The sequence below is a fragment of the Oryza sativa genome, chromosome 4 (assembly GCF_034140825.1).
Source record: "Oryza sativa Japonica Group chromosome 4, ASM3414082v1".
NCBI lineage: Eukaryota > Viridiplantae > Streptophyta > Magnoliopsida > Poales > Poaceae > Oryza > Oryza sativa.
The window spans coordinates 2,587,683-2,659,771 of NC_089038.1; the positions used below are offsets into that span (position 1 = coordinate 2,587,683).

The 72,089-nt window shown below is 44.0% G+C and overlaps 4 protein-coding genes and 1 non-coding gene across 6 annotated transcripts; 2 read left to right on the plus strand and 3 right to left on the minus strand.

The window, feature by feature from the left end:
• Positions 1 to 8,624: 8,624 nt before the first annotated feature.
• LOC9269739 (uncharacterized) lies at positions 8,625 to 9,901 on the minus strand. The gene has a single exon (XM_026024618.2). The coding sequence runs from the start codon at positions 9,758 to 9,760 to the stop codon at positions 9,017 to 9,019; it is 744 nt and encodes a 247-aa protein (XP_025880403.2). The 5' UTR covers positions 9,761 to 9,901; the 3' UTR covers positions 8,625 to 9,016.
• An 8,529-nt stretch (positions 9,902 to 18,430) lies between these two features.
• Positions 18,431 to 21,652, plus strand: LOC4335014 (V-type proton ATPase subunit F). Of its 2 annotated transcripts, none has more exons than XM_015778419.3 (5): positions 18,431 to 18,566; positions 18,672 to 18,747; positions 20,021 to 20,102; positions 20,716 to 20,798; positions 21,320 to 21,652. In XM_015778419.3, the coding sequence occupies exons 2-5, from the start codon at positions 18,685 to 18,687 to the stop codon at positions 21,482 to 21,484; spliced, it is 393 nt and encodes a 130-aa protein (XP_015633905.1). In that variant the 5' UTR covers positions 18,431 to 18,566; positions 18,672 to 18,684; the 3' UTR covers positions 21,485 to 21,652. The 2 variants fall into 2 exon arrangements, with proteins under 2 accessions (XP_015633905.1, XP_015633904.1); XM_015778418.3 differs by having other exon boundaries at positions 18,676 to 18,747.
• Positions 21,653 to 27,639: 5,987 nt separating this feature from the next.
• On the plus strand, positions 27,640 to 28,596 carry LOC136356046 (uncharacterized). Its single transcript, XM_066309459.1, has one exon. It carries the CDS (start codon positions 27,640 to 27,642, stop codon positions 28,594 to 28,596), a length of 957 nt encoding a protein of 318 aa, XP_066165556.1.
• Positions 28,597 to 31,193: 2,597 nt separating this feature from the next.
• On the minus strand, positions 31,194 to 42,004 carry LOC107277209 (uncharacterized). The gene is made up of 6 exons (XM_066309460.1): positions 41,744 to 42,004; positions 41,523 to 41,650; positions 41,252 to 41,345; positions 40,256 to 41,170; positions 36,182 to 36,344; positions 31,194 to 31,201 (listed from the first exon to the last, which is right to left on the minus strand). Exons 1-6 carry the CDS (start codon positions 42,002 to 42,004, stop codon positions 31,194 to 31,196), a joined length of 1,569 nt encoding a protein of 522 aa, XP_066165557.1.
• LOC112938820 (small nucleolar RNA Z247) lies at positions 39,409 to 39,547 on the minus strand. The gene has a single exon (XR_003242140.1). It is a non-coding gene; the product is annotated as a small nucleolar RNA Z247 (small nucleolar RNA).
• Positions 42,005 to 72,089: the final 30,085 nt, after the last annotated feature.

Below are 72,089 nucleotides of genomic sequence, written 5' to 3' on the forward strand. Positions count from 1 at the left end.
GCAAGTTCGTCTCCAATGAAATTATTAGAAGGAGTACAAAAAAATTGTTGGACTGTAATTGTGACTAATTATCGAGCATTACTTTTAGTACCTGTTTGAATTTTCAAGGTGTTCTAATATATGGCTACTTAATTGTGTCTCGTGGGTGCTATATTTTTGGCAAAATTTATTATAGGACACCGAAAAATTGCGGTCTTTGCTGTGAGACACTCGAAAATCGTGGGTTTGCACGTGGACACTTAAAAAAGTAGTAATTAGCTACTGGATACTCCTCCCATTATTTTATTATTTCTAGTCAAAATGGAGAGAGAAAGAGTTGTATAAGTACCAAAATGCCCCTGCTGTCTCTTCTTTTCTTTTCCCCTTCTTCTTCTTCTTCCTCGTTCTTGCTACTGAGCCGAGCAAAGGCATGACGTGTGCGGCCAACGCCGCCGGCCCGAGCCGGGACGGCTCGGCCACGGTAGGGCGGCGGTGGCGGCGCATCGCCAAGGCTCACCGCCGACGGCGACGACACATGGCGGCATCCCGGCGCACGACGCACGACATGGCGATGCACGGTGGCACCAAGCTCTCGGGGAGCTTGGCAGCGGCGCAATGGCGACTGGTCCGGCAGGGATACGGCGGCGATGGTGAGTGCCTCAAATCGAGGGGGCCGTCTCCTTCAGTGAGGCGCAGGACCTCGTCGTCAGCTGCTTCTTTGATCCCATAGAGGTCAAGAAGTGGCTCAACGTCGGCACTGAGTGCTGCTTGAGGAAGGCCATCACCGACGTCCACGCCTTCGCCATGGACATCGTCCGTGCCCGGCGCCAGAGCTCGTCCGTGCAAGACAGAGACGACGTCCTGTCGAGGTTCGTGGCGAGTGACGAGCACAATGACGAGGTCCTTCGTGACATCGTCCTCAGCTTCCTCATCGCCGGCCGCGAGACGACGTCATCGGGGCTGAGCTGGTTCTTTTGGCTCTTGTCGTCTCAGCCGGACGTCATGGCGTGCATCACCAACGAGGTCCGCGCGGTGAGAAAGGCGACCGGCACATGCCCCGACGAGCCGTTCGGGTTCGACGCGCTCCGGGAGGCGTCAAGCGTGCGCGGCGGACGACACGCTCCCCGACAGCACGCTTGTCCACGCCGACTGGTCCGTGACGTACAACGCGTATGCCATGGGGCGGCTCGCCGCCATATGGGGCGAGGACTGTTTGGAGTACAGGCCGGAGCGGTGGCTCAGCGAGGACGGCGTGTTCCAGCCGGCGAACCCGAGAAAGAGATATTGACAAGTGGGCCTATGGGCAAACTTGTCTTTAACTAAAATTTCTCTCTCCGTTTCCACTGAAAATAATAAAATAATGCGGTCGGTATCCGCCAGCTAATTACCACATTTTTCGAGTGTCCACGAGCAAACACACGATCTTCGGGTGTCCCACAGCAAATGCCGTAATTTTTCGGTGTCCTGTAGCAAATTTTAGCTATATTTTTCCCTTATGCAATCCATTACTACTCCCCAAAACTTGACTGACAATGATGATATAATTGTTTGCCGACCTAGCAATGATAGGATAATTGGTCACATTATACAACGCAATGGACCAAACATGGATCTAAAACTTTTGTTCTTTTCTAGCTAGCAATAACTAATCTTTAATTAGCTAGCTACTTCGTCAACTTGCATTCTATACTTGGCCTGCCAACAAGATAGGAAATCAACAGAAATACTATAAAATGTTTTGTGTTTGATACTATTATCAGCTTATAGACACTGCTAGAATCATTGCAAAACATGCTTCAATCTCTTTTAGTTTTATGCTAAACAAAGCTTTGAAGATGTACCATTGGTGTTCAGCTGCACTGCACATTGGTGACACCAGCAGGTGTGTTTGTTTTCTTTCCCCATCAACTCATGGCAATACATGTACATGACACCACTACAATTATTTCTTTTTTTTTCTCCCTCCATATTTTACACCTGTAATCTCACCCAACAAACATCACTTGTGTATACTCCGCAATCCGCATTGTCCAAGTGCTCCCAAATCCCAACCATGCATGCAACTTTATGTGCTCTTTTTGCACTGTTTTTGCTTTCCACTAGATCGATCTGTTTTAATATAATTTTAATCAGGATAGTAATTTGTACAACATCAGTGCTTCCTAAAAAAAATAGGTTGGCCGTTATGTTTTGATTAAATGATCATGCTTTATGTAACAGTACATTTTGATATTAATGTGATCATTTGTACTACATGCATATAGTTAAATGATCAAACAATTATGTAACAATACATTTTAGAATATTTAGGTTGGAACCACAAAAATAATACATATAGACATGCCTGAAAAATTAGTTCCCTAATATAATACTCACTACGTATTTAAATATATGACTCTATTGACATTTGTCAATATTTGATCGAACTTCTAAAACTTTGAAAATCAGTGTAGCTCTCAAAATATTTAGTTTGCTAAGATAAAATTTCTATGGATAGATTTATCTTTATTAGTACTTTTACAATATATTTAATACGGAGGTATTAGTTTTTTTTTTGGAAATTTATAAATACCATGGTCAACATTGCATTTTGGTTTATTTAAACGTGCTAAAAGATTGATATGAAAATCGCTTGTTAGTAAGTGTGTTACAACATTGATATGAAATAAACATTCATAGAACCATCCCATTTTTTTTTCAACTCGACATTGCCTGAACATATAGCATTTTGTCCATATATAAAATATATGAGGAGATCAGGAAAATTTGTATGATGATAACCATCCCACTGATGCACGTACCATGCATAACCGTGCAGTCTTGCAGCACTTGATTGAGAGATCTTACTTTCTTTTTGATGGCAAACAAATACACAAAAATTCAAGATAAAGTTGGGCAGCAAAGGACAGAGACAAGCAAAGCAGTGATTGCAGACTGAGACAGAAAGAAGTGCCTATTGTATAAAACTATGTAGCCTCTGCTTCTATGATTGAAAGATTTATTATAACTTCTTCCTCTCTTCATCCTTCTTTTGGGAAAGCAAGAGTAGCTCTCATTGCTATCTATGTCTAGAGTATCACTAGTCAATTTCTCACCATGCTGCTCCCCCTTATTTGATCCAGGATGTGACTGTTAACAGTGCTTCATGGGCAATTTAGAATGCAAAATCTTGATGTGGTTTTAGGGCTCATTTGTGGATAGAGATTGTGCCGGAGTGTAGCATTATATCCTTACTTGTTGCTATGGACCGGTCCAAAAGAGGCTAAGGGAAGGCAATATACAACAATGGGGGCTGGTTGTTCAGTGTGCAAGATAGAAGGGAGGGAAGGCTTGCATGTGGAGTGTTGCTACTCACATGATACCCATGACACCATTTGGAGGCTAGCATAGTGCCAAAAAATCCTTTTACTTATGGTTTTACAAAAGGAAGTTAGTGTAAGCTCAATCCGAGCACTACAAATTTAGTGGACCTTGTGGTCCTGAAAGATATAAGATGTAAGTTGTGCATCAACCACTTTGCCAGTATGCAAAGTGTGACATTATTAATTGCATAGACATTAATAAAATGGTGACCACCAGTAGTACATGGGATACGTGTCGAAAGTAATGCATCGATCACGCGTTGTTTGCAAACTTGCTTGTGCGAACCAACTATGTGATGGTTCAATGTTAACTACCCATCAATCACTCTAAATGCGCATAGGATTGACATTCGATAGCAAAAGAGAATCTTATATATTTGCAAAATTGATATTTTTTTAATAGTTTTCAATTACCTATTGGACTATGGATTTATGGATTTATGGAATGCTATCAACATCACGGCTATTGTCGGCCTACTATATCGTAAACTTAGTTTCCACGTGTTGCACATCCATACTACATTCATCAAACCATCCTTCATATCTTGAACAATTTGAGTTGCCATTCCCACTACTAGTTTCCACACTAGCTAGCAACTCACCTTTTGAATAGCCTTCTCTAGATAACCATAGGCATATTCATATCAAGAAACCAAGCAAGAACTAATTTATGATTCCTGCAGGAATCAAATTTAGACAATGTCAAAAAAAAGTTTAAGACAAATCATTTTCATGGATGATGCCAATCCTCTTTTTTTGTTTCTAAGGAAAAATGCATGTTGGGAGGAGTTGTAATGCACACATTAGTTTATCTTGTGATATTCAAAGCTATCTTGGAGCTACAAAGCTTGCCCCATGTGCTGCACAATGGGTGGACCTCATGTTGGAGCCATGGACAAAGTCCAGAACGTTAGAAAGATATACTCCTATCTAGAAAAAAAAAACACTTTTGTACTTTCTTTTTTCTTGGTCCTAGACGTATGGATGATCTTATGCTGCCGCCATATCTATATACCTTGCCCATATGATAGGAGCACTCGAGCAATATGCATGTCTCACTTAAATAATTAGGGCACTAAACTATGTTGTTTAACTTAAGAGGGGTCAATAAACCTATCATAATATTTTAAGGGACTCTGTTTGGTTAGTTGTCTCACTTTATCACGCCACACTTGAGTTATGTTTAGATATGTGTTTGCTTCTTATCACAATTGAGTCATGCCACTTTTTTTAGCCTTAGAAACCACATGTCTTTTAAATTTAAAGCCAACCATATCACAATTGTGCCTATCTATTTCTTAGCCACACTTTTGGCTTAAGTTATAATTTGTCAAAGTTTAGTTCTCACCAATCACCATCCAAGCTTAGTTTGGCTCCAGTTCTTTCAGCTTACTGGTAGATTACTAATAAATATATTCAGGCTAGTTTAATCTCCATTATGAAAAGAACACCAAATCTACTTAGGACCATGAGTTCCTACTATTAGAAGAACAAATATGCATACCTATCTGTTATAGCACTTTGACTTGTTTGATCAGAGTAAAAGGGAAAATGGACGGTGGTGATCATCTGGGTGTGTATCGAGTATTGTGCCCCACTAGCAAGTGGGCCTCCACTACCCCTGTATATGTGAAAGGAGAAGGCCCACTTTCTGTCATGGAAAGAGAGGGGCCACAAGCTGTCAAAACAGAGATGGCCCGTTGGCCATTGGTGGACAGTGCCTGACAAAACAAGCTGCAAAGCCTGTTTGAACTTTGAAGTGAGGTGTGAGGAAAAAAATGCTGGGTCCCAAGGCACAGCAACTGGGATACGATACCCAGATGTGATTGTGTTGTCTCCAAAATTCATAGGGACAGTACTCCACTCCGTTCTAAAATATACTCCCTCCGTCCTAAAAAAAGACAAACCCTGGTTTCCGTGTCCATTATTTGACCGTCCGTCTTATTTGAAAAAAATATGAAAAAAATTAAAAAGACAAGTCACGCATAAAATATTAATCATGTTTTATCATCTAACAACAATGAAAATACGAATTATAAAAAATTTCATATAAGACGGACAGTCAAAGTTGGACACGGAAACCCAGGGTTTGCCTTTTTTGGGACGGAGGGAGTAAATGATTTTGAGATGTGACATATTCTAGTATTATATCTGTCCAGATTCATTATACCAGGATACGTCACATTCACCCAAAATCCTTTATATTTTAGAAAGGAGAGAGTAGCAACAATGCGGCAAAAGCAATATATGTTACCATCCTAATATTATTTCAGAGTACCTCGACACTATAAAAAGAAATGATAAATTAATATTATAAAATATCCGGTGATTGCAATTTCAGAACAAAATTTCTAAATTTTTGGTAATTTGACCACCAACAGGCAAACACAATATCGACAGAAATTATCGGTTTTTCCATATTTTTTGAAATTTGATCAAAGTTTATTCAAAAATCAAAATTTTTTAAATTTTCAAATAATTTTGGTCAAAAGTTAAAGTAGCAAAATTCTCGAAATTTCGGTTGCCACTTAAATTGTAAAATTTTGGCTGAAAATGAAAGTGTAAACCCTGGATATATCATGGTGTCACTTTCTAGGATTAGCAAAACTCAAGTGTGAATCATAGTAGGTACGATATAGTATAGGTGGATTGGCATATTGTACAGTACTGGCGTTGAGCTTGAGGAGAGGGAGGAGAGTAGACAGAATTCCCAGCTATACCACTGTCGAGATAAAAGCATAGATGAACAGGGAGAGAGAGGTAAAGATTGCCTATGGAAATGACAATGACAATGTCGCCGAGATCCATGGCAAGACAACCCTCCGCGCGTGGCTATCATCTCTCACGGCGGTTGAAGGTTGAGGTGATTGTCCTTGGCGATCTAGGAATGCCTGTTATCTCCCATAGTTCTCCTTGCCCGCCCACTCTTGTCGTGCCGCTCTCGCTTGGCTTGTTCAATTCGGTGCTCGGAGATAGCGTCCTCACTTGCAATTGCTTACCTTACCTATGAAGCTCGAGGTCATCAGTGTGGAGGAGCTCGAGCTGGAGCATGAGATCGAGGCCATGGCGACTAGATCTAGCTAGGAAAAAAAAACTCAAGCTCAAGAGGCAGTGCAGTGGCTGGTACAATGTGGATGAATCATGAACCCAGTTGGAAGCGCCGAGATCGACACACAAGCTTGCCTGGCAACGCTTGATGCGGGAAATAGAGAGGGTGGCATAGAGTTATTTGCTGATGACCAGAACGATGGAGGGAGGGAACCTAATGGGGAATTGATGGTATTTTATTTTAATGCAATAATGTGAAATGTTAGGGCTCAATAATATAGCCATGTACCATGTACATGCTTAATCTATCTGTGAGAGAGCTGCAAAGATGATTTAAACAAAATTGGAGCGATTGGAATTAATTATAGCTACTTCACATTTTAATCTTATAATTTCAAGATAACAGTCAACATAGGGGTTAAACAAAAACAAATACTCCATTTCACTTCATGTTAGGCTTTAATTTTGCGGTCACCGACGAAGATTCTTTTTCACGATGAAAATGCCATCGTTGAGTGTTACCAATAGGTGAGAAACATGGCATGATCATCGAGGAAAACCAACTTGTTGGTGGGTCATGGCTCATGTGACAGATGTTGCTAGAAGAAGAGGGGCTCCTTTCACATTTTAGACAACAACTTTATGCGAACAATCCGCATAAATGTGATTTATCAAAATAAACAGAAATTGCAAGATTATTTCACAGGTGAGATAGTGTCCTACAAAGAATTAGAGATATCTTAAAATGCATCTTATAACCTATATACATACAATTAATTGCCCCGAAAAAAATAATTTGTGAAACTATATAAAACTATTTTGGACAGGTAGAGTAAACTTTACTCCACTATACATACAAAACATTGATTTAGGTTGAAATATACGAATAGACAACAAAGAGTTTTCCAAGAAACTTTTTAAGCCACCCGCTACTTGTATAATTCGAAATGATTTCAACGTTGGGGGTGTGTTTCAGAATTTTAGAGATTAGTGAACTGAGTTGCATATTGGAGTATTAAGAGCCCACTAAATTTTGGTATCTGGTGAATAAAACTTTATAGTCTTGTAAAATGATTTTATTTAGTTTTGAACATAATTTGTTTTCGGCAATTAGGCAAAATTTGAGTTGCAAATTTTGTACATAATTCTCTTCCCATGCCACAATAATCAATGGTGCAATGCAACTTAAATGCCACGCCTAGCAAAGTGGTGTAACTCAAAGGTTTTGCTTTAGAACTAAGGTTTTGCAGAGTAATTTTAAGATTATCAAAGGAGGTTTAAATAAAAAATTGGTACCTCGCAAAAAATAATGCCACGCATGCCTCACTTCTCTTAGGTTTTATTGCCATCACAACGAAATGAAAATTTCACAATTAATAATTTATAACCACACTGGTTCGCAATGAATTTTTAGTATGCAGAGATAATATTTTACCATTAAAACTATTGGTTATAAATAGTTCATAGTGAAATGGGCATATTTATTTACGAGTGAAATACATGATCGGTTCTTAAACTTTGATAGGCCAAATGCTACTTAGGTATGTGAAATCTTGCAGTTCATACGTTTAGATATGTAATCATGGCTTAATTATCACCTTAGGTTCAAAGTGTGTTTGACAGATCTCATGAACCCGACTTGGCTGTCCACGCTTTGCATTTGGCCCCCTCACCGTGACAAAAATAATGCATATAGCCCCTCATTCCTACCGTGGACATCCAAATATCCATTCAGGGTGGTCGTCCCTCCTTCCACTCCAATTCACCACTTCGACAATATTTTTGTCACACTGAATTTCAAAAGGGGTTGAATGTAAAATTTTGGCCCATATGGACAGCCACGTCGGTGTCCGATCGAGATTGGTGAAATGTGACTTGGACTTGTTATGATAAATTAAACTACTATTATAGGTCTAAATGTGTGATATACAACATCACATATCTAAGTGATATATGATCCAAGTTTAAATACCAACCATGTATTTCACCCTTTATTTATTTCAAACAATTTACTAATTAAAAAGTCAAACAGTGTTTCAACCTAGGTCACATACCTATTCAAAAAGCTGAAAACACGACCCGAAACAATGTCCAGTCTGAAGTTCAAGACTTTTCAAGGTTTTGTTTCATAAAAGACCACAGTTGTAAAATGTACTACTTTTCCACATAAATTTAATTTGGGAAAGACCATGCTAAGATTTCTCAACAAAAGACTTAATTACTGACAGCAACATATATGAAACCAGTGCATTCTGCAGTGGTCTCAGAAAGAAACACACCACCCATAGATAAATTAGATACTATCATACACACATGTACATGATGATACTAGTGTAGGTAGTGGCATTCATGTAATTCTTTGTCTCGCATGTCCCAATCTCTGCCCACTTCTAATCACTAAGCTAATTATAATCGCCCCACTAATCACCCCTACTAATCAAAACCAAGCCTTAATTTATTTATGTAATGACTAGCTGCTGCTTACGTAGGCGTAATTAAGCTTAGCACTAATGACACGATTAAGCCGTTGGTGGCGATCGAATGGTGGCGCGCATGTGCCCGCCCAGGAGGCACGGGAGCTAGCATGCACCTTCACCCACGACGACGGCGGCGAGTCGGCGACGCCGCTACATGCAGAAGGGGATCATGTGGTAGGGCAGCGCCGGGGACACCAGCGGCGCGTGCCCGCCGCCGCCGCTGCAGTTGCTCTCCGGCGAGGACGACGTGGCCGACGCCGAGGAGAAGGAGTTGTTGTCGGCGTCGGCGGCCTTGGTCGGGTTGAACGGCGGGATGTCGGCCGGCGCGGGCGGCGGCGGGTGGCGCCACCGGGGGAGCGGGCCGGCGAGGAGGAGTGTCTGGAGCAGCGGCCCCGCCGACACGACGGCCTCCACTAGCCGGCCCTTCTCCGGCAGCCGCCGCGCCAGCGCCATTTCCAGCTCCGCCTCGTCGGCGGCGTCGAGCGCCGCCAGCTCGTCCGCCACGGCCGGGACGGCGACGACGTGCGCGGCGGGGAGGCTGCTGACCTGCGGCGTCGGCGTCGGCGGCGCGGCGGGCTGGCTCTGGTGGTGCAGCAGGAGCAGGAGGGAGTGGCAGTGCCGCCGGAGCTCGTCGCGCTCGGCGGCGGCGGACGCGACGAGCGCGGCGAGGCGCGCCGCCTCGGACTCCATCCGCCGGAGCTCCGCCTGGTGCGCCGCGCGCGCCGCGTCCAGCTCGGCCAGCGCCCGGAGCAGCGCCTGCCGGAGCTCCAACGCCGTGGAGAAGGCCACCTGGTCGCCGGCGCCGGCGACGTGGTCGAACGGCGCGAGCTGTGGGTCCCACGTGTAAGCGAGGGTGGGCTGCTGGAGGTGGTGAAGAAGAGGGTGGCCTTCCATGGTCGATCTTGTTGGGTTTTTGGCCTTTTTTTGTGGTTGGGTTTAGAAGAAAGATGGAGGAAATTAAAGAGATTGATGTGTTGTTGATATGATATGAGTGTGAACTGTGTGAGTGTGTGTGGATCTTGGTTGTGTTGTGTGGTAGGGTATATATAGAGGATCTTTTTCTGGGTTTCTTATTGATTTCTTTCTTGGATGCTGGTGGTTTTATTGGTTCATGTTGTGATTAGAACAAAGTGTTGTGGGGTATGTGTAATTATCAGATATTTTTGTGGTGCTCTCACGTTTCATACACCATAAATAAGTAAACAAATTGTTATTTGGAAATATGGTTGTTCATTAGGCAAGTACTAGTGAAATAATCTCACATGCTATATTATAAATTTTGGTTAGAATATAAAAATAATTTTGGTGAAAAATATTATCTATTACTAGTAAGTTTCAGATGTAGTATAATCCAAGGTCAAATATTGGAGAATATCACAAATTATTTTCCAATTTGATATTTTAATGTATATATTCAGACAAATTAAAGAAAACATCTTTGTTTTTTACTTACATAATGAAATAATCTTGAATTAAGTCTGGACATATGAATCCATTTACTTGGTGTCTATTTAGATATTAGATTCAAATCACAATCTTTTTGCCAAAAAAAAATCAAAATACAACCAGCAAGAAAATCCTATTTATGACAGATAGTTTTGGAAGGGTAATTACTTTGTCCATTGGTTCTTTCCTTTTCATGCAACAATTTATTGGTTGGCAAGGACACAATATCTTTTTAGCAAACAACGGAGGGCGGAAGAGTATCGAAGTAGTTGGGCCACCCTTCAATAGTATTTGTTATGATGTTTTTTAAATAGCTAAACTGTATGTTTTATGCAAGAAAATATACTGTTTTAAAAATTTAAAGAAACTTATTTTTAAAGTTTTTAATAACAAATACTCGATTAGTTATATGCTAATCATGCTTATTGTTTTACGTGGGACTAATCAGCACGGCCATAACTCAAAGTGGAAATTCTTTGGGTGAAATAGAAGAGACGACATTGGTCAGGTTTTGTGAAGGGACGAGAAAAGCGGCTCCAATTTTCAGTCCCTCGAAGTTGGACTATTCATTTTAATAATCAATAGGCCACATAATCCCATATATTTTTCGTAGACACTTTACGCCATTTCCTCACCATGTATACTTTTATATATTTTTTAGTAATTTTTGCTGCTGATACACAAAATTGCAAAGTGGGTATAATTTAATACACGACCTTATAAAATGTTCATTCTTGTACATAAACGTACTTGTGTTATCCATGCGAATCAAGACCAACACGATATATCATAAACTTGTGTTATCCATACGAATCAAGGACCAACACAGTATTTCATAGCTAATTTTGCAGGGTTCTAACTAGAATGTTACATAGGAACATACGTGAGGAGGATGGCACGCAGTGGCGGAGACAAATTTCTCAAGCCTAGGGCTCAATTAATTAGTTTTCATATGCTTGTGTTTCCTCTTCTAATTTTTTAATTTTTGGAGTGTTAGTTCAATGGAGATTTAGGGCTAGGAGTAGGGCTCTAGCTCATAGCTACCCTACTCATAGTTCCACCCCCGATGGCATGTATATGCCTACATGCCATCCTCCTCAGGTATGTGCGTATGTAACATTCTAGCTAGTTAGAACCTAATGTATATGTATATGCCTACGTGCCATCCTCCTCATGTATGTGCCTACATAACATTCTAGTCAGACCCCTACAAAATTAGCCATGATATATCGTTTTTATCTTGATCCGGCAACCGCGAGCTTCTCTCCCAAGCCGCATGTCTCTCCTCCTCAAGTCGTGCCGGATCTGGTCACATGTCCAAATGGTGGATCTCTAGATCTAGTGATGACTGATGTGGCCACAATGGTTACGATGATGGCGCTAGACTCTTGAATTTTGTGGAGTTTTGTTAGGGATCTTGTATTTTTGGAATTCTTTTTGGAACTTCTTTTTTTTTGGCAAAAAATCTTTTGAAGTTGATAATCAAAACATACTCCATTTTCCCAAAGACATTGTTTTTGAAAGTCAAAAACATATGAAGAAAGAGGTTACAAAACTATTATGCCCACTAAATGCAGAGAAAAAATAATGAGGGGGAGAAGAAGAGAGGAAGGGAGTAATAATGTTTGGATAGCTAAAATGAGAAGAAAATAATGAAGTGGTATTAAGAGGTCCAGTGGACCCCATAGCTAGACAAGTCTGAAAGATTAAAAAAAAACACTCTTTTTGGACGAAGGGAGAACCTGCCTATGAGCCGCTTGCGAAAATCAATTTTCGCATGCCGTAGTACGCCCGTACATGAAAATCATGAATTTTCACATACGCATGCATCCAGGAAGGTGGCTCCACCACCTGTGAAAAATGAGTTTTAGCTGTACGTGAGGGAAGTTTTAGCTGTATGTGAAAATTGTTTCGGTAGTAGTTAATTCCATTTTTCAAGGAGGTTTACCATCTGACTTTGGTGATATGTGTCTTAGTTTACTTGTTTTGATATCACTAATACTACTGGTTGGGAACCCCTTATATTTGCCAATTTCCTACATGGTACCAATTTTGATGAACTTTTACCCATTATTATAGGTGCTAGTTATATGGATAGAACGACACCTATGATATTCGAAAATAATAAAAAAACAATTGTATTATAGGTTGGATCTAATTCCTAACCCCATTTGCAATTTCCCCATCCACATTACAGATCAACAAGAACATAAGAGCATATGTACACATCAACAAGAAAGAAGGCACATCACAGACCAAGTAGACAAGAATAAGTACATTACAGATAAGAACAATTCACCGATATATGTTCCACCATGTCCAACCATTACATGTTCAATATTTTGGACTCACGGTCCAAATGGATTAGCCACCGCCATCATCGATTCCTCGAGCCACCGCCGCTGCTATCATCTCCTTCTAGGCCTTGAGCACGTGCGCGTTTAGGTCAGATGTGGCTAGATCTAGTGAGCCCCGACTTAGAAGAGCCTAGATCGTGTGGCCCCCCAACCTCCATGCAGCCAGATCCGACGGTTGAATCTGATGCTTCTGGGAATGGCATGGAGGAGAGGGCGTCACCAAGGAGAGGAGGAGGAGGATGAGGCAAACGGAGAGGTAGGAGGAGGGGCGACGAACGGGGAGGGAGGAGGAGGCAAGGCGTGGGCGGCGGACGGAGTGACGGCAAAGTTGTGTGAGAGAGAGAGGAGGTGGGAGAGAGAGAGATAGAGATAGAGATAGAGATAGAGAGGAGGAGGAGGAGAGGATAAGACACACTTCTCTCCTCACTAAAAATATATTGCTCCCAACCTACTGGCTCGGCTCTACTAGATTTTTATGGTACCAGTACCTATAATATATTCTAAGTGTCGGTTTTTTAATTAATCAATACATATAGTATTGGTATCGGTTTTTTTCTCTAGAACAGGCATCTATAGTGCTCAAAAGTGTTGATTCTATATTTTTCATCGCAGGGAGGTGAGAAACGGTTCATAGGTACCGGTTTTAAATAAACCGGTACCTATGAGTCACTAGTGTTGGTTGTCTTCAAAAATCGGTATGCACTTTCCCTTTTTCATATGAGCCATCTAAAATATCATAGTTGTGAAAATCAATATATTTTGATGTTCTGGAATAAATGATTTTTAAAAAATAAAATACATATTTGCGCCAACCTGTTTGAAGTAAACAAACATGAGTTCGCATTGCCTTCTGAGGACGGTATAGTTAATATATACTACTTGCTTGTGTTGCTCTTCTTTCCTTAGATCATAGTTAATTAACAACGATAGCAACTTGTTTTTATAATACCTGAATGTTGCTCGTAATCGTCGATCGTACAGCGGAAAGTTTGACAAAATGAACTTGTATAATGTCATAGGTGTACGGTGCTTACTCATATATAAGAACTAAGATATGAATGATGAACTCATCATCAGCTATATATTTACTATATAATGTATAGTACGTAAAAGTCTTTGTTCAAGTATACTGTAAATTGTCCACCCGGTTTAAGCTTTTGATTTGAACTGATTGGTTCATTTGAATCTATATAATACCAGAACTAGTGGAGCAGAGTATAACTGTTTGTTTACACGATAAAAACATATAACCCCCTTTTTTTTAACCTAAAGGACTGTTAATTACAAGTGAATTGCTGGTCCTTCTGATTAAACTTTTGTGTTTGCATATAACTCAATATGGACTTTTGCACATGGTTGCTGCTTGTCACCCTCAGACACTGATCTCATCTATGTGGTGATGACCAGTCATCTGCCGAAGCTTCTCATGATAATTAACAACTAAAAGTATGCAAATGAACTCACTCTGACCTGTCACTTAGCTTGAGCCATCCAAATCACAAGTGAAGTCAACAACGGAATAGAGACCTGTTGCACCAGAAACATCTAATTCAGCATGTTTCATATTTACTGAAGACGTATGAAAAACGGTAGACTGCAGTATAATCCTTTTATATATCCTTTGAGAGCGTTTAATTATCTATATGTGCAAATTTGCTTCAGTTAGTTTAATTAGTTCAACGAGCGTAAGCTTGATGTTACTTGATAATTAACCAATACACCATTTGGCATGCTATTTGAGTTGTTGATTAAGCTCATGAGGCTTGAAACTAGGTTCAAAACCAATATGCTTGTTTGTGACTTGTGAGCACACACATGATACATATATATGTGCAAATTACTAAAGAGAACAGAGTTGTCCAATTTACTGTGATTTGTATGACAACATTGCTTTCATTTCACCTTTTCTTTTTTTCCTTTTTGTGCATGAGTCCTTTGTTTTGCCCAACAAGGGAATCCAAGATAGGAACTACCATACCATCACTCAAAGCCCTAGCCAATAATGCATCTTGGTCCTAGGTTCTGCCTTCTGTCCCTATCTCTCCCTAATCATCATCACTGCATGGCAAGTCATCTTTCATTCTTGCCCAACTTTAGCTTGCATAAATAAATATATACTGTATCTACAAAAAAAAATAGTTGTTTTTACCTGTTTGGTATCTAGGGAAGGCAGAGCTTTGCAAGTGGCTCAAATGTGAACTTTGAAACCTGTAGCAACTAGAAAGGGGCTATCCCTGGGCATGTTTCCATTGATTACATCCTCATATCATTTTCACAGGTACCAGCTTGACAGAGAAAAAGATATGCCAAACTAAAGCTGCATTCATGTCACCCTGCATAGTAGTATAGTACAGGCCACTTACACACACAGATATTATACAGTCTCTGACTAGAAGAATGTCCTTACCTGCATGTGTAGTTGTGAGTTGGTAGCTTGCAAGGGTACTTGTCATGCTGAGCTTCAGATGTCCATTGGCACATGCATGTTGACACTAAAGTCCCCTTGTCTAACATGGACATGGTCAGATTATGTAGATCCTAGAGCTTCAACCTTGGAAAAATGGTGGTGGTTTTGTTGACAATATAGCGCATCCATTCGGTTTATTTCACGCTTTCGTAGCTGTTTATGTTGTGCTTATTTAGCAGGGCAAAGAAAATTTCTGCTAGGGCCCTGGACTCATGTGAGACTCGTTCAGAACTCAGTTGATCAGGTCAGCATGATCATGTTGTGCACTTGACAATGACCATAATCTAACAGCTTACAAACCTATGACTCATCACTGACATGTGGTCATCATCAGTAAATTATTTTCGTTGTTAATAGAGATTATTTGTGCTGTAGTTAAGCTTCTGTTCTGAATCAGATAAAGATAGAGGCAGTAGCAGAAATAGCATGCTTAAAGATTGCAGGTTGTGTGCTCACACTGGAATTCCTACGACATGAGACAGCAAAGCACCATTGCAAATCCTGCAAAATTCATGCAAGAATCCAAAACATTTTGTTAGGTACAACTGACCTAGAGAAGAGGCTGGAAGGTGTGCACCACCATCATCCATCCATACAGCATTTTTCCATCTGGACAGCTGTTTCAACATGTATTCTAGCATTGCTATACATCTAGCAGCAGTGTGCTTGTGTACTCCCATTAGAGAATCATGAAAGGACTAGTTTTTGTAATTTAGTGTTCATGAAGCATATAAGAACATCCATGCTAATTAGCTTGTACCTCCACTAACATTATAATCACCAAAATGCATAAACCATCTTCCTCAGATCATTTACCATGTGTTTGTTGGATTATCTTGATGATTCAGACTGCAATCAAGCTAAAAAATGCAAGCATCTTTACTGTGTTTCTCAAAAAAAAAAAATGCAAGCATATTCCACTCCTATACTAGGTGCAATAGCTAGCCAGCTTTAATATTAGAGGAGTCCAGTTAATAATCAAGCTGCTATATATGAACATGTGTAAAAGTATTTATACGTGGCATATCTTTGTGCTGCATGCAATTGCAAGCTTACTGATGAACTCTTCACAATCTTTTGTTTCTAATCACCCAGCTCATCCCAGCAGGATATGATCGATGCAGCTCCCTCTTAATTTAATTTCTCACGTCTTGTTCATCAGGAAAAAGAAAAAGGAGAGTGCAAGAAAAGTGAGGCCTCCTTCTGCATGATCCAAGTACGTATTCCCCATCTCACCAGTATGATGGATAATGACACCTTGGATCCCCATTATTACTTGGAATAAATTAGGGTTCTTCCTACCATGATGTACATGCATTCTAGAGGTAGACCCCTTGACTTTTGAGAGGATTAGTGCGTGTTGATGTGATTAATTTGTGCCAAATTTAGAACAGTAGGAGGATCCAACTTGAGTAATATAAAGGCCGTTGTAGCAAAATAATTAGAGGGTCGATCTCGAGCTAAATTTAAAATTATCAGAGTATTGGACCAAAGCTGCAGGAATGCTGCACCTGAGCCCAATCAATAATGCATCATGAAGATAAAAAATCAACCAAGATGCATGAAATGTTAGGTTTAAGAAAGAATCGTATTATTACATATATAAATAAATTAATGGTAAGGGAGTAGGTTCAGTTGTCACCACTGATAGGGTTGCTTTAGAAAAAAAAATACTAGAGGATAAATTAATTGCTGCAAGCATACATATAATTGTTTGTGAGAGAAATGGACGTAGAAAGGTGGATAAACTGTTTAATTAGCACTAGAGCTAGGAGAAAAAATTGTCAGAAAGAAGAGCACACAAATCATTAGATCTGTTATTTTTGTTTTAAGTGAATATGGACGCACATAAATCACACCCACACTAGCAGCCAGCTATTAGCCTGTCCATGTCATTTTAGTCTGATATGTAAGAGACAGAAATTGGAAAGAGACTGAAGTGGGCACTTAATCAAGCATCGACGTGCATATGTGCCTAGGCTTCTTCTGGATGATGAACTAGTAGTAGTAAGACAGCAGGGGTTCACCAAATTAGATCTCCGATCAGTGTATCATCAAATAAGATTGTTGGACCATGATGAACATAAAACTGCCTTTTAAACTCACCAGGGTCATTATTGTAGATCGTAAAGGGCCTTTCCCACCCCAAAAGCTAGCCATTGAGGTGAGGGGCTCTCCCACATGTAACTTAGGTCCTTAGATTCTTTGTCCTTCTACAACTAATGTGGGACTATTCAACAATTTTGAATTCAAGGTGATGCCTTTTGGGCTAAAGAATGCCGTAGCTATATACATTCGAGGGTTAATAAATATCATTTTTGCTCACTTGATCAGGAATTGTGTGCTAGTCTCTGTGGATGATATTTTGTTCTATAGCAAGAACTTGGAGGAGCATCTGAGCCATCTAAGGGAAGTGTTCAAAATAGTAGCACATCATCAGCTTTTTGTCAAAGAAAGTAAATGGTCCTTTGCTCAGCAGCATCGGCATGTGATTGGAACAACAGGGGGTGGCCCCTGATCCTAACAAGGTTCTAGCGGTAAAGGATTGGCCGATGACTAGAAATCTCAGGCAACTTGTAAGGTATTATAGAAAGTTCATTAAAAAAACTTCATGTAAATTAAAAAAGTTCAACAAAAACTCATCGTTTTGCTTATGCAACACTACTCGGTTGGTCCATTGAAATCGAAAACAATCCATAAGCAGCAACAGCTGCAGGAATAAGTCCACTTTAACTCCTTCAATATAGCTCAAATCTAACTCGTAACCCTAAACCACAATACCAGATATTTTGACCTCTCAACTATTAAAACCGGTGTAATTTGATTCTCTAAGCGGTTTTAGATCTAAGCGGTTTTAGAGTACGGTTTTGCTGACATGGGGCTTTGACCCAGTTCAACAGGCTGACTCAGCATGTGGGACCCACATCTTAAAAAAAGAAGTCAAATTACATCGATTTTAATAGTTGGGGGGTCTAAATATCCAGTATTGCGATTCAGGGATATACATATTAAAGATGAGCTATATTTTGAGGGAGCCAAAGTGGACTTATTCCACAGCAGCACAAGGGCCAACTCATGGGCCGTTTTTTCTGGCCCTTACACTCTGTGCTGCCTCTGCCTGTACCAATCCTCTTTTTGATTTTCTTTTAACGAGTTGTCTTTTTCGACGCACAGTCGTATTAATACACCAACTGAAATACGAGTACAATTTCTGTACAATACATACGTACATACATACACGTATTCTTTAGAAGTACATACATATACGAAGCCTTTCAGTTTCAGGTGGGACCCACCCCGCACACCACGACACCGTCTCGATCCCCCCCTCCTCTCCTCCTCTCGCCGGCGACCCCTCCGCCGCTTCCTTCGCCGGAATCGATCGATCCCATCCTGCCCAAGCCGCCGCCGATTTCACCTCACCTTGGTCGTAAGTACTACTATCTCTGATCCGGTCCCGATCCAGATCGGAATTCTTCCGACCCCCTACCCTAATCGCACGCGATTTCTTGATTTCTTCCTCTCTGATCCCAAGCTAGGAGGTCGCCATGGCGGGGAGGCCCAGCATCCCGACCAACAGCTCTGCGCTCATCGCCATCATCGCCGACGAGGTAGTTACAGCCACCCCCCACCTCCTCCCCTTTCCGCCTTGCTCTTTGCCTTTGCTTGGCTTGGCTGATTGTGCCGCCTCTACCGCTGCTCTTTTGCTACATCTAGTAGTTACCGGTGTTCTAACATGCTCTTGTTGATTGAGGATAAATACCCAATTATGTCATAAGCCTACTGATGATTCAGCGAATTGTGTTCTAACATGCTCTTGTTATTTGCTTTTATTGGTTCGTTTTTATCTTTCCGCGATGTTTGCTTTCTTATTTGAACTACACTCATGTGGAGTGCTAGTTTGTAATAATGGGCTGTAGCTCCACTTGAGCAAAGGCCGGGATGTTATATTCCATTATCTAAAAAAATGCTCTTGTTGATTCAGGATACATACCCAATTTTGTTAAGTCTACTGATGATCCAGCGAATTGTAGTAATGCCTGAGTCCGGCTCAGTGTGTTTTCTTTTACCTGTGTACCTGACTGTCATTTTTCATCCATCCCACCCATACCAATATAAAATAAAAGAGAGTATAATACCTCCACTTTATCAAATCCAATCAAATATTCATCTCTTGATTTACTCCCAATGTATCCACTACTTTTACAAACTCTGATGTAATGGTTGCTTAAAAATGAACTTATTTTGGGACAAACGGGGGAGAGACAAAAATGACCTTATCATGGGATGGAAGGAGTAATTAGGTAGCTACAAACCAGTGCCTTCTGTTACATGTTTGTGATGAGGAAAACTGTTTTCAACATCAGATTTGCGCATAATCATTCTGTGGTTTCTAAACTCTTTGCCAAATATGAATTTACGGCTTGTCAAATTGCTCATGATTAATAATTTTGGTGGCATTTGCTAGCTTATTGAATTTGAGTAACATGTAAGGTTTCAAGCAGGAAACAAATATAAAAATGTAATGCTATTACATACTGTTTGGTAAGAGCTTGCTGATGCCAAATACGAGGAATGAAAGTTAGCTGATGCTCAAGAAAAATTACATCAAGGACCCTTCGCAATTTCATTCTCGCTTGCTTAAAATATACTCCTGATGGGTTAAGTCAAGGTAGCAAACAGTAGTAGCTAACCAGCATAATTTGATGAGAACTGGATGACTAAACTGAATCCTCTTAATTAACAACGGGCATAAAACCTCATACTATCTTTATCAATATAAAACATATGTAACTCTCTCTAAATGTTTCCAGGTTCCCCAGTAATTTAGCCATGATTGGAGTATCTGACAGGAGTGTTTTGTTTCCTGCCCTGTGTTTGCAGGACACGGTGACTGGGTTTTTGTTGGCTGGAGTTGGCAATGTTGATCTGAGGAAAAAGACAAATTATCTTATTGTTGATAACAGTAATAACTTTCACTTGCTAATATGCTTAATTTCTCTATCAATATCTTGCTGTTTGTTTTGTCCTGATTTCTGCCTCTTACAATAGGGACATTGCATGATATCCTGTTGATCATCTCATGTGCACAAGTCATATTATCTTTACCCATTTACATGTTCCATTACCTGACTGCCAAATCCTTTCTTCTAACTTGATAGCTACAAATCAGTGCCTTCTTCATGATAAGACCTAATTTGTTGAGTTCTGCCAATTTTTTTACTATAATGCTGCATATGCTCATTGAATCCCAAGGCTTATTTTGGTAGGGGGTGTTCAATCTTCTTGAATGGTTGTATTAATCTTGATAATTTCCTGCTTAATAGAGTTATTGACATGTTCCGTATTTCCACTTGGTAGCTGGCATATTATTTGAAATAAAATAAGAAAGTGGATCTCACCCAGTCACATGTCAGAGACAATTAATTTCTTCATTATTGTAGGACGTGAATTTCATCCCTGAGCTTATGGTTTCATCTTTATGTTACCCTTATGCATTTTATTATGTTAGCAGACTTCCTAATGCTTTAGTAGTCCATAGACTTCACACGGCTGAATTTTACTCTGACATGTTACAGAAACAACAGTCAAACAAATTGAAGATGCGTTTAAGGAGTTCACTACAAGGGAGGACATTGCAATTGTACTCATCAGTCAATATGTAAGTAGCTTGATTGTATACATCAGGTTATTTCTTTGTTTATATAATGAAGTGATAACTGATCAGCTTGTCACTAAGTATCCTGGCCTCAGAAAGTCACAATGATTGGAAACAAAACTATTCAATTCTAAATTAAGTCAGCTTGTCACTAAGTTTCCTGGCCTCAGAAAGTTAGTGACTGGAAACAAAACTGTTTCAATTCTAAACTATTTCCGCTTGTCACTAAGTCTCCTGGCCATAGTCAGCCTTGTTTCTTTGGAGCGCTCTCCTGAGTTTTCAAAATGGCATGTCCCAGGAGCATATGATCAATGAATTTCAATACAAAAACCCATCAAAATGATGTGATTTTTTTTTAATTCTTATGTGATTTATCTACCAATTTACTGGCCTAAGGTTCCTGCAGCTTTGCATTATACATTTATAATAGCTGAAATCGTTAACAAATTATGTGCAGTCTAAAATGGTTCTTCGTGTTCGACACAATCACACAACCTGATGGTTTTCTATTTTTCATTTGGCAGGTTGCAAACATGATTAGATTTCTTGTGGATAGCTACAACAGACCGGTTCCTGCTATATTGGAGATTCCATCGAAGGATCATCCTTATGACCCAGCACACGATTCTGTCCTTTCTCGCGTGAAGTACCTATTTTCCGCTGAATCAGTGGCGTCAGATAGGCGATGAGAACTGGTTATGTCCATGCAACATGGGAGAGCTACTCGGAGCATTTACCCTTTGAAATTGTTATTCATTTTGTGCCTATTGTAAACACTATTTTGTTTCAATAATGAGATGTCGACCAACCAGTTGAATTACAGCAAAAATAAAGACGACGTTCATGTTGTGTTTTCATGTTTGTGAATCTGTTCGGTGCTTCTGTGATTAGTTTGGTGGGCTCTGTTTTCAAGTTTGGGTTGACATTACCACGGTAAATATAATCCTGAGTGACAAACTGTAATCAATTTTGGCAATCGCTTGCAATCAGATAAATGTGCATAATCTAGCATAATCTGAAGGCCTCCATAAAGAAAAGAGGTGTTTCAATTTATGAGTTTTGTTACCACAAGTCCAAGTGTTTTTCAGATGATGAGAAGTCCCTGGAGGTGCAATTGATGCAAGTAAAACGTACAGAAAACCAAAGATTCATGCCAAGTAAAAATATAAGAAAAAAAATCATCCAATGATAAGAAAAAAAAAACCAAAGATTCTCACAACTCGATATGATCCATGACAAGCCGGATGACAGTAAGGAAAGTCTCCGCTACGACCGACTAGTGTTATAAAAACAAGTTAATAAAAATTGCACGTCGCAAACTGGAGTCAACGATTATGCAATTTTTCATTAATTATGGTTGGAGGTTTAAAAATAGAATTTAATAAGTTTGTTTTATTTTTTTTCTATTGGTGTTAGTAGTGGTGTGTGCCTTTATCGATTTGGATGCGTTTTTTATGACTTGTTTGAGGTGCGATTGTGTTTGGATCAAATTTTGTAATAATGGTCGTACCTCTGTGAGCAAAGGCTATGATTCTATTACATTATCTAAAAAAACTATGATTGAAAAACTACTTTTAAGTACTATTCTCTTCATTCCTTAATTTTTTGAAAAATTAAAATTTAAACATTTTGACTAACTGTTAAACAGAAAGAAATAATATTTTGACAAACTGTTAAACAGAAAGAAAATATGTGTTGTGAAAGGGCATGTAGCCTAGTGGTTACAAGAGACTCAGTAGCACTTGATGTTTTGGTTCGACTCCCCATGGGAGTAAATTTTTTAGGATTTAATGGCGTTGAGATTTCAGTGATAGGCAACGTACCCCGTATATTAGTTACTCTTCCGCATATTTATATATCATCAAACTAGAAGTTAATTTTTTCCTAATATAATGTCATTTATATTACATCCTCTTTCCATAATTTTTTATAAAATCAAACTAGAAGTGAGAAGCTGAAAAATCTATTTTTTTTAATTCTCATCAGCTGAGCATCCATCATTTGTTTATCAGAATCTCGAGCTTCCCAAACAAAACGTAGATGCACACAAATTAATTGCTCATGCAACAATGTTCTCAACCTGGCTTAGCAGTGGATCGAGCGTTATTACATATTGTGTAATGGATCGAATCGCCCCGGCCGATCACGCTGTCAATTGTTCAGTTGTCACGTTGATCTAGCGCTGGCCTCGCTCTCCTCGTGGCAAGTTGGCTTCAGTGCTTGCGCCTTGGGCCATGACCAAACAAACATTAAAAAGAACCAATCCTACTTCTTCTATTTTAAAATAAACCAATCCCATCCTAGAATATGACATATCATAATACAATAAATATCCATATTCATGGTACTAGTACGAGGTTGACTTATTTTAGGATGGAGAGAGTACGTACATACGTCCGATATTTGGTACGGCATTGGACACTACAATCCGTCGTACTCTGAAGTCTGAACCCTGAAACGGATTGCTGATCGAGCTGTAGAGGCACTAGAGCTGGCAACTAACCCAATTTGGGGTCTATTTGGAGAGTTTCTAGCCGCTGTAGTTTTTTTCAGAATCAAAAGTTGTCCCAAACGGCTCAGATTGTCATATAGATTATGAGAATATGTAGCTATAGAATTCAAAAAATAAATTAGAAGCTAAAAGCTTGAATTTAGAAACATCTTCTTTAAATTCTTAATTAGAAGCTGGCAACCAACTAGCAGATTCTTATATTATTAAGCTTCCTAAATAGAGCCTTGGTTTCCATTCGTGGTCCCCATTGTAACAGTTTGACATACTCGAATGCTCAACTCATGGCCAGCACAAGGTCAAACCTCCGAAGAACATACCTCTCGAGTACTATCACACATGCATATGGTCTGGACTAGGGACGACCATACCAGCATTATTGTTTCAGGACAGATGGAGTACTTCGTGTAATCCCATGATACCATCCTTATTGTTTCAGGAGGAACTGACTTGATTGTTTGCTGCAGTATCCGTGGTAAGTTAATGCACAATAATGTCAGCTACTGTGGTCCGAGAACGGATCTACAGCCACTGCTTAAGTTATAATCACATTGCCAACTGTCCTAGTTTAATACTACTACCTTCGTTTTTTTAAATAGATGACATTGTTGATTTTTTATTATATGTTTGACATAATTTTATCACTGATTTGCAAATTTTTTTAATAAGACAAATAGTCGTTCAAAATTCAACGGTGTTATCTATTAAAAAACGGAGGGACTATCATGGCTCAGTTGGAGAGGCGGGAGCCGGAGCTAGCAATTACCCGAAGCATGCTATTACCTAGGTAATAGCGGCATCCAGGGGCGCGCCATACCGTCGCATAAATGGGCGCAGCCCCCGCCCCTGTCTCCCTTGATTTTACCCATGGCTCAAGCTGCTTGGTTGCTTTCCTGACAACATCTACCAAGAACACATGTCTTTATGGCCACACTCTGCCTATGGCTCGAACAACAACTGGAGTATTGCTTTAATAGTATTGTACACCTTGTACCGTCAACATTAATTTTTGTCTAGCACTTTGGATAACAAATATAAGCTTTGTTCATAATGCAAACCACATATTATATGTAGATTTTGTGGTCTATTAACTTTAGTGCTTAGCCATCTATGATCACCTTAATGCAGAAAATTAAGGTAACTAATCGTAATTTGACGCCATGGATATCATAGTGGAAGCAGTCATAGCAGTCGAGCTAACGAAATCACTGGCTTGATCCCGAAGGGTTCGTTGGTGATGAGCAGCGGGGTAGCGATAGCCTTCTGGTCACCACTTACACTGCCCTAGCATAGCCGCATGTTTTCCCTCCAATACCTCAGTGATCGAGTAGAGTTAGGGTTTTCGGGGAGAATGAATCGTGAACCAGTATCCCGTTTCATGGCTGGACTCCCCTTTTTATCTAGCGCCGTGGGAGATCGTGGGCAATCCAAATAAAAGGAAGTTATTGGCGCTTCCGATCATTGCATGTTTTAATGAAGGAAATAATCGTGATTCAATCGGGTTAATCACGCACGTCAACGGGTGGGACTGGTTATGCGTGACTCTATCTGGTTTCCTTGCCGAGAGATAAAAAATCCCCAACATTATAAAAATAAACAAATTCTAATTCGATATTATTTAATATATAATTTGATTCTTATTTTAACACTTACTATTGGGCATCTTGTATCTAGGGTGGAGGCCACTAGTGGTCGTCATCACTACCGCGAAGGTTGATTCCATACCCCTGATTGATAAATTGGGAGGGAGAATGCCGTGCTGGAAACGATGTTTCTTTAGTTCAACGGGATGAAACACTCTAGTTAAGTCTGTACATTTGGCAATGCCCATTTACCATTTAACAGTTTTGCATACTTTGAAACAGGTATTCAAAGAATAGACTGGTTTAGGAGAGCGTTCCTGTAGGAAGGGGATGAACCAGACAATGTGAGAGAGGGTAGCAGTCGAGTAAATTGGTAAACAGTATGCCATCCTAAATGTTTGGGGTGTTTGGGTATTCTTGAATCTTGATCTCTAGAAATTTGCAAGAGCCGTTAGGATTCGATGGCTCTAGTTCAGCTAGAAAGATGACATTCTGCCTTGGGTCGGCCTGGACTTATCTTGCACTATGGTGGACAAACAACTCACAACTCTTTCAACATGCCCTTGAAATTACCCTTGGTGATGGCGCCAAAACTAGTTTTTGGAATGACAATTGGTTGAACAATACATGCCCGAAGACACCACCCATTTCAAAACTTACAAAAAAAAGGAAAGAACAGGAGTGTTCACAATGAACTTTCCTAAAACAACTGGATCTTTTCCTTCTGACAAATTTCCTCAATTGAAGAACTAGTTCATCTCGGATATTTGATGCAAGGCATCCAGTTGTCGACGACCATCCAAAATGACATAACCTGGAAATTCAATGTTCCTGTTGCTTATTCCTCATCAAGTGCCTACAATCTCCATTTTTTGGGTTCAATGCCAAATAAATCTTTCATTCATATTTGAAAGACCAACTGAACCAAAGCATCTTTTTTGATTTTCTAACCCTGCATAAAAATCTCTCATAGTCGAAAACCTCATTGGCCATGTAATTGGACCCGCAGCCTCTACACCCAATCCTTCGAAGCTTTGAAAATGGATTTTCAATCAGACTTGGATTTTCAAAGCTTCATGTGAAGTCATGAATCCTCTACACAGAGCCTCCTAATCGGGTTTTCATATATGTCTCTGCTATCACTATATCTCATTTTATCTTTTCATTGAACATGTGTATGTCTAAATATAAATCTTCTCAGATATGTGTTTACGTAATCAACAGAATTAGCCATATAGTGTCATTTTGGCCTTGGTCCACACGCACAGGACAAGTTCATGCACTAAAACGAGCATTTTATAAATTCGTGCACTAGATTGCTCCCACCTGACAAGTTCGTATACCGCTGATACAATTTACTTTATTTCTTTTTCTTCTTTTGTTTCTTTATTCTAGTATGCTAAACCTTTTTCTCCTTGCTAATATATTCCGACAGAGCTCTTGCCACCATTCCACATCAAAAATAAAATTACAGTATTGCTTGCTTTTCTCTGGTTGATGACTCACTACTTCTAGTTTATAGTTTATATAGTGTACAATCTGCTCTATCTCATCGAAGGGTATCATATTAATTGTTTGTATGGTACTGGATTGCTTGTATAGGTGGTTCCTATTTACTCTGTGTTCGATCGAATTGGTCCAGTTGAACTCTCTTATCTAACATCCAATGTAAATTTTTTAATTATAGGAAACACGTATTAACCTCTCTAGGCGATATCTATGATCCTCAAGGGACCATTTCACTATATACATTGTTGTGTGATTAGCATTGGGTTCAAAGATATCTTTCAGGTTTTTTCCGTAATGAAAATAGTTTAGATATCTGGCTTCTGCCGCTAACACGTAGCTATTGAGTTCTATTCCTGAAATAAAAGGAGATAGGGTGATGGGACAAACCCCAACTCCCCTACTAAAATGATAACCAACTTAATATCTGCAAAAAATATTATATACGGAATAGATTCTAGTAAACGGTCACTCATAATGGGATAAAAGACCATGGAAACCGCGATGTCTTCAATTAGTAAAATATAAATATGGGCTTACTACGTATGCAATATAGTTATGTTTTCAAATAGGCTTATATTATAGAAATATTATTTTGTTATTTCCCTCCTTAACATGCTTGTTTCCGTGCGGATCCATAGTATATAACAATTTGCGTTGGTCATCTTTGGACTTCATTATTCAATGAGCGCTTCCACATGCAAATATACCCATGGATCTGACCTAGAGAAACACAGACGATCCAGTTGACAAAAATTTTTCTTTTGAAACACAATACAACATTGTCAACTCATATAATCACGTGTGCACTAATCCCTTTGAATGCACACAAGCACATCCTATCCCTATGATCGCTTCTGAATATTGGACTGATTTATCTTAAGATTTATAAAGTTATTATGGACGTCTAGCTATCGACCGACCAGTACATGTGGCATATCGCTGAAACAATAATTAGCCGTAAATGCAAACCCCCATTTCAAGTTTAGGACTTAAACTCTGGTGAAAAGGTTTCACCATCATAAATCGAATCAGTCGAGCTACACTCGGGAGAGAGAATGGAAAAATAACAGGCTAGCTAAGGGTGAGGCTATATTTGACTTCACAGAGATGCAGCATGGTCGAGGGTTCGGAACTACTAATAGCTGCAACAACATGCATATATACATGAGGCATCAATCTCTGCCCTTGGCTGGCTTTAAGCATCTAAGCTCAGAAATCACAGTAGCCACCAGCTCGTACCAAAATGGCAATGGATTTCTTCCATTATCTGATGGATGTTTGGAAAAAATGGGGTATCCAAATTCTTGTCACCTGGAGCCTCATGCTGCAGGTCATCCTCCTCCTCCTCGCGGGGACACGCCGCCGTGACGCCCCCGCCATGCTTAGGTTCCTCCTCTGGCTAGCATACCTGCTGGCTGACTCCACCGCGATATACGCCCTTGGCCACCTCTCCCTCGGCTCCGTGGCGAGCGATCACTGGCTGGCATCCTTCTGGGCGCCATTCCTTCTGCTTCATCTCAGCGGCCCGGATAACATCACAGCCTACGCCCTCCAGGACAGCGAGCTCTGGCTTCGCCACCTGCAGATCCTTCTTCTCCAGCTCCTTGGAGCTAGCTATGTCCTCTACAAACATATCATCATCGGCGACGTGACTACGAGAGGACACGAGCCCTTTCTGCTGGCCAACGTCTTGATGTTTGTCGTCGGCCTTTCCAAGTACGGCGAGAGGATACATGCGCTCAGATGTAACAAGCTGAGCAACATCTGGAGCTCCCCGAAGGAAGTATATCGTAATAACCAACTTCTTCACTACCTGCAGGATCGAGATCATAGGATTAGAGAAGAAGAAGAATTATCTCTGCAGTATGCTCACTCCCTGCACCACATCTGCAAGCGTGGGATAGTCAACTTTGTGATTGAGGAACCATTGGATGTGGAGAAATCTGAGGGGTCCAGAACCAAGATATTAATCAAGAAGATGCTCAACGAGAAGGACAGGAAGACGCACATAAAAATGTGGAAGGTGATAGAGATGGAGCTGTCCCTGATGTACGACATCCTCTACACCAAGGCGGGCGTGATCCACAGCTGGTTTGGCTACTCCATCCGGGTCTTGTCTCCGGTCACCATCTTTTCCTCCTTCATCTTGTTCATCGTCAGTGGGAGGGGTGGCAGCAGCTGCTGCAGCAAAGCCGGCTAGCAGCACGGGATCGACATCGCCGTCACATATGTCTTATTGGTTGGTGCTTTCCTGATGGAGACGACGTCCTTGATAAACGCTCTAGCATCGAGCTGGGCACTTGGCTTCTTATATGGCATGCCATGGAGTTGGCTCGAGAATATGGCATTTCATGTCAGATGGTGGCACCGGCTCCGGCGATCAGTCTTGGCTCTTCGCCGGAGTGTCGAAGCAAAGACAAGAGGCTCCTGGGGCAGATCAAGGAAGTGGTCAGGCAGCATTGGCCAGTTCAATCTGCTCTACTTCCGCGCCGCGCAGGTCAACCAAACCAACTACTGGCTCAGCAAGTGTGCTATGAAATTGGGGTTCGGCATTGGCAATTGGTGGAACAACACTTGTTACTCGTGGACTATAATGATTCCAGACAAGGTGAAGACTAGATCGGTGAGTTTGGTCTCCAAGAGTGATCTCAATACAATGGGCTTGCTCAGGTATAAGTGGGGCGAGCTGGCACTCAACAACGATAAAAAAAGGATCTGGCCTGAACTGCTTCAAAAACTGGGCGATCTGCACGGCGTCGACTTCCATGAGAGCATCATTATCTGGCACATCGCCACTGATCTCATCCTCCTAGAGAGAAAAAACAACTACTCCGGCGACAGTAAAAATGCCAAGGAAGTTGAACGTGTACGTTCAATCAGGGCACTGTCTAACTATCTCATGTTCCTTGTTGTGACTCGCCCCGACATGGTACCTGGACTTCCCCAAAATTGGTTATACCAACAGACCTGCAACAACCTCGATGAAATATGCGAAGATCGGCGTTATCAACTCCTTTCTTCAGCTGGCAAGGCCAGTAACATCATCTTCCGAGTGCTCAGGGAGCTGTTCAGAGGCCATAATGATAACACAGCGTCAGTTCGGCTCAACCAGACCAACGAACTCGCTAAAATCTTACTCGAGAAATATAATCCTACAGAAAAATTTGACCGCTCAGTTCCTCGCCTGACGTATGCACGCAACGTAGCTCATATAGTTCTAAATTGGGAGTATCCAGATGACCTGAAGGATACAGGCCCAGTGAAGGTGCTGCATGACTTGTGGATGGACTTTCTCATTTATGCAAGAGTCTTAAGATGACTGCATGCGACCCACTCTTTTTTTCACCCACTTAAGTCTCTTCAAGTTCCATTCTCTCCATGTCCTCCCCCCACTCCTTTTCTCCCCTCTCTTCCATAGAAAGTCTTTCAAACTTCACGTGTAGATTTTTATAAATATTAATATAAAAAGAAACAACATCATGAAAAAGGAAAAGATTAATTAAAATCATTATTATTGGAAACTAGTTACGTAAATGTTAAATTAATCGTGATTTTTTTCTCCAAATCCAGCACAGCGGCGCACATGCACACGCCTCCCCAGCATTTCCTTGCATTCAGAAAAACGTAAGTGGGCCGGAACATGAACCGCGCGCGACGACTCGCGATGACGTGGGCTGAAAGACGCGCCAGATCGCTAACACGTCTTCTTTAATTAGGTGTAGCGGAATACCGCATCGCACTCCACATGGGCGTCGCGATCGTGCATCGATGTCGCTTCCCTGAGCCCGAGTCGTCTTGCCGGGCCCACCTGGCAGTGGGACAAATCAGTCGCCTGATGCACGCGATCCGTATTGCCTCCCTACGAGCCAATCACCATGCGTCGCACACGAGAAAAGCTAATACACTACCAGTCGCGCCCCCCACCCCCCCCATGCGACTCGACACTTGGCGCATGTGGAGAGGGGGACGAGGGGTGGTGGACGGTCCGGTTTTCTGTTTATTTTCTTTTCCCGTTTATTTTAGGGTTTTTTATACAAACTTTGTATATATGTGATTTTTTTTTCTGATTTTTTCTTTTTTTATAATATGTAGGTATATAAAGTATACGCATGTATACAAATATATATATGTACGTACATAAATTTTATATATGTGTATACAGTATACAGAGAGGAGAGACTAGAGTGGAGTATTTTTGTAGTGTAGCACGCGCGCAATACCGCTCCCCGGCCGCCGCACGGGACCATTGATCCACGTCTCCACCCTCGCCCCGAATCCGGAGATGCCACGCCTCCCGCCGCCACGTTGTCCGCGTTCGTATGGATTCCCACTGGGCCACCTCCATGCCAAGCTGGGCCAGCTACCTTGCCTGTCTCCGTATTGGGCCATGTCTTGTCTCGGCCCACCAAGCCAGGTCGCCATCCGTTTGCTCAGGCCAGCTCGAGTTGGGCTCCCTGCCTACCGAGGCCTGCCAGCCCACATGCAGCCATGCACAGCCCCTGTGCAAGCCCCTTTTTCTTCTCCTCCGTGAACTTGTGAAACCCATTATGAAGATCTCCCGATATGATGTCCATCCACTGTGTGTCACCTTGTATCCAATCACGTGGCCCAACATCCTTGATCATTCTGTATCTCAACTTCTTTCTGAGTCAAATATATCCCGATCCCGCTGCTGACAAAGATAGATTCCAAGGATCTTAACTTCAGTCCCACCCTGTCACATGGCGCTTCGACCGTGCCAGACCTCTACTCCTCCCTAAGTATAGTCCTGATCCTCTCCATTGATTAAGGTTGACTTCAATCACCTGCACACATATAGACCAAACAATCGTTTTTAGGTATAGATATTGCAACTTGACCCACATTAGTCACACAAACTCACACTGACAATCGCCAACATTCCAAATCAAATTTATCACAAAAACTAACCCAGGGTTCCCAACTTCCTTGCCAATTTTCCATCACAAATAAACTAAAATCACAAATTATTTCCGGACAAATTAACCTGTTCACACTGTGATTCTTCACAAGATTTATTAGTAAAAATAACCAGAGTACTGGGCATATCGTCAGACTGTTGTAGACCCCTAGACAAGGGTAAGAAAGATGCATGAAGTAATTGTATTTCTGAGCGTAGGCATGCACTGGCATTTGGAGAAAGCTTGGTAAAGGGAAAATTTGATTAATCAAAAACTACATCACGAGATATAAACACTACCAGTGGCAGGATCTAAACACTTAAACTCTTTATGAAGAATACTGTGCCATAGGAAACTGCATATTGTTTCGAACGGAACTGTAGCTTATGTCACTGGCGTAAGTTGGACCAACAAGGACACCCAAAGATTCGCAAGGAATTATAATCAGGCTGCTGATCAAAGAGATGTTCGAAGGGAGAGACATACTGGAAATTCTACTAGGAGTACAATTAATTAGGTATACTGTAGAAACAAAAGTTTCATCCCAAAACTTTAAGGGTATAGATGCTTGGGCTAGAAGGGCTAGACCAACTTCTACAATATGATGGTGTTTTCCTTCAGTAGAACCATTTCGCGGATATGTATGTGGGCAAGATACATGATAAGAGATGCTGTCTTTTCTAAAGGAATGTATTTTTTTATACTCTCCTCCCCAATCAGTCTGCATAGCTATAATTTTCCTAATGAACATGCATTCAACTAGTTTTTGGAATGCAAGAAACTTATGAAAAACTTCAGATTTAAATTTAAGCAAGTAAACCCATGTAAACTTACTATAATCATCAATGTGTAGGATCGAATCACAAGAACTAAGCCAACCAGAGAGAGGGGGGGGGGGGTGAATGGTTGGTATACCCAAAAACCAAAAACTTTTAGCGGAAATAAAATTTACCCTCGAAATCGATGGATCACGATCTGACCGAAGTAGTAGCGCTGACCGAAGTAGTAGCGCCGGTCTGACCGCCTGGATATCGTCGGTCTGACCGAGATTGGAACTCCGGTCTGACCGCCAGATCAGCTGCCGCTAGCTGTCGCCGCCGCCGGTTTGACCGCTCTTACGGCGCTAGTCTGACCGCCAGTATATCACCGGTTAGACTGCCGTAACCCGATGAAACACAAATTGAAGAACTCTCAAAGTAGATGACAACTTTATTGCTTCTCTATGTGTTTACAAAGTGCACCAACAGCACTCCTTACAAAAATCTCGACTAAACTCGAAACACTAACTAAACTAGCAACTCAATTGCTCTAAAAAGCGATATCGGGAAGCCTCACGCTCCCCCTCTATTTATACATGAGGTAAGCAGCCTAAATCTACGAACCAAACTCATACTAAGAGTCCTAAACACCTTAGGAAACCCTCTAGTACAAGAAAGAAACTTTACATAACCAATCGTACCAAATTTGGACTCCTTCCAAATTCGACTCCACATCCCATACGCACACAATACCTCCATCGTATGCCATATGGAATCTACATCAACCACGTGCATCAACTCTAGTGTTAGTAACCCGCATGATATCTGACCACCACGGACATCGCCTTACCACCAAGCCGACTCCCGGTCCATCACCGCAAATACTCTCCCGAGGCATCGAGTCACCTACACATGAAACAAACAAAGAAACCATATTCCGAGACCAAGCTATCACCAACTTGACTCATTGTTAGCAAACAACAGTATTACATACGTATAGTATCCATCTAAAAGCCATAACCATGAAACAATCACGGATATCCAAACAAACAACCCGAAACCGAAACCGACACAGCGTCGGCCGGTCAGACTGCGGGCAAGCCGGTCTTACCGCTCACATAGCGCCGGTCTGACCGGCAACCACTGCCTGGTCTGACCGATCCCAACAAAACAGCAAACCCTGTTCATCACCTAAAAATCAATTATCTCCAAAACCACTTCGATAATAATCTCTAATTATCAAAACCAATAATCACAGATGCCAATTGTTCATCACAGAATAAGAATCAAAAACACGTTGATCTTACAATCTCCCTCTTGATGAACACATTGGCAAACCCATTAAAAATGTTTTGGTGTTTGGAAAAATAAAAACAGCACACTTCGTACAAATGTACACATCGTGCTCAAAAATTCAAAAGAAAACTTCTCCCCCTTTTTAAAAGAAAGAAATTCCCAATTGAATCAAAAACGTGCTCTTCTCAAAAACTCTTTTCTTCTCCCAAAACTCATCTCTTCTCCCCAAAACTTATCTCTTCTCCCCCTTTTGACAATGATTTCATCAAGCATAGGAATTATGTTTATTAAAGTATAAGAGCTTAACATACATATAGCATATCATGTCATGTGTTGCAATAAAAAGAAGATGAATCCATCTATAAAATAACAAGCATGCATTAAAGTATAACCATGAACCAAAGATTTTACAATTAAGCTTGAATCAACAATAAAAATTCATGATTTCATACGATTTAAAATGCAACATCTTAACAAGCACATAGGTTCAAGAATAAACACTAAACACATATACCTATTGCATTTATCACTCTTTCTGAAATAACCTTAAGCACAAAATAACAAAGAGAATTTTTAACCTTTTCTTTTCTTGAGCCTTTTTCCTCATATTTTTCTCTTTTTTATATTCCGGGTACGTCCCTGTCGTCAAGACTGTTTTTACGGATTCGGCACCCATTATTTTGCTTACATCGAATACGTCCTTGTCGTCAAGACTGTTTCCAAGGATTCGGTATTCATTTTTTTTCATATTTTTATTCTCTTTTCACAATGAGCAATTAAAGCTATTTGAGGAATAACAAGTCAATAAAGCATATATATAGAGCATTTAAAAATCAAACCACATGCTAGCATCAACATTGCATATTTACTTAATTCAAGTGTAGAATTTAAGTGTCATGCATCATCTCCCTTAAAAGCAAAATCTAAATCTCATGAAAAGACTAGAATACATACAAGCTATGTTAGAGACAAATAAACCTTCAAAGTATTACTAGCATGCACAAGAAAATACCATATGTATAAACATAGCTCTCTTTTCTCAATTTTTTCATTGTCATATTTTTTGCTTGATAAAACTATGAGGTACAAACTCCCCCTCAAATCATGCTAAAAGAAAGTCATAAAAAGCACTAACTCCCCCTCAAAATACCCTCCAATTCTCCCAGAACAAAACTCAAGAAGAAATCAAGGATTTTGAAAAAAACATCCAATTACCAACGATATCACCAAAATTCTCAAATACTAGCATATGAAAAAGCTAATAAACAAGAGAGTAGACCATAATTATGTCAATCCAAAATTAAAGTGATGTTACCTTGCTATACAATCGTCATCTCAAAGTTAAACGCACATGGGGAGTATGCCGTCAAAATACCTACAAATGAGAAGATGTCGAGGCCTCCGTGTTGGGGTTAGAAATAAGAAATTTTGGAATCCAACACTGAGTCACACGACCACTAGAACCAGTAGGTACATATGCACTAATAAAATCAGAATCAGACTTACCAGAAAACTTACCCTTTTGCTTCACAAAAGTCCAATTTGAATTTCGCGTAAAATTGCCCCGAGGCCGGTCTGACCGCCGCTGTGCCTGCGGTCTGACCGGGCCTGGCAACCGGTCTGACCGCTGGCCTGTCTGACCGACTGGTCAGTGTCGGTCTGACCGTGGTCTTCGAATTAAAACCCGATTTTTGCCAACGTCGTTTTGTAAAAGCAATTTCTCTTTCCTTTTTCTTTTTATGGGCAAGTCTAAAACAAAAACCAACCAAATGTCCATCTTTTCCACAAAAAGAACAAGTGTACATTTCACGATAAGTTTGTGAAGTAGATAGTTTTGAAATTGATGGTTTTGCAACAACAGAAGGTTTTGTATTCAAAACATTTGATTTCGAAGAAGATGCACTTAAAGAAGACATGATGCCAGTAGATTTAAACACAGTGTTCTTAAGCTCAGATTCAATCAAAATTTCACCTCTCCTAGCAACACCCAAAACAGTAGGAGGATGTCTAGAATTATGAGCATAAGGATCAAAACCTAAACCACGATTGTGTGTGCTAACCTTAGATTGATCAAGAATCATGTTGAGGTTCTTTTTACCATCAGAAAATCTTTGCAAAGAACTTTTCAAATAAGAAACCTCCTGAGTAAGAATAGCACAATTTTTGCAAGCATCCAAAAGACCTTTTTGTTTTCTACAAGTTGAGCAAGAAAACACCTCATCTTGTTTAACAATTTCTTCCATGTGTTTAACATGCCCTAAAGCATCTTTCAACTTCATCTCATTCAAAACACACTTTGAACAATCTTGAGAAATCAAAACATCATTGTTTTGTTTTGCCTTATTTGCACATGAAGCATTGACCAAAGAACTCGCACAGAAAGCAACATTGTATTTTTTCAACACATTCTTTGTCAAAATTAACTCATCAACAACACGAGCATGTAAAGCAAATCCAAGAGCAAAAGAAGATTCCAACTTTTTAGATTTTTCAATCTCAAATTCTAATTTTTTGCAATTAATAGAATTGACATCTCGCAAAGCATTAATTTCAGAAAACAAAACTTCACAAGATTTACATTCATCATCTTTAGGAATCAAAGATTTTAATCTAGAAATTTCAGCATTTAAAATCTCAATAGTGTGATCCTTCTCATCAAGTGCAATAGAACATGTTTGAAGTTTCTTACCAAATTTGTAAGCAGTATATTCTAATTGATCATAACTAAGCTTTTCCTCATTATCATCATCAGATTCATCAACATGAGAAATAGCATTACGAGCAATAAAAGCTAGATCAACAACTTGCTTACCTTTGCCCTCATCTTCATCTTCAGATCCATCAAAAACTTTTATGAGTTCTTGAATTAACCACTGCATGCAATGCTTCTTCTTCTCCTTCTGCTTCATGTTCTTCTTCTTGTTCACGTCATCATCCTTGACTCTCCCATCATCTTCCTTCTTGCCTCTCCCAAGCTTAGGACAATGCGAGCGAAGATGATCAAGTGCACAACACTCAAAACAACGATTCGGTTCTCCTCTTTTCCTGTTCCTAACATTTTTCATAGCTCAAGAAAATTTGTTAGATAGCAAAACCAAGTCCTCCTCTTCGAACTGTTCGAGTTGATCATCGGAAATGGCATTAAATAAAGCAAGAACAGAAGACTTTGATGAAAAAACACCAACATCCAAAGAAGATGAAGACGAAACCAAAGCACTAGACTTAGAATCACCTTTACGAGAAAGAATATTCATCTCATGAGTTTTCAATTTTGTGTAAAGCGAATCCAAAGTCAAAGTAGTCATGTTCACAGACTCCTGAATAGATGTAACTTTCATCTCCCAAATAGACATGTCAAGACCATTCAAAAAGTGGCGAGAAATCTCAGATTGTGGATAATTAGCATCATAAGAAGAATCAACAGATCTAAGATCACTCAAAATTTTATTAAACCTAGAAAGATAGTCATCCAAAGCTTCTCCAGGTTTCATCTCAAATTTAATGTACTCCTTTTTGAAAAGATCACGATGAAGTTCTTTAATGTTATTTTGTACCTTGATAAAAATTATTCAAAGCAACCCAAATCTCATGAGCAGTTTGAAGATGAGCAACACGATCATAATCTGAACGAGAAATCCTACTCAAAAAAAATATTGCGTGCTTTGCAATTTAGTTCAAAAGCAGTTTTTTCAGCAGCAGTATTAATAACTTCAGGAATCACATAAGGAAGAGAAACTTTTCTCCAAATATCATAATTCTCAGCCATAATGTAAGATTGCATCCTACTACACCAATGAGAAAAATCCGTTGCATCGAAAATATGAGGCTTAGTTGTAAACTTATTAGAAGTAGCCATGGCAAAAACTCTAGATCGATAAAAATCCAAAGAAGCAATCAAGGCTCTGATACCACTTGTAGGATCGAATCACAAGAACTAAGCCAACCAGAGGGGGGGGGTGAATGGTTGGTATACCCAAAAACCAAAAACTTTTAGCGGAAATAAAAGTTACCCTCGAAATCGATGGATCGCGGTCTGACCGAAGTAGTAGCGCTGGTCTGACCGCCTGGATATCGTCGGTCTGACCGAGATTGGAACTCCGGTCCGACCGCCTGATCAGCTGGCGCTTGCTATCGCCGCCGCCGGTCTGACCGCTCTTACGCTGCCAGTCTGACCACCGCTTGCCGCCGGTCTGACCGCCAATATATCGCCGGTTAGACCGCCGTAACCCGATGAAACACAAATCGAAGAACTCTCAAAGTAGATGACAACATTATTGCTTCTCTATGTGTTTACAAAGTGCACCAACAACACTCCTTACAAAAATCTCGACTAAACTCGAAACCCTAACTAAACTAGCAACTCAGTTGGTCTAAAAAGCGATATCGGGAAGCCTCAAGCTCCCCCTCTATTTATAAATGAGGTAAGCAGCCTAAAGCCACGAACCAAACTCATACTAAGAGTCCTAAACACCTTAGGAAACCCTCTAGTACAAGAAAGAAACTTTACATAACCAATCGTACCAAATTTGGACTCTTTCCAAATTCGACTCCACATCCGATACGCACACAATACCTCCATCGTATGCCATATGGAATCTCCATCAACCACGTGCATTAACTCTAGCCTTAGTATTCCGCATGATATCTGACCACCACGGACATCGTCTTACCACCAAGCCGACTCCCGGTCCATCACCGCAAATACTCTCCCGAGGCATCGAGTCACCTACACATGAAACAAACAAAGAAACCATATTCCGAGACCAAGCTATCACTAAGTTGACTCATTGTTAGCAAACAACAGTATTACATACGTATAGTATCCATGAAACAATCATGGATATCCAAACAAACAACCAGAAACCGAAACCGACACAGCGTCGGCTGGTCAGACCGCGGGCAAGCCGGTCTGACCGCTCACATAGCGCCGGTCTGACTGGCAACCACCGCCCGGTCTGACTAGTCCCAACAAAACAACAAACCCTGTTCATCACCTGAAAATCAATTATCTCCAAAACCACTTCGATAATAATCTCCAATTATCAAAACCAATAATCACAGATGCCAATTGTTCATCACAGAATAAGAATCAAAACACACGTTGATCTTACACAATGAAGCTCACATAATACTTCCTTCCCCCCAACTGACTAGAGGGTAGGACCCCAGACATACACTATAAGACTTAGGATAAGGTAATTGATGACTTTTTGTCTTTTAACACACATCATGGACTGACTGATTACTAGACTCACTAGAACATGGCAATTTATAACTTCTGTTGACTTTGTCGACAAGTACTGAGGAAGGATGGCCTGGACGGTTATGCCATCTTTGGAAGGACGGCTTGGTGACTCCATAAACATGTTTGATCGACGACTGGTGTGGTGAAAAAGCAGGTAGAGGATAAAGTCCTTTATAACCGTGACAACTAAGCGGAATTCTCCACATGGTATGATCCTTGATAAAGAAAAGTTAGAGTATAATTCAAGGAAGGCAAAATTATCATAAGCATACCTATGGGCTGAAACATGTTTTTTTTTTTGGCTCTAGGAACGTAATGAACATTATTCAAATAGAGATTATGATTGTGGGTCTTAACAACAAAACATCCAATATGACTAATCTCCATACCTGCACCACTTGCCATTTGGATTTGTTCAGTGCCATTGTACTTCTCACGGACTGTCAATTTTTCAAGTTCACCGGTTACATGATCCATAGCACCCATATCAAGATATCAGTTAGTATCTACACCATATGATGCTGCTGTCCCTGCAAAAACATTCATCCGGCTCAAACAATTTATCATATATCGATACCAACAGTCCTTTTGTAGCATAGTTGACATTTGGGATGGTTGTCGCTATTGCCACCATTGTTGCGGCCTCTAGAGTTGTCATGGCCACATCCTTGCTTATTGTTGTTGAAGCCAGCGCATCCACGAGCATTGCTACGCCCGCGTGCTGCGTTCCACAGCCCCTGTTGCCATGTTGACAGATCCTTGAGCATCGTTTCCGTGATGCAATGAAAGCCTCTGCTCAAAGCTTAAGAGCTGAGCAAAAGGTTCGCCTAGTGTAACCCGATCTTGCCACCCCACAATAGAGGAGACCACGGGTTCAAACTCCTCATCGAGGCTAGCGATGATGTAGGAGATGATGTCATTGTCATCTATATGCTTTTTAGAGGCGATCATGTCATCGACGAGGGCGTGCAGTTTCCCCGAAGTATGTCGTGATTGACATATCTCCCTTTTTAAGCACGGCGTGTGTCCTGGAAGAGAACATTTCCTCCTCAATATACCATGTGGCTGCTACTGCTAGAGATACTACAATCTGGACTAGAATATCTCTAGACATGGAAGAAAGTAGGTATCCTAGTACCTGTTTATCTTTGGCTATCCACTCTTCCTAGTCGGGACTGGAAACCATGATTTCTTTTGCGCCCTCCTTGATCTTGATGATGTGGTGGAGGCTTTACTTGCTCCGGTGAGGTAACCCTCAAGGCATTCCCCTCTGATGATGGCGAGAACTTGTGCCCTACGTAGGGCTTGGTTTTCTTTGCTAAGTTTCTCCGAGACCGCTTGGCTTACTAGGATTTACGATCAAGGATTTGAACGAACTCGCCATAGTGGCGTTGCTCGGCAGATTAGATGGTAGGGGATCGGTAGAAACTATTTCCTGCTCTGATCTATATAGAAAAATAAAGAGGAAAGCGGTAACTTGCCCTCGGTTCACCTGCATGTTAATATAGGATGGAAATAGCCTCCATCGTGACTTACAAGGAAAGCATACACCAACCAATCAAAACAACCAGCCTGTATATGATATCATCTACCACATGAGACAATTACTGAATACAAGATAGAGATATCTAATTAAACTACGTTATCTAACTGCTGTTGAGATATCTCGGTTGACACATGACTAGGTCCCCCATCATCCTCAGACTTGGGAAATTTGATGTGCTCCACAAGAAGCCACACAGCAGTGAGGAACTCACCACCAGTGCTCAGCTGCCTGGCATGTGACTCCTCGCTGCAGTGGTGCGCCGCATAGCACAACATCTCGAACCACACCCCAGCAATCAACCCCAGCATGTTGGGCACATTGCATTCGTTGCGAAGTAGGTACCCAGCGACTGCAGTCCCATCAAGGTAAACCTGGCCGTGTTCATTATCTGTGCTCTCACTGCCAAATTTTTGGAACAACAAGCTTGCTAGTTTCTTGCTTTTTGAGCGGTTGTTGTCTCCACCCTCCGAGCTACTGGTGGAGTGCTCCTGCCAGAGTTCAACCAAACTTGCACATACCTTTGGGTACAGACCTATGCGAATTGGCCCAGGTAGCATATCCGGGTGCTGCAGAAGGAGGTACAACATGTAGTTGGAGATCTCCTTGATCACCTTTACAACAGGTTTCTCTGTATGTTCCACCTCTTCTTTGAAACAACATAGGTAGACATCGGTTGCGACATGCCACACAAGGATGCTTTTTTCAAAGTCAATGTCTACCGTGCTCCAGCTGAGTTCCTCATCCATTTTATTCTCATAGAGGATGCACATACGCCGTGCATTCCTGATGTCCCCTCGGCCTCTCTTTTGTATCTCTTTTAGCACAAACTCCTTGATATCACTTGAAATTGAGGTTGTGTTTGAGTAATGCAGTTTATTAAACCAGTTCTCAAGCCCCACTTTCATGGCAATCCTGCCTCTCAGATCCGTCATATCACGGGTACAGAAATCTAGCAAGTTATATTGTCCAATAGAATCCAGCCATAATCTACTTCGTCCTGCTTTCACAATCTGACGAGTAAACATTACAGAATTGCAGGGCCAATCCCATTTCCTAGTATGCAAGAACGCACATGTCCAAGAAGACCCTACAGTCCTCAGCAATGTTGTGATCTCAAGGAGGATAGCCCCGATCAACAAAGCATAAGTGACGGCAAAATCAACTATGTGATAAGCATCTCTCCTACTGAAATGGAATAGCAGCAGTGCAGCAACTGTGGCAGGTAGTGAAAAGACTCGAATGCAACGGCCATACCAGGTGTGTATAACCGCTGCCTTGCTGTATAAAATGTCATACATGAGGGATAGCTCCATCTCGATTAACCTGTACATGTGCTTTCCACCATCAATTTGCATGGCTTACTCGACAGCACTTCTTTGGGGCTCTGACATCGAAAGAGCATCAACGAATAGGCTCTTGCAAAAATCGAACATGTAATGAGCACCCAACAGAGCCTGCTTTAGATCTCTGTTCATCCTCTCTTTTCTGGCCTGCTCAAGGTAAGGATTGTGAGCACTTGAATCATCTAAAAAATCAAGAGAGCTTCGGATGCTGTCCATGTTAGCACACATGAATGCCCATACCCTCTTCCCATACTTGACAACACCGACGGCAAACATTAGGATGATGGCCTCGACCAAAGTCCTACTGCCGGCAATGTATCTGTAGAGAACATAAGCAACACCCAACACCTGCACTGTGAAAGTTAACAGGTGGCGCAACCAGAGCTGGTTGTCCTCCAAGGAATAAGCTGTGATGTTATCCGGGCCACCCAGGTGAAGTAAGAGGAATGTTGCCCAGAACGCATTCAGCAGGTGCTCACGTGAGCTGCTGCTTGTGGTCATGGATAGCTGGCCAAGCGTGTAGATGGCAGTGGAGTCAGCAGATAGATAGGAAAGCCATAGGATGATCCTTAACACTTTGTAACCTTTGTGTCGACGGATCCATGACAAGAGGTGGAGGATAACTTGTAGAGTGAAGCTGAGGATGATTAGTATTTGAATTTGCCACTCTTTCCAGAGTTGAGCTAGTCCTCCGGCCATTGCTCCTCGGCTCAACTGCAAACAACATCATATTAGTGAAATACTCCATCTAAAACCAGTCAGCCCTATACCCTTCCATAAAATGCTCACTATTCCTTGAAAGGAAAGAGGAATATGGGTACTCAGTAACATTCTAGCAGAAAAAAATATTTTTTTACGAGCTTTAAGCGCTAAAGATAAATATTTCGTCAAAAATATTTTGCGAAAGATAACATCTAACTCAAAAATACTATCATAATATTAAAAGCTTATTATTGTAATATAAAATTAGTTATCAAGGATTTATAAGTTAAATATTTTTTGTCTGGGTATATAAAGTACTCCCTCCTTTTTCATACTGTAAGATATTTTAGTTATGTTCTAAATCATACTTAGGATAATTGACTAAGTTTAAAAAATACACCAACATCTAAAATATCAAAGTAGGTTAATTAAAATCTACGATTATATATGTCTTGATAATATATTTATTGGGCATTACAGAGGTCGTTCTTATGTATAATATATATTTCTCTAAATTTCATGGAAGTTTTAAGTTGACTTAAAAGATAACCAAAATGCCAAATGAGGAGTATATCAAGATAAACTGCTGACTACCTTGTCGTTCTATAGGTGTTACTAAATAACAACATGTCGAACCAAATATATATAGGGGTAAACAGAGCACTGCACTGCAGCAGCTTGCACGAGAGCTGATAAAGTGGAAACCACAAACACAATGTCAAATCCTACTTTCAGAAGCATATCGGAATTCGCAGTATCTAAATTAAATGCAACTGCAGGGTGTGAGCAATTGTGTTCTAAGTTAACAATCTGGTATATATGAAAATTTCTCAAAGATATATTGGTCTAATCTCTTGAGATGTTTATAGAAGTAGGATGTGCGTATGTGGATTTCTAGAAGTGAGTGTGCATGTGTTATGAATGGTTACGTTTGTACTATGACTTTTTTATTTTCAAAAAAAAAAAAAATCCATGAACACATTGGTAGTAGCCAAGCGAAGTATAACGATTGTTGTAAAATCTGAATAGATCCTGCTTCCTGCCCCGATGTGTCTCACACTCTTGATGTGTACTAATATCAGAGAGACCACACTGGGGAATAATCCTAGGATTGATTTGTACTTGTCTTTCACCATGGCCTGAACAGCCCCCAGCCCCAATTTACACCGGTCTAATTAACCGAATTTAACCAAACAGAAATCGTCCGTACGTTGGTGAATCGCACATTCAGAGAAACACCAATTGGAATCCAACAATATAAGAGAACCGATCACAGGCGCAAAAGCTATAGGGCTGTCAGCTGGCAAGGCATTACAAACGATCACTGCAAACATGCTATAGATATGCAGTAGAAGCGTAGAATATAATGTTCATATTCGACAGAAAAATCAAGTGAAACGAAACTAAGAGAGGCGAGAAGAAGGCAATATACACGTACCGGCGAACGGGTCTAGACCAAAATAATCGATGAATTTACCGGTCCCTCTGGCTTGAACTGACTGACTGTCTCCCAATTAAGCTCCTATTATACTGGAGTGGAGTGGCACTACTGGACACTAAGGGTGAGTTCGAGAGGAGGGGAAAAGAGAAGATTGGGAAGATACGCAAAAAGAGGTGAGCCATTAGTATATGATTAATTGAGTATAAACTATTTTAAACTTCAAAAATGGATTAATATGATTTTTTAAAACAACTTTCATATAAAAATTTTTGGTAAAAAACATTCCGTTTAGTAGTTCGGGAAGCGTGCGTGCGGAAAACGAAACGAACTAACTCATGGACTCCTCCTGCCGAAAGCTCCCTAAGGAAGCAAGAAGAGTAGTATGTTAATTTGAATGCATGGCTTAATACTGGAGTGGTGGATCAATCCATTTTAAATTGGTACTCCCTTTATTTTAGGTTATAAGACGTTTTGACTTTAGTTAAAGACAAATTGTTTTAAGTTTAACTTAGTTTATAGATAAATATAATAATATTTATAATACTAAATTAGTGTCATCAAATCAATAATTGAATATATTTTCATAGTAAATTTGGCTCGGATTGAAAATGTTACTATTTTTTTCTATAAATTTGGTCAAACTTAAAGTAATTTGATTTTGATTAAAGTCAAAACGTCTTATAACCTGAAATAGAGATAACCTGAAACAGAGAGAGTAACTAACTTTGGGCTTTCAATAAGTCTCTGCATGTGCTCACTTTATTATCCTTTCGCAAGGCAAGGCTAGATGACTGTCCAAGTGAGCTTTGTATGTGCTAACATGTGCCTGCTGCTTTAATTCAAGTGATCATCAGACCATATGTATTGATGTGATCAAGAAGCAACTAATATTTTTTTGTTAAGAGTTTTACCCGTCGTCGTGCTTCTAGTCAGGGAACATGGCCAAACTTCGAGAACCGCCGAACAGAATCCGGTAAAAAGCAAATTAACCATGGAGGCTAAGTATATATGTGTCGGTTATTAATTTATCCTAGCTGAGTTAAATTAGCCTGGTTTCGAGTTAATTATCCAACTGTCATTAATAAGGTTATTAGCGAATAGATTATCAAAGTAATTAGTATATTTTATTTATTTTATTTGTTGAGTCCGAAAAAGACTTCGTGTGGGCCTGCGTGCATCCCTTTATTAGGGTTGATTGGCTGTGTAACGGAGTTTTTTTTTTTTTTTTTGTCGTTCTGTTGAGAGATCTTTTGGAAAGCTTATGGTGATCCCCTCTGGGAAGGTTGGAGAGGAAACTAGGTCAGGAGATTACTTTCTTGTTCTTGCTGCTTGGTACATGTTAGTGCCCTCTCTTCTGCTCTTGTTAGAAAACAGGGTAGAAGATTATTGTATCCCGGGTTCGGTGTTCAACTATTTGTAAGCCGAGCTCTCGATTATTTGGTTTATTTTGCTGCTGAATTCTATTTAATTTACATATACAAGTCCGGTTTAATGCGTCAAGTTACTCACTGGAGGTGTGCATTAATTAGTGGCGATTTCATGCTGCCTCACAATTTTAGAAAGTTAACTTGTTTAATTGCTATTGGTACCATAAAAAGGGACATATTCGGGTACTCGCTGTCGGTGCTCATCATCTATGTTCTTTGCAACTGTAAACAAATATGGGCATGCATAGAATCTAGTAGGTAAAGAAGTCGTATATATAAAAAGTGCTAGACCAATAAGGTGAGTACACTGAAAGTTGGATTAACCCAGTTAGAAGGAAAAGAATGTGTGTTGCTAATTTATTGACATTGGTCCCCATGCTGGTGGTTATAAAATTTTTGGCCATCCCCTTTGTTAATGGGTATGTTCAATCTTCTAATACAATAATGCATGCACCTAGGGATTTGAATTATATCTTATGCTTGATCATCTACGAAGAGGCTCTTGCAAACATTGAACAGGTAATGAGTGCCCAACAGAACATTTCGTAGATCTGCGAATAGAGGAGAGTCAAGGGATGACACAGACTGCGTGCAGCTTCTCTTTTCTGTCCAGCTCAAGATAACGATGGCGAGCACTTGAGCGCTCAAACATGAGGACGATGGCCTCGACCAAGGTAGAGAACACAAGCAGCACCCAGAACTTGCATAGCAGGTGGCACAACCAGAGCCTATTGTCCTCCTAGGAATAATCTGTAGTGTTGTCTGGGCCACCCATGTGAAGCAATAGGAATGTTGTCCAGGATGCAATCAGCTGGTGCTCACCTGAGCTGCTGCTCGTGGTGATGGATAGCCGGCCAAGCATGCAGATTGCAGTGGAGCAGCAGATACATAGCAAAGCCAGAGGAGGATCCTTCACAGTGTGTAACCTTTGCACCGACGGATCCATGACAAGCGGAGGACGATAACTTGTAGAGCGCAGCCTAGGATGACTAGTATTTGGATATGCCACTCTTTCCAAAGCTAGCTAGCTCTGCAGCCATCGCACATCGGCTTAACTGCAAACAACATCACATTAATGAAATACTGAATCTAGAACCGGCCAGCCTTGCATCATTAGCTAAAATGCTCGTTTTTTTTTTGGAGCTAATACACTTGTTGTTCCCTGAAAGGAAAGAGGAACATTCTAGTAGCAATTTTTTTTAAATCAAATCAAAATAAAGTTTCGTGAGCTCTGAGCGATGTTTGAAAAGAGAATCCAAGCGCTAAAGATTAATATTTCCTTAAAATTTGAAAACTTTGTCAATCCATAATTTATTAAAAATTTTCTATTAATAAATAAAAAGGGTAGAATCTAAGTTGAAAATACTGTCATAATGTTATAAGTTTGTTATAATACAAAATTAATTATCAAAGATTTAAAAGCTAAATATTTTTTGGCTGGATATATAAAGTACTCCCTCCATTTTTATATTGTAAGATGTTTTTGTTATGTCCTAAATCATACTTAGGGTAATTGACTAAGTGTATAGTAAAATACAATAACATCTAAACCATTAAATTAGGTTAATTAAAATCCATAATTGAATATGTTTTGATAATATATTTATTGGGTATTATAGAGGTCATCCTTATGTATAATATATTTTTCTCAAAATTTCAGTTAAGTTCAGAGTTGACTTAAAACATACTGTAACTACCTTATCGTGTTATCAATATATTTTTAGAAGGTGTCGCTCTAAAGTGTTACTAAATGACAACATATGTCCAACGAAATATATATACAGCAGCTTGCACGAGAGCTGGTAAAGTGGAAACCACACACCCAGTGGCACGCCTTCGGGCGATCGGCTTGCTGAAGAACACCACTGGTCTGCTACCTTCCTGGAGCACAGGGCCCATGTATGTTCTCGAAGTCTCTCTCGACGATGAAGTCCATGTTGAAGTCTGGTAGTTGAAGCACTAGGGTGGCCATTTGGGCTTCCTGTAGTGCATGGAACGCCGTTCCGCCGCCTCTTCCCAGCTGAAGACCACCTTGCGGAGTAGTGTTGTGAGTTGCGTGGCGATGGAGCCAAAGTTGTAGATGAAGTGACGGTAGTAGCCTACAAGCCCGAGGAAGCCACGCACCGCCCACGCCATCTTGGGGATCAGCCAATCCTAGAAGGCCTTGATTTTCTGGTGGTCCATCGGCACACGGAGCCTGAGATGACATGGCCAAGGCAGGCAATGGAGGTGAGGCCGAATTTGCACTTGGAGCGTGCGAGGTGGGAATGATGATCCTGCAGGGTTTGGACCATGCCGAGCTGTAGATTAGGATGTCATAAAAAACCAACATGAACCATCGAAGGAACGGAAGGAGTATGTCGTTCATGAGCGTCTGGATGGTGGCAGAGGCATTGGTGAGGCTGAACGTGTCACGCCCGGAATTTCTATCCAAAATTCCAAACGCTTACATGTGTGTGAACCCTCGTCCAGGAATCAGCCGAGGCACACAATAACAAATTGATAATAGAGTACAATTATTACTCTAATTAATAAGCGAATAAAATGTCATTACAGAGGTAGATAGTTCCTCTCAATCAATAAAGATCTAAGCAGCGGAAAATAAATAAACGGCGCAGACGGCTCCACTCCACAGGCAGCTTGACCAAGGCTACACCTAATCCTCCACACCATCAGCCTCATTGTAGAACTCTTCCTCTGATGAATGATTGCAAGGTGAGTATATGACATACTCAGCAAGTCACGCAGCAAATATGCAAGTGCACAGGATAACAAAGGATGGCGTAATAGGGATCCATTTGCAAAAGCAGCATTTAGCAAACATTTGAGAATTTAATAAAACAGTTAAGTATTAATTAAGCAATATTAATCCAACGCTATACAACATACCCTGTTGTATAGGCCCATCCATTCTGAACAACCATCCCGGCTGCACAGTTCTATCTCCAAACCAGGAATGTACCATTCCAAACCAGGAGCTAATCAAATTATTACCAATTTAAGCATCATTTACTATGGTGAGAAGTGTGAGACTAATCACGAAAGACATTGTTAGACCCGCCCATAACCGCGGGCACGGCTATTCGAATAGTTTTACTCTGATCAGAGGTGTACCACTGTACCCACAAGACACAACCCCACATCATGTCACCATGTGCCTCAATACCACCACGGTACCTCGGATAGGAGTTGTGACAATACCCCTCATACAACACAATCCACTGCAGCGCACCTTCCTGGATCATAATCACCCCCTTATAAACAAGGCATGGACTCCCCAGCGACCCCCGTGGGCTTATCTCCGCCACTTCTCAGTCTGGTGCCCCGCAATGAACCATGCTATACAAAAGATAAAGCCGTTGCCCATGCTGGCTTGTGGTTGGCACGATAAATGTTTCACAACCGAAACTCGTGAACCGGTCCTTAATTGTCATGAGCACGACCATCAAAACCATGTGCTCACAACCCACCATTACCAGGTTTTAGTTGGCACATTAGTTAATTAACCAATCACGATTGTCCATCGTGAACTATCATTAAGCCATCATTAAATAATAGTGAGTCATAAGTTATCCCATAAGTGTGCTAATGTTTCTAAGCAGGGCTAAGCAATTATATCTAATATCTAGTTGAACCAATATACATAAAGCTCAACTAGTCAAATTATAATAACCCAAGGTATCAAGGAATAAAGTAATCAAGAACAAAAGGGCTATAACAATGAATAGGTTAATTCCACCCAATGACATTCGAAAATAGATGCAATAGTTGAATAGAAACAATAGCTTTAAATAGGATCAACATGCTCAAAGGGTTGTTTGGGATCTGTGTGACTTGCCTTGCTGGCCTTGGAACTCTTCAAACTCTTCTCCGGCGAAAACGGACTCTCCGGAAACGACGGAATCTAAGCAGAAAAGAGCAAAATCACCAAAACAGCACATAAACAAGCATGAACAGTACATGTAGATATTTTTAACATGTAGATCTCAATTTTAGAAAAATTTAGAGACTTGAACCAACTAAATCGGAGCTAAGATGAATTAGTTATGAATTTTTAAAGATTAAATCGGATTAAAACACTTAAATCGGTTTAAATTGAATTATGACGCAATAATGAATTATTTTTGAAAAGGAAAAGAGGATTTATTGCGTCAGCGGGCTAGGGTTTCGGTGGACCGGGCGCACGGGCGGCGGTTCACGCGAACGGACGGCCGAGATCGAACCAATCCAAAACGGACGGCCGAGATCGAACGGGTCCACGACCGGCTCACGGCGGTCGACCCCGATGATGTCAGCGGTGACGTCACCGGCAGCGGCGGCGGCTCGGCGGAGCAAACGGCTCGGGCGGCGCACGCTCGCCGGCGAACGGCGGCGCTAGGATGCAAACGGAGGGCACCAGCACGTAGAGGACGACGCGGCGAACACACCGGTGACCAAAACGGCGGCGGAAGAACGACAAACGACGACGGCGACGAGGAGGAAACGGCGGAAACCTTCGGGTTGACGACGGCGACGAAGCTCCGGCGATCTCCGGCGACGGCGAAGGGGCGGACGAGGACGGCGACGCGACGGCGAACACGACGGCGGCCTTCCCGAGCGACGGCGACGGCTGAAACGACGGCGGCGCACGGCTGGAGCGGCGGCAGCGACGGCAAAGCTAGGGCACACGGCGCTAGAGCTCTTCCGGCGACGAGAGGCGAAGGCGAGGGTGGCGGCGGGTAGAGGAGACACCGGGGGTCCTTTTAAAGGGGCTCGGAGGCGGCGGCAAAGGCCCACGGCAGCCGGCGACGAGGAAGGAAAGATCGGGAAGAACGAATCCGAGACGAACTCGAATCCAACTCTTTCCAAAACGATTTAGCCAAAGATTCCAAAGGAGAAAAGGTAGAGGAGATCCCGAGGATCATTTCCCCTCTATCAATTCGGCCGGAGAAGGAAAGGAACGTCCGGATTTGGAAGGAGACGGCGGCGGCGGCGCGCTAGGGTTCGGCCGGGCGACGGCGGCTCGGGGAAGACGAACCTGACAGGTGGGACCCACCTGTCAGCGACCGAACGCGCGCGCGGCGCGGCTGTGGACTGGGCCGGACTGGGCCGAGGAGAGAGAAGAGAGGTTTTGGGCCGACTTTCGGTCCAAAGCCAAAAGAAGACTTTTTAAAACCTTTTTCAATTTAAATTATTTCTTAAATGCAATTCCATTTATTAAAAATACTTTCTTAGCTCAAATAAATCCCAGAAAAATCTAGGAATTATAGAATTAAGCAAAGTATTTAATGAAATTTTATCTGGGCCCATTTTATATTGGAATTTATTAATTAAAATTAGATCTTCTCTCCAAGACTTTTTAAAATTATTTCTAAAAATTCCAATTAAACAACAATTTATATATTTTGAATTTTCAGGGTGTGACAGATTTGCACCTCCTCTGCTTCTTAGTTTCAATACGAAGTTTGTGATCTTAATGTAGTCTTCTCTACTGCGGTTTTTGTTGGCTCTTTGCCTTAAGCCTTACCCTTTGGCGTTGTACAGGGGCTTGTCTCCTTGATCTGTTGCTTTAATATATGTTTAAGTTTAAAAAAAAGATGGAGGAGAGGCATGCACACCACTGAGCTCGTCGGAAAGAGAGAGAAAGAGGATCGGGCCAGCGCCGGCGACGGTGGCGCAGCCACCGCGGAAGAGGACCGGGCCGACGCCGGCAATGGCGACGCTGCCACCGCGGACGAGGACCGGAAAGGGTGAAGAAGGGGGGAGGGGGAGACGGGAGCTCGAGGTCGATCAGCGCCGCCGCTTGGGCCATGCCGCTGCCGCGGTCGTTGGGGGTGGAAGAGAGGGCGCCGGCGAAGATAGGAGAGGGGAGAGGGGGAGTAGCTCGAGGTCGAGGCTGCGTTCTCGGTCGATCCGCGGTGCCGGAGGAGGAGGAGGAGGAGGAGGAGGAGGAGGAGGAGGAGGGGAGGCACGGCGGAGGTGGTGCTCCGACCCAGACGGCCGCCGGCTGACCTCGCCGTCCAACAGTACTACGCCGCGGAGCTTATGTTAGGGGAGGGGGAGGAGGAGGAGAGGTGGTGTTCCAGCGAGTGCTAGGCCACACCACCGTCACCGCTCGGCCTGCTTGGCCCGGCGCCGTCTCCGCCCGGCTCTCTGTGGTGGGGAAAATTTGGAAAGGAAGAGGGGAGAGAGAGGGAAGGTGAAAAGTGAAAAGAAAAGTAGTACTGGTGGGAACCACTATAAGGAACTTGTACTGTGGAACATGTGACTAACATTGTTCTTGGTCTAGGTGGCATGTGAAGCCCACCAAAACTTTGTGACATGCTATGAAAGCCCTTAGGACTTTGCTATGTGTAAAAGATAGTTTTATTAGCAAGTTTTAAATAGTTTTTCTCTGAAATTACTCATCCAATCTTCAATCTACTTACACCACCAAACTCATTGTAATTAAATCTCCACAACAAGATCTTACATGATTATATTCTGACCAAAAGAATATATGTTTCAGTTGGAATCCAACTACGTTGCACATTTTAACTTTATATGTTCTAATGAATTTTTATCAAATGTTGCATGTGGTGTGTTACGTGGATGTGACTTAGTCCAATGTTTTATTGATTCATTTGAAAATGTTGCACATTGTATTATATGAATGTTTCTGTAAAATTACGTAATGTTTCAACCATCGCACCTCGATGTTTTATATAGTATATAAAAGTATTTTACTTAAAAATATAATCATTTTTACTCATAATATGATCATGCGGGATCTTTTTATAAGGATTTAATTATAATAAATATAATGGTATAATCGGATTGTAAATTAGATCAATAATTTAGGAGAAATATCATTTAAAAATTGATAAAAGATATTGCATGGATGTGCGTCAAACCTACGCATGACAGAGAAGACAGGAGAGACAGAGGAGAGAACAAGGAGTGCAGCATGCAAGCATGCAGAGATGGCTACACCAAATAGATATTGCAGCATGGAGAAGGGCGCTCGACTTTTTCAATTTTATCAGGCACCCGACCCATAGTCTTGTCGGTACATTTATGCGTGTATTTGGGTATCATATTGTAGGATGAGTTTTTGACATTTATAAATATGGTGTATTAACCAGGCAACACCTACCACACTTCAAAAGTATTTGTCCACAATTATTTTTTATCAGTATTGTTTCTATAATTTTCTAACATATTACTTTGCTTTATAGTATGTCGTACTTAATTCATCCTTATAGACTTTAATTATTTGTAATCTTTTTCCCCGCAAAAAATATATTTATAATCTTTTCATCATCTAAAAAGGGGTAAAATAATTTTGTTTAAAAAGCATTTTATATTAGTAGTGGCAGAGGCCTTTCAAGCCCTAAAACAGGAACTCATTCCAGCTCCTGAACTAGCTATGCCCTAAGCCTTATTTTTCTCAGGTTGTTTGTGGTTGAGACAAATGCATCCCATCAAGATATTGTGGCTGTGCTGATGCAAAACGACCATCTTATCGCTTTTCTGAGTCACGCACTGGGTCCACGACATCAGGGTTTGTGTCTACTTATGAAAATAAGAGCTTAGCTATCATGTTGGTGATTGAACATTACCGTCTGTATCTCCAGCATGATGAGTCTATGAGCCAGAATGCATCGAGAAGGTCCAGGAGGAGTACGTTTGTTGATTTTTAGATCGGCAATAACAGAAGGGGTAGCACAGAGATAATGAGTTAGAGTATTCGGAGCAAGTGTGTGCCCTCAACTTCACTGTCGAGCACATAGAGGCCTCCCAACGCGTGCCACTTCCCCAAACGAACGACTCCTCTGTCTCGGCGTCGCACACGGTGCAAGATGGCTGCCCACTGCCCGAGGACAATGACACGCACTTCCACAGTTATACCTTCCTGGCACATCCCACTGGCGCATTGGAATTCCCGACGTACGACGGCAAGGGTGATTCGCTCCCGTGCCGCTGCGACAGGTTCTTCCATGGCCAACAAACAATAGAGAATCGCAAGGTTTGATATGTGTTTTTGTATCTAACCGGGGATGCCTAGTTGTGGTATTGCAGGCTTGAGCTCAACGCCGGCGCCCCATCCTGGCGGCGATTTGTCCAATTGGTGCACACCCGTTTTGGCCCAACAATGATAGATGGCCCCCTCAGCGAACTCATGGCGTTGTGGCGCACTGGCATGGTGGAGGATTACATCAATAGCTTCCTTGCGCTGGTGTACTGCGACGCTATGCTCTCGGAGAATCAACACGTTCAACTTTTCACGGCAGGCCTCGTGAACCCGCTCAAGACAGATGTCACGCTCTGTCGGTTTCGCTCCCTGGATTACGCCATCATGCTAGCCTGGGACTACGAACAACGCGTCCACACTTATCCCATTCCCACACGGGCGGGCCGCGCACCACGCTTGCACTCCCTACGGCGCCCGTGGCTGTGCCTGTGGCGATCGCGCCAGGCGACGCATCGTCCTCTGCCGACGTTGGCAAGCAACCCCTGGTGACTGCCCTCCCTCATAAGCATCTCTCCCTAGCAGGGATGGCCCAGTGCCGCTCTAAGGGCCTCTACTACAATTGCAACAAGAAGTACGTCGCCAGACTTCGCTGCTAGAAGTCCTTCGTCATTGAGTTCATCACGTTGGGTGAATCGAGCATATCGTTGCATGCCTTGACTGGTGTGCACTCGCCCAAGTTCAACACAATCAAGTTCCTTGCTCGCACTGGTGCGACGGATCTCGTCGCCCTCCTGGACTTCAGCTCCACCCACAACTTCATAAGCAACACCACGGCATGACGGGCGAACGTTCCGCTCCACCCCTATCTCGGCCTCAGTGTCGCCATGGTGAATGGAGACCACGTGACGTCGCCCGGTCGGTGTCCGCCCAGCGCGTCAAAATTAACAATTGTCCTGGGTGCACCTTCGACATCGATTTCTACGTGCTGCCACTGGGGGCTATGACAACGTCCTGGGTGCACAATGGTTCGGTACACTCGGGTCATCTTGTGGGATTCTCCTGCTAATTGCTCGCCTTTAGCCCAGTCGATAACCGCGTCACATAGGTGAGGATCGACACTCTGCCACCACCCGTCCACTCCATGGCCATCGACGGCACCTCTGGCGAACTCATGAACAAACTACTCAATGACTTCATCAACATCTTCGCCGAACCACAAGGCCTAACATCAGAACAACACATGTGCCATAGCATCCGCCTAGAGCACATGGAGTTCGCCGTCGTCGTGCACCCTGTCGAAACATGATTTCGGCAATAATAAAACGGGGTAACGCACGAGACCTAAAAGTGGATGGATGCAGAGACAAAGGATTTAGACAGGTTCAGGCCCTCTCAATGAGAGGTAATACCCTACTCCTGTTTGGGGATTTGAATCCGCCGAGTGTGTATTGATCTGACGATCAGGTTGTGTCATGCCCCTAGAGGGGCTCCCTGCCCTCCTTATATAGGTTGGGGGGCAGGGTTACAAGATAGAAACCTTAACCAATACGGTATCGGTTTCCTAAATCTACTTTACAATCTTATCAAACCAGGACTTTAGGCCGTTCCATAATATACAGGGAAACGTAATACCCAAGTCATGATCTGTTACATATTCCATACATATATGTTATCCCCTATTACTAGTCGGATAACCATGCCGTGTGGGTATGGGGTACCCATAATCTCCACAGTAGCCCCTGAGACCTTCACAGTCGAAAATATAATCTTCTCTCGAACTAGATTACTCTAAAGCCGAGTGCTTCAATCATCTTCGCCATGGTCTCCCGAGTACTTTTACCAAATCTGAAGACTGTGGAGGGCTGAAAAATAAAGTCAGGTGCATCGAATAGATGCACCTAATAGGTGTAGCCCCCAACTATGTGATTAGCTGAACAAACTAAACATATAGTCAAGGAATAAATTATCCAATTAACCGAGTGGTTTTTGATAATTATAGTCAACCAAGTGACTTGATACCAATATATAGCATATGCGGTGTGAATCCCCGAATAATATGATCCAAGTGATATACCGACTGCTTGGCAAAATATGATGCGTACAACCTAAAGTTGACAACATCTTTGAAAGTTCACATAGCAAAATAATTATAAAGAAGCTTGAATGCTGTGAATAAAGAAATTTCCAAAGTATTGGGCATACGCCATGCGCACACTGCTTTAACAGATGTGCTTAAGTCCCTAAAAGACACATGGTTTCACCACACCTGGAAATATATGGCATATATGGTATAACATTCGAGTAAGTAAACTCATAAAGGATTTACCAACCGCCTGAAAAATGACCATAATATATAATCAGCCTAAGCCATAATATTGGTCAATAAAAATGCACACATACGTGGCAAAAAGCAATGATATTGTATCCAATCAATTGCTTGATAAACCCAAACAGCGCCATGACTATATAAAAAAGTCAGCGGGACAGCTATATAAAGCTTTACTGTTTGACACCTTTTAAGATGCATTGTACCAACTCCTAAAAAGTCGAGTAACTGCGGTATAAAAGGATTTTAAGGTATTGGGCACTTGATCACGCGCACTTTGGCCTAAGCGAAAAGTGCCTAAGTCCCTAAAAGAACGTGACAGGCCACACCTGAAAATATGGGCTGCAGACATATTAGGCCTAGGCCAAAAAATATGCCTTCGACACCCTTTAAAGGATGACGCATGTAACATGCTCCCGAGTAATAAATCTTCCGGGTAATATAGACCAAGTGTAGCTCATATGAATAGCTTCTGATCTGAATGATTATCCCTTATGGGATACTCCAAAATAGATGTAACAATTGAATCCCGACTGGCGCAAGTATTCAGTTGATAACCCTTACGGGGAATAATAAATAGTCCAGTCTTTGAGCATATAAAATAGACCCATGATCATGAATTCATGTTGCATGTATCCGAAGCAAGTCCAAATTGAAGATATAATACTTGTATTTGAGCTAGTAAGCCCCTGAGCATATAGCTTGTCCTTCTGTCATAGTCAAAATTGTCTATTGGCAATAGCTGACGCAGTCGGCATGGAGATGAAATGACCAACATGAAGACGAAATTGCTCATCAGAAGTAACGGAAGATGTCAGTGGTAGTAAAAACAGTGACACCAATCAAAAGTAATGAAGTCGCATAGCCATGGAGGCGAAGAAACCAGTCGGCGGCAGACAGATCAACTATCAATGAAGATGAAAGCGCCCGGCGATAAAGTTGTGTAGCCATGACAGCGAAATAATCAGTCGGTGACAGACGAGGCAAATCAAAGGCGATGACGAAATCCACCAATCATGAAGATGAAGAAAATAGTCGGCGACGACAAATGCAACTGACATGATGAAGATGACGATGTCGGTGATCCAGTCAATAGCAGTGTCGCAACCAATGATAATGACGAAGACGCTCATCAGCATTTGCATAGTAGGTCAACCGTGAAGGTGAAATAATAAGTCGGCGAAAACATAATCATCCATTAGCAACAGCAGAGATGTCAGGGTCGATGAAGCAGAGGTGCTGGTGATGATGTCAGTGACAATAATCCATCAAATTAATGTTATAACTGTTGTAGATGCTTCACTTGGAGGAGAGTTGATGTTGTTGCCCAACTCGTCTAAACCGAAATATTTGAAGTTGCTGAAGTAGAGTGTCTGCCCCGAAGCAAAGATGAAGATAATGACTCCTGGAGTTGACTCGTTGGCTGATTAATTGATTTCTTCAGCGTGACATAAAATTTGTTAAATTTTGAGCCTTGTATTTGTGTAGCCCCCGACTCTTTGATTAGTTGGGAAACAACTGAACATAGAGTCGAGAACTGTAGCATCTTGTCATCGAATAGTTATTGCTTGATTGAAGATATGTGTTGAAGATGTCCAAGTAGAAATCATGAATGTTGGAGAGCCACTTGTTGTAGTAAAATAACACGGCATCGCATGCCGAGATGTCGAGATTCACAATGTCGCGACCGGGAAAATTGCCTTTTCCCGAACGCTAGTGTATTAATCCCCGTCCCAGGAAAAGCCGGGGTACACCATACAAACATGATATAAAAGACACATCTTTATTATATCGGTAATATTTACATTATTACAAAGGCACTTAAGGCCTGACAAACAAAAATAAACAGCAGCGGACTAGCGGCCTACGGCTCCATCTTCACAGGCGCTCAACTGGGGTATAAGCCAGGACTCCACCTAAGACATCTTCTCCAAAGTTTCTCTTACTGAAGGGGGAAAAGATTGAGCAAGAATGAGTACAACCACAGTACTCAGCAAGCCACACCGGAGATGCATAATTAATGCAAGGGAGGTACAAGGGAATAATAATATAGGGATTAAGTTTTGCAGTAAACAGCATTTAAAAGTCACTTAGTTGCCCAAAGCCATTTTGTAAAGACAATCCTAGAGCTACACAGTATTATTAAACAAGGCCGTGAACCCTCACGAACCTGCCTTAACCCAAGGCCTACGATGATTTGGACCGAACTGGCAACCCGACCTGGGTCCCAGCTCGTCCCAAGCCAACCCAGGCCAACCATTCCATATTTTAGTTGTTGAGCAAATTTTAAGAATTAAAACACTGACTTGGGTACATTGCTAGGCTTGCCCATATCCGAGGGCTCGGCTATTCGAATAGATTTACTCTGATCAGAGGTGTACATCTTTACCCACAAGACACATCTTCCTCACGTGCAAACACGTGCCACATACCACCACGGTATACGGACGGAAGACGTGACATAGTTCCCAACCCATCCTAGCCATAAACAAGAGTACCGACCCAATCCCACCTACGGCCGGGATACCCGGGACAGGTAGGCAGAACTGAGCCCCTAGCAGCAGGGCACCAACCCTCTGCCGTATGACATCTCGACTACCGGGCCGCAGCCCGTGTAGCCTTCATTTGCCCTGGAGAATGTCCATCGACACCCGACTTCATCCATCTCCAATCCGTGTACTTTTGTTTAAGACTAGACTGAGCCACAAACTAAGCCTTACCCATTAGACATGTGGAAGTACGGTAGTGCTTTGCAACAGAGGCCCGAGCTTAATCCTTATAGTGGCCGGGGTGCTACTTCCCACAACTGGCATGCACCCAAACCCCACCAAAAACAGGTTTTAGGGGTTTTGAAAGAGGACGAGAGGTGTGTGTCCAATTCCAACATAAGCCAACCATTCCATAGTGTCCAAATGATATGAGAATTCCCAAAGTCTAAAGTTGTAAAACCACCTAAGGTTGCCTAATTAATCAGCGAAGCATCTACCTAAATTCATACTAGTGGAACCAGGAATAGAGTACCCACTAGTTGGGGTTTTGTTTATTCTAGGGTGAACAAGGTAATAATAACAATAACAATAATAGTAAGGTCATAACAAAGGTAAATAGGCATGGCTAAATAAAACAGTGATAACGCGGGAATTTAAATAAAGCGATAATGCATTAATTTAAATTAAAATAATTTTGTAAACTGGGATTTCAATATGCTCAAGGATGATGTGACTTGCCTTGCTCGCTTTCCCAAACGACGGCTTCGACTTCCACGAAGAGCGGATCTTCCGAAGCTGCAGCGTCTACACGGCCAACGGAAAAGAAAAGGCTTTTACTCTAATAAACTCCATACAACAAGCAGGAACAAAGCACAAAAATGGGTTCTTTACATCTTAAGGAAAAATTAGAGACTTGAACGGTCCAATTCCGAGTTCAAATGGCCAAGATAAGGCCATTTGAAGTTTATATGCTCTTTAAATGGATATTTGCGAATTTCTTCATTTAAATTTTAATTTAAAAACGAATTATTGCGTCAGCCGAGGGGAGAGGGCGCGCGGACCGGGTCCATGGGGGTGGGGGCCCACGCGTCAGCCTCTCGGTCCACGGTGGACCGGGAGCACGCGGCTGGCGGCGGTCGGCGCCGTGGGTCCCACGCGTCAGCCGCACCCGCGGGCGCGGGCGGCTGACGGCCGGGCCCACTTGGCAGCCGCGAGGGCGCGCCCGAGGGCGGCCTCGCCGGCGCGGCCGACGGGAGCGGCGCGCCCGCGCCCCGATGGTCACCGCCGGCGACCACCGGTGCGGCGGAGCGGCGCCCGAGAGAGCGGAGAGAAGGGGGAAAGCGAACGGCGGTCTTCGGCTCACCCCGGGACAACGACGACGACGAGAACGGCGGCCGGAGCGGAAGAAGGCGGCGGCGCGGTTCGGGATGACGATGACGGCGGCGCTCCGACGGTCGGCGAGCGAAACGGAGGCGCGGACGAGGTCGACGGCGATGCGGCGATGCCGAGGGAGGTGGCGCCGAGCCGGGAGGAAGACCGGAGCGACGGCGGCGGCGAACCGGAGCGGAGGAAGGCGACGGCGCGGTTCGGGATGCCGAGGGCGACGGTGCTCCGGCAGTCGGCGGGCGAAGCGGAGCGGCGGACGGGGTCGGCAACCACTCGGCGAAGCCGATGGAGGTGGCGCCGAGTCGGGCGGAGGACCGGAGCGACGTCGGCGGCGAACCGGAGGTCGGCGGCGACGGCGGAGAGAGAGGAGCACGGCGCGAGCACGGATCCGACGGCGAGAGCGAGCGGCGAGCGGCGGAAACGGAAGAGCGGAGCTCGGGGAGCAATTATATAACACCGAGAGGGGGAGAGCGCGGCCGGGGAGAGAGGAAACCGCGCGCGGAGATCTCGGGCGCCATTGAAGACGCCGGCGAACTTCGCGGGATGAATCCGGACGAATCCGAGGGAGAGAGAGAGGGAAAAGAGGGGGAATCGGGAGAGGGAAACGCGGGGAGTAATTCCCCTCTCTTTAATGCGCGCGGGGACGGCGGGATGCGGCGCAATCCGCGGCGGCGGCGGCGCTAGGGCACGGGCGCGGCGGCGGGCGCGGCGGGAGGAAGGCGATGACAGGTGGGCCCCACCCGTCAGCGAGAGCGGCGGGCGGGCCCGCCTGTCAGCGGCGCGCGCACGGGGGAGGAGCCGATGGGCCGGGGGGAAAGAGAGAGAGAGAGGGAGGGAATGGGCCGAGCCGGCCCAAGAAGGGAGGAGGAGGGGGAAAAGACTTCTTTTTAGGGTTTTCTTTTTATAAAACCTTTTTAACTTTGTTTATTTCTTTTCAATTATTATTTGTGCTCTGAAAATTCCACTAAAATTTGAGGGCTCCTTTTAGACCAAGGAGAATTTAACAAAAATTCTCCGGGCCATATTTGAATTTTTCTTGGACGTATTTTAGTGTTTGCCAATTTCTTTTCGAATTTTAATTAATTCTATTATTCCTTTTAGAAGATGATTTTTATTTTGGGATGAATTTATCAGGACGTGACAAATCCACCCCCCTTACAAGAATCTCGTCCCCGAGATTCGAGGAGGCTAGCAAGAAGATAGGTTGGGCGGTCTTCTCTTCTTGTCTGACTTCTTCCGTTGCGTCTTGACGAACTTCCAGCAAAACTTTACCACTCGGAACTGCTTGGCTTGACCTCCTGTTGCGGATGGAATCTTCTCTTCACCTGACTTGGACCAGGGTGCACCTTTTGGCTGACTCAGACTAGGTTGCGGTAGTTCAGTGATGCTTCCGTTCCAGAACTTCTCATGCTTCATATCTTCGGAGTCAACCTCAGACAAGTTACCACTTCACGTCATGCGTCAACACTAGCTTGTCATTACTAGGATACTATGTTTGTCATCATAAGAATATCATGCTTGTTATTCACTTCTAACTTGCCATCAACTGTCTCATATTAGCTTTCCTGGTCTCCGGTGCTAGGTACTTCGGCTATTCGATGCAAGGGTCAACCACTCTAACTATAAGTTATGCTTCCCAAGAGAACCAATTTATCCCACTTGACATACTTTGACGTCTTCCCAAATAGTTTTACTGCTGGATTTGTTATTGTCTGATCGTGATCCTGCCAGATCTGAAGCTTCGTTGTTAGAGGTGATCTTAATCTGACCTCTGTAGACTATCTTCGAACATATCACTTGGTTCATAACTGGGAATGGCTCTCACGAACAAGCAGCTCGGATTCACTTTCTTTACATTCAGTTTACTTCCCATTATTATCTTCAGGTTGTCCTCAGTTAGCATTCAACGTATTCCTTTACACTTTTAACCTTGATGTGTTCTTTCCCATTGGATCATCTCCCAAGACTTGGCATTACCTGGTAACCGGTGCTTGCACTTTTCACTTCGTGTAGCATCTGATACCGAGTTGAAGATTTCACTCCTTGCCTTCATAGAAACATTTTTACCTAGGTCATCTTGCTTACTTAATGACAAGGTGGCTGTTGTGGGGCAATTACAATTAGGGGTCTTCCTTGAGCGATGCAGAGCATGTTTCTGTTTATCAATCACCTTTCGGCCTACTTCTTTCATGCTAGAGAACATCTTTGTCAATCTCTTTTTATCAATCATCTTTCGGCTTATCTCTAACAGGTGGTATTCTTTAATGTGGATTGCGGACGCTTCTGGGGACGATGAGGTCCTTTGGCTTGCTGCCTTTCAGTGAAACCTTGATGTGGTGCGTCAAAAGCTGCACTGACTACCTTCAGGGAAATACATTGCCTGCTATCTGTATCTATACCACTAGGGTTTAATTGCCGATGGTCATCTTTAGTGCTTCCTCGAGATGGGGAGCATCCAAATTGTTCTTCTGCCACATCACCTTTGACCTTTTTCTGATACCAGATAAACTAATTACCAACCATCGACTATTATGTTCTCAAATATTGATGTCTCCTGGATCTCCTTATCTGTTGGCAGGTATATCCGATCTTATCAATGTAGAGGTATGGCGGGTACCCTTCGGGGTTTCCTCCAACAATCCTTATCTTGATCTGTAAAAGGCGTATCCAAACTCCTATCCTCAACTACTGTCTCGTTGGCTTTTTAACCCAACACAGTTTAATTGTTTTTCTTTTCCATCCACAGGTTGGCTATTAACTCGAGGTTAGAATATAGTTCCTCTGACACGAGACCCTAGGTCTCCTTTGTCAGTAAACAATTATACACATGATCACATATCCGCATCTTTCAAACGAATCCTCATGGAACTTGTCTGTATTACACATTTCTCCCTCATTACATGAATACGGGGCACTGCCTTAAACAAAAAGGGACGGTGCTTAACATCGGTACATTGTATCTACTATGGGTTAGAATTAACATGAGGCCTCACAGGTACGGCGTTTGCTCCAGTGACCACAAGGCGAGTGACTTGTCTTCTTCTTGCATAATGGCCGGAGTGATGGCGCAGGTTACGCTTCGGCTGTGGACAATCTCTAGAGAAATGTCCTGGTCCTTTGCAGTTGTAACAAATCAACGTCTTCTTTACTGAGCTGTCCATCTGGGGACGATCATTTTGACTTGGAGTTGGAATTGGTGGTTGGGAATCCTTGCTAACATTGGCATCAGTGGTACCATTATTGCTATCACCATTGGAGTCCTTCCCAGAGTCAAAATTGCTAGGGTTGTCATTCTGGGTGCCTTCATTGATACTATCGTCGATATCTTGGTGAATGATGTTGACATTGCACGCTTGATCTAAGTGGTCATGAATGGGGCAAGAACCATGGTTGTTGGTGGTATCATCAGCATTAGTATTGCTATTGTTGTTGCCTGCATTGCGTTCATCTTCTTGGGGCAGGAACTCTTGATACACAACAGAAGATCCGGTGATCTGAAGTGGCTCAGTGCGCTGTCTTTGGTTACCACCTGGAAATACTGGGTTGTTAACCATCCTTCTCTTGCAGTTCGTCATCCGATTATGCTCACTTTCGAGTTGCATGGCTTTGTCCACAAGTTTCTCAAAATCTTCATAATCCTCTAGAAGTAGTTGCACTGCAAGCTCATCTTTTAACCCCTGGAGAAACTTCTCTTGTTTGTCTTCATCCGTTTCCACATCTTCTGGTGCATATTGAGCCAAACGATAGAACTCGTGCAGGTACTCTGTGACGGTCAAATCTCCTTGCTTCAGGTAGCGGAACTCTCGTTTTCTTAGTGTGATCATTCCTGCGGGAACATGTGATCTCTTGAATACAGATGAAAACTCGTTCCAGGTGATGGTATGTCCTTCTGGCCGTGATGCTTCGTAGCTATCCCACCACTCTGAAGCCGGTCCAACCAACTGATGAGTTGCGAAGCCAACCCGCTCCTGGTCGGTGCACTGAATCAACCCTAGCTTCTTCTCGACTGTGCGCAACCAATCACTGGCTTCCATAGGATCGACGGCCATGGCAAAGGTTGGAGGCCCCGTTTTGAGAAATTCTGATAACTTGCACTGTTGCTGGACTGTAGGTACTTGAACGTTGGTTGCCCCTGCTGGGTTGTTCCGATTCTGTAATAGTTGAAAGGCGGTTGCCAACATGTTGGTTTGGTTAACCACAATTTGGATTAGCTCTGGTGAGGTTTCGTTGATGCTTTTCTCATTCCCATTGGCTTGGGTTCTTGAGTCATCGGATCCATCATTCCCATAGCCTTTGTTACCAGTGTTATCCATCTGTCACAAGGTAGGGGTTGAGAGAGGAAGCATACAAGGAAAGAATAGACCAGAGCTAGGGACAGGACCTTAAAGGAACTAACTCTTTTTATTGATGTGTTGTTTGTTTTGCTTATTCTGCAAGTTGATTAAACAAACAACCTAGCATGGTCACATCACAACCCACCGATGCAAACCACGCACTACACACACAAGCAAGGAACACACGACTAACAACACTACCCTATAGGGCGGCTTAGGTTCTGCGACGGGTTTTCCAAGATCTTCACTCCTGCTTCACAGCTGGCTTCACTGCTTCCTTTGCTACGCTAGCGGATCCTGCAGTCTTCCGGAGCTTCGGCAAACAACTGACGATATCTTTTTCTTCACAAATCTGACCAACTAGTACTAATTGAAATTTGAAGAAGGAAGAAAAGAGTAAACCTTTTGCAAATAGCATTAGGGGAAGAAGAAAAGAGGAACTTTCGCAAATAGTTTTATTTATAAAATATGTCCTTAGGTTTTATCCATTTGGCTTATCCTACAGTCGAGATGGCTCTGATACCAGCTTGTCGCGACCGGGAAAATTGCCTTTTCCCGAACGCTAGTGTATTAATCCCCGTCCCAGGAAAAGCCGGGGTACACCATACAAACATGATATAAAAGACACATCTTTATTATATCGGTAATATTTACATTATTACAAAGGCACTTAAGGCCTGACAAACAAAAATAAACAGCAGCGGACTAGCGGCCTACGGCTCCATCTTCACAGGCGCTCAACTGGGGTATAAGCCAGGACTCCACCTAAGACATCTTCTCCAAAGTTTCTCTTACTGAAGGGGGAAAAGATTGAGCAAGAATGAGTACAACCACAGTACTCAGCAAGCCACACCGGAGATGCATAATTAATGCAAGGGAGGTACAAGGGAATAATAATATAGGGATTAAGTTTTGCAGTAAACAGCATTTAAAAGTCACTTAGTTGCCCAAAGCCATTTTGTAAAGACGATCCTAGAGCTACACAGTATTATTAAACAAGGCCGTGAACCCTCACGAACCTGCCTTAACCCAAGGCCTACGATGATTTGGACCGAACTGGCAACCCGACCTGGGTCCCAGCTCGTCCCAAGCCAACCCAGGCCAACCATTCCATATTTTAGTTGTTGAGCAAATTTTAAGAATTAAAACACTGACTTGGGTACATTGCTAGGCTTGCCCATATCCGAGGGCTCGGCTATTCGAATAGATTTACTCTGATCAGAGGTGTACATCTTTACCCACAAGACACATCTTCCTCACGTGCAAACACGTGCCACATACCACCACGGTATACGGACGGAAGACGTGACATAGTTCCCAACCCATCCTAGCCATAAACAAGAGTACCGACCCAATCCCACCTACGGCCGGGATACCCGGGACAGGTAGGCAGAACTGAGCCCCTAGCAGCAGGGCACCAACCCTCTGCCGTATGACATCTCGACTACCGGGCCGCAGCCCGTGTAGCCTTCATTTGCCCTGGAGAATGTCCATCGACACCCGACTTCATCCATCTCCAATCCGTGTACTTTTGTTTAAGACTAGACTGAGCCACAAACTAAGCCTTACCCATTAGACATGTGGAAGTACGGTAGTGCTTTGCAACAGAGGCCCGAGCTTAATCCTTATAGTGGCCGGGGTGCTACTTCCCACAACTGGCATGCACCCAAACCCCACCAAAAACAGGTTTTAGGGGTTTTGAAAGAGGACGAGAGGTGTGTGTCCAATTCCAACATAAGCCAACCATTCCATAGTGTCCAAATGATATGAGAATTCCCAAAGTCTAAAGTTGTAAAACCACCTAAGGTTGCCTAATTAATCAGCGAAGCATCTACCTAAATTCATACTAGTGGAACCAGGAATAGAGTACCCACTAGTTGGGGTTTTGTTTATTCTAGGGTGAACAAGGTAATAATAACAATAACAATAATAGTAAGGTCATAACAAAGGTAAATAGGCATGGCTAAATAAAACAGTGATAACGCGGGAATTTAAATAAAGCGATAATGCATTAATTTAAATTAAAATAATTTTGTAAACTGGGATTTCAATATGCTCAAGGATGATGTGACTTGCCTTGCTCGCTTTCCCAAACGACGGCTTCGACTTCCACGAAGAGCGGATCTTCCGAAGCTGCAGCGTCTACACGGCCAACGGAAAAGAAAAGGCTTTTACTCTAATAAACTCCATACAACAAGCAGGAACAAAGCACAAAAATGGGTTCTTTACATCTTAAGGAAAAATTAGAGACTTGAACGGTCCAATTCCGAGTTCAAATGGCCAAGATAAGGCCATTTGAAGTTTATATGCTCTTTAAATGGATATTTGCGAATTTCTTCATTTAAATTTTAATTTAAAAACGAATTATTGCGTCAGCCGAGGGGAGAGGGCGCGCGGACCGGGTCCACGGGGGTGGGGGCCCACGCGTCAGCCTCTCGGTCCACGGTGGACCGGGAGCACGCGGCTGGCGGCGGTCGGCGCCGTGGGTCCCACGCGTCAGCCGCACCCGCGGGCGCGGGCGGCTGACGGCCGGGCCCACTTGGCAGCCGCGAGGGCGCGCCCGAGGGCGGCCTCGCCGGCGCGGCCGACGGGAGCGGCGCGCCCGCGCCCCGATGGTCACCGCCGGCGACCACCGGTGCGGCGGAGCGGCGCCCGAGAGAGCGGAGAGAAGGGGGAAAGCGAACGGCGGTCTTCGGCTCACCCCGGGACAACGACGACGACGAGAACGGCGGCCGGAGCGGAAGAAGGCGGCGGCGCGGTTCGGGATGACGATGACGGCGGCGCTCCGACGGTCGGCGAGCGAAACGGAGGCGCGGACGAGGTCGACGGCGATGCGGCGATGCCGAGGGAGGTGGCGCCGAGCCGGGAGGAAGACCGGAGCGACGGCGGCGGCGAACCGGAGCGGAGGAAGGCGACGGCGCGGTTCGGGATGCCGAGGGCGACGGTGCTCCGGCAGTCGGCGGGCGAAGCGGAGCGGCGGACGGGGTCGGCAACCACTCGGCGAAGCCGATGGAGGTGGCGCCGAGTCGGGCGGAGGACCGGAGCGACGTCGGCGGCGAACCGGAGGTCGGCGGCGACGGCGGAGAGAGAGGAGCACGGCGCGAGCACGGATCCGACGGCGAGAGCGAGCGGCGAGCGGCGGAAACGGAAGAGCGGAGCTCGGGGAGCAATTATATAACACCGAGAGGGGGAGAGCGCGGCCGGGGAGAGAGGAAACCGCGCGCGGAGATCTCGGGCGCCATTGAAGACGCCGGCGAACTTCGCGGGATGAATCCGGACGAATCCGAGGGAGAGAGAGAGGGAAAAGAGGGGGAATCGGGAGAGGGAAACGCGGGGAGTAATTCCCCTCTCTTTAATGCGCGCGGGGACGGCGGGATGCGGCGCAATCCGCGGCGGCGGCGGCGCTAGGGCACGGGCGCGGCGGCGGGCGCGGCGGGAGGAAGGCGATGACAGGTGGGCCCCACCCGTCAGCGAGAGCGGCGGGCGGGCCCGCCTGTCAGCGGCGCGCGCACGGGGGAGGAGCCGATGGGCCGGGGGGAAAGAGAGAGAGAGAGGGAGGGAATGGGCCGAGCCGGCCCAAGAAGGGAGGAGGAGGGGGAAAAGACTTCTTTTTAGGGTTTTCTTTTTATAAAACCTTTTTAACTTTGTTTATTTCTTTTCAATTATTATTTGTGCTCTGAAAATTCCACTAAAATTTGAGGGCTCCTTTTAGACCAAGGAGAATTTAACAAAAATTCTCCGGGCCATATTTGAATTTTTCTTGTACGTATTTTAGTGTTTGCCAATTTCTTTTCGAATTTTAATTAATTCTATTATTCCTTTTAGAAGATGATTTTTATTTTGGGATAAATTTATCAGGACGTGACACACAACAACGTTGTGGTTGGTGAAGTAGTAAAACTTGCGAAGTAGCAACAATAGAGTTTGCCGGTGCCGAAGATAATAAAGATGAAGTCGCTCCACCATGATGACAAAGTTGTATTGCTGTAATGAAGTGAACACAAGTCGGCGGCAACAGAAGCAAACCGGTAGTGAAGACGCGCAGTTGTGAAGATAAAAGCACCAGTCGGCGGCGGCATAACACGAGTCGGCGGCGGAAGACGATGATGTCCATCAGTAGTGGTAGCTGTATAAACCAGATGTAGAGGCGAGGGCACTAGTCAGCAGCAGACGAGACGACCGGCGATGAAGATGGTAAGGCCAATCAACACTGGCAGAATCATGCAGCCATGGAAGTGAAGAAACCAGTCGGCAGCCATGGCAAACGTAGGTAGCTTGTGTTGAAGATACTGATGCCTATTAGTAGTGACAGCGATGTAGCCAGCCGTGAAGAAGATAGCATCAGTTGGCGTCATAACAGGCCAGCCGTGCAGGCGGTGACACCAGTCGGCGGCGGATGAGGCGGCCGGTCGGTGAAGACGTAGACGCCCAACAACGGCGGCATAATAGGCCAGCCGTGCAGGCGGAAACACCAGTCGGCGGCGGCGAAGGCAAGCCGGCCGGTGAAGACGTAGACGCCCAACAACGGCGGCATAAAGGCCAGCCGTGCAGGCGGAAACACCAGTCGGCGGCGGCGAAGGCAAGCCGGTCGGTGAAGACGTAGACGCCCAACAACGGCGGCATAAAGGCCAGCCGTGCAGGCGGAAACACCAGTCGGCGGCGGCGAAGGCAAGCCGGTCGGTGAAGACGTAGACGCCCAACAACGGCAGCATAAAGGCCAGCCGTGCAGGCGGAAACACCAGTCGGCGGCGGCGAAGGCAAGCCGGTCGGTGAAGACGTAGACGCCCAACAACGGCGGCATAAAGGCCAGCCGTGCAGGCGGAAACACCAGTCGGCGGCGGCGAAGGCAAGCCGGTCGGTGAAGACGTAGACGCCCTACAACGGCGGCATAATAGGCCAGCGAGCAGGCGGAAACACCAGTCGGCGGCGGCGAAGGCAAGCCGGTCGGTGAAGACGTAGACGCCCAACAACGGCGGCATAAAGGCCAGCCGTGCAGGCGGAAACACCAGTCGGCGGCGGCGAAGGCAAGCCGGTCGGTGAAGACGTAGACGCCCAACAACGGCGGCATAAAGGCCAGCCGTGCAGGCGGAAACACCAGTCGGCGGCGGCGAAGGCAAGCCGGTCGGTGAAGACGTAGACGCCCAACAACGGCGGCATAAAGGCCAGCCGTGCAGGCGGAAACACCAGTCGGCGGCGGCGAAGGCAAGCCGGTCGGTGAAGACGTAGACGCCCTACAACGGCGGCATAATAGACCAGCGAGCAGGCGGAAACACCAGTCGGCGGCGGACGAGGCAGCCGGTCGGTGAAGACGTAGACGCCCAACAACGGCGGCATAAAGGCCAGCCGTGCAGGCGGAAACACCAGTCGGCGGCGGCGAAGGCAAGCCGGTCGGTGTCACGTCCTGATAAATTCATTCCAAAATAAAATTCATTTTCTAAAAGGAATAATAGAATTAATTAAAATTCGAAAAGAAATTGGCAAACACTAAAATACGTATAAGAAAAATTCGAATGTGGCCCGGAGAATTTTTGTTAAATTCTCCTTGGTCTAAAAAGAGCCCTCAAACTTTACTTGAATTTTCAGAGCACCGGAAATAATTATTAAGCAACAAAAACAATTAACAAAGTTTATTAAAAAGAAAAACCTAAAAAAAAATAATCCTCTTCCTCCTTTTCTTTTGGGCCAATTTTGGCCCAAAGTCTCCCCTCTCTCTCTTTCGGCCCGCGGCCGAAGTCTCCCCCTCCTCCCTCTCTTTCCCTCCTCTCCCGGGCCTCCCCTCCCCCTCCCGGCCCAGCTCCCTCCCCTCCCCTCTCTCTCCCGGGCCTCCTCTCCCTCCTCTCCGCCTGGGCCTGCCTCGGCCCAGCAGCCCGGCCCAGCCGCCCCAGCCTCCCGAGCCGCCCCCCCCCTCACGCGCGCCGCACGCGCGTTGCACGCGCGCCTGGCCGCGTGGGTCCCACCCCCGGGTCATCTTCTTCCTCCCGCTCGGCCTCCTCTCTCTCCCGTGAAAACCCTAGTTCGTTCCTCCCTCGAATCCGCGCGATTTAAGCGTTGGATTCCAAAATTAATTGGGGGAAATTAATCCCCTTTCCTCCCTCTCCCTTTTCCCCCTAATCTCCCCTTTAATCGTGCACTATTTTGACCGGAACGGCTGCGTCATTCATGGCCGCCTTCCATGGCCGCCGGGCGCCTTTTCCGCCGCCGTTCCCCGCTCCTCCCGTGGCTGGCTCCCTCCCCACGCCTATAAAATGGAATCCCCATTCTTCGTTCTATCGTTTTAGCCCCTTCCCGAGCCTCCCCGTGGTCGTACCACCCCTCCCCGCCTTCTCCTTCTCTCTCTTCGACGCCGGCCGGCCTCCAGCCGCCTCTCCCTCCTCGCCGGAGCGTCGTCCGGTCGCGCCGTCGCCTCCTCCAGCGTCGCCGCCACCTCCTCCACCCCGGCCTGCCCTCCGTTTCCCGCGGAGACCCCCGGAGGCGCGTTCCCGCCGTCGCCCTTCTTTTTCCTCCGCGCCGGCCGCCTCCAGCCGCCTCTAACTCCCTGCCTGAGCGCCGGTCAACGTCGCCACCACCTTCCTCGGCTCCACGACGCCGCTCTCATCCCCGGCATCACATCCTCCTCGCCCGAACTTCGCCGGAACACCGTCGCCCGCGCCGGCTTCTCCTTCCTCCTCGGCGGCATCTCCTCCGGCTGCCCCTTTCGCCATGCCCGTGCGTCAGCCGGCGCTGCCGTCCCCTCCCTCGGCACGGTGACGTAGCCCTCCACCTCGTCCACCCCTCGGTTTCGCCCGGAAGCCGCCGCACATCGCCGCGAATCTCTCCATCCGCCTCGCCGGAGTTGTTCGGCCGCCCGTCCCTCCTCGCCCGTGCACCGGTCGACCACACCACTACCACCTCCGGCATCGCAGCGGCAAGGTTGTCCTCGGCATCGTTTCCCCTCCATCCAAACCCCTCCGCGGTCCATCATCGTCGTCTCCGATCGTTCTCGTCGTCGACGTCCCGTCGGTCGCCCGGCTCATCGTCTCGCGGCGCCGCCTCCGTCATCATCATCGCTGCGGCGTGTTCCACGCCGTCCTCGTCCCCGTGCAGCCGCTGCCGGCTGTCCTCGTCGCCTCCTCGCCGGTCCCGGTCGTCGTCGTCGTCGTCGTCCTCTCGTCGTTCCCGGTCGTCGTGGCGTTCGTCCCTCCGTCGAGCCGTTCTCGTCCGTCGTCCGCGTTCGTCAAGCGAGCCGCTGCAGCCCCGTCCTCGTCTTCGTCCTCGCCTCCGCGTCATCAAGCCTAGTGCCGGCCGCGTCTCGCCTTCGTCCAAGGATCGCCGCCGAAGCCGTCCCCTCGCCGTTCGTCTCCGTTGTGCCCGTCTGTCTCCGCCGCGCCCGTTCGTCGTTGTCGTTCCCACGCCTCGTCGCGTGGTGGTAAGGTTCCCTCTCCCTCGCTGCCCCGTCCTCGTCCTTTCGGTGTCGCCCGTGCCCGTTGTGCGGTTGTCGGCCCCGGTACCCGTGTACCGGTGTCGGTAGTCGTTCACGCGTGCGAGTGGTGACCGTGTGGTGTCTAGTGGAGTCCGTTTGTCGGCCACTCGCCTCGGTTGACACACGGGGTCCGCTTCCGTCGACCCGTGGACCGTCTCTGTGTACCCGGTCTACCGCGGTCCTTTAGGTTGACATGTGGGGTCCGCATGTCAACGGCGCAGCCTTCCTGTCTTTTCCAGGCTAGCGCTTACACCTGTTTTATAATTGCAAAGCCTAATTACAAAAATCCGCAAATCTCCATATAACAGCATTAAACCTCGGATGATCATATCTTGGTCATACGAACTCTGAATCGACCCGTTCAAGTCTCCTAATGTTTGTTATAACCTAAAGAACCCTGTGCTTTCTTTTTATGTATTGTTATTGCTTCTTTATAGGTTTGTAGCTTTGCTTGTGTGTGTCGCGTCCCAAATCGACTCTAAAATTCATCCTCAAAATTGTGCAAAAGAATAAGTAAAATTCATGTGAAAGCCTCCAACAATTAAAATGTGCAAAGATAAAAGTCAAATGAGGCTTGTAGGATTTTTGTATATTTCCTAAAAGCCTAAAATGCTTAAATAAATTTTAGTGGAATTTTCAGAGCACAAATAATAAGTGAAAAGAAATAAACAAAGTTAAAAAGGTTTTATAAAAAGAAAATCCTAAAAGAAGTTCTTTTTCCCCCCCCCTTCCCTCTTGGGCCGGCTCGGCCCATTCCCTCCCTCTCTCTCTCTCTCCCCCGGCCCATCGGCTCCCCGCGCGCGCGCGCGCCGCTGACAGGCGGGCCCGCCCGCCACTCTCGCTGACGGGTGGGGCCCACCTGTCATCTCCCTCCTCCTGCCGCGCCGCCGCCCGCCCGTGCCCTAGCGCCGCCGCCGCCGCGGATTCCGCCGCATCCCGTCGTCTCCGCGCGCATTAAAGAGAGGGGAATCACTCCCCGTGATTCCCTCTCCCGTTTCCCCCTCTTTTCCCTCTCTCTCTCCCTCGGATTCGTTCGAATCGTGCCCGCATTCGTCGCCGGCGCAATCAATGGCGGCCGAAATCTCCGCG

Excerpts from the sequence above, each read along its gene's own strand:
- LOC9269739 (XM_026024618.2), bottom strand. The coding sequence starts at position 9,760 with ATGGAAGGCCACCCTCTTCTTCACCACCTCCAGCAGCCCACCCTCGCT.
- LOC107277209 (XM_066309460.1), bottom strand. The coding sequence starts at position 42,004 with ATGACCACAAGCAGCAGCTCACGTGAGCACCTGCTGAATGCGTTCTGG. Across the intron at positions 41,346-41,522 it reads CCCCAAAGAAGTGCTGTCGA|TAGGAGAGATGCTTATCACA; the intron begins GTAAGCCATGCA and ends ATTCCATTTCAG. Across the intron at positions 36,345-40,255 it reads CTCAACAGCAGTTAGATAAC|CTTGGGAGAGGCAAGAAGGA; the intron begins GTAGTTTAATTA and ends CATTGTCCTAAG.
- LOC136356046 (XM_066309459.1), top strand. The coding sequence starts at position 27,640 with ATGGCAATGGATTTCTTCCATTATCTGATGGATGTTTGGAAAAAATGG.
- LOC4335014 (XM_015778419.3), top strand. The coding sequence starts at position 18,685 with ATGGCGGGGAGGCCCAGCATCCCGACCAACAGCTCTGCGCTCATCGCC. Across the intron at positions 18,748-20,020 it reads TCGCCATCATCGCCGACGAG|GACACGGTGACTGGGTTTTT; the intron begins GTAGTTACAGCC and ends CTGTGTTTGCAG. Across the intron at positions 20,103-20,715 it reads TTATCTTATTGTTGATAACA|AAACAACAGTCAAACAAATT; the intron begins GTAATAACTTTC and ends GACATGTTACAG.